At 41.2% G+C, this 60,948-nt stretch overlaps 1 protein-coding gene across 1 annotated transcript; it reads left to right on the top strand.

The window, feature by feature from the left end:
* The first annotated feature begins 508 nt into the window (after positions 1–508).
* LOC148010706 (PHAF1 protein At3g51130) lies at positions 509–32,043 on the top strand. Its single transcript, XM_087671946.1, has 14 exons — positions 509–698; positions 808–890; positions 1,004–1,078; positions 27,748–27,815; positions 27,942–28,047; positions 28,187–28,247; positions 28,332–28,507; positions 30,320–30,382; positions 30,543–30,590; positions 30,721–30,834; positions 30,929–31,025; positions 31,196–31,260; positions 31,552–31,656; positions 31,745–32,043. Exons 1-14 carry the CDS (start codon positions 641–643, stop codon positions 31,799–31,801), a joined length of 1,176 nt encoding a protein of 391 aa, XP_087528072.1. The 5' UTR covers positions 509–640; the 3' UTR covers positions 31,802–32,043.
* The last annotated feature ends 28,905 nt before the right edge of the window (positions 32,044–60,948 follow it).

The raw sequence follows: 60,948 nt of genomic DNA, 5'->3' as shown, positions 1-60,948 counted from the left end.
TACAATGAAGATTATGAGGATTTAAGGTCTCTCCATTAGTAACCCTAGTCATCTGCAACACGTACATTACAGATGGAGTGTCTAATGTTTTAAGAACCATACTTGTTTGTGGGTTCTTGAAAACGGGCACGATGGCATCGTCACTCTACCCTTGTGTGAAGCTTGGATAGTGTTCATAGCTGTGATCGTTCACATGGAGGTAGTGTATAGCTGATTTTAGTGTGCTAGAGGCAAGCTTGAGGGGCATTGCCAAGAAGCTTTTGGAGTCGCACAGGCTATGCTATGTTAGCGAAAATGTCACTTAAAGATGAGGCCTTAGAGCTGATAAGCAAGCCTCTCTTGAAGCTAGCCTAGGCTAAAGTGTAGCGTCGCTACAAATGCTTCATCATGCAAGGGAGATATACATATTATTACTTCAATATATAATATAATATAATATAATAATAATAATTATATATATATATTCACGCGTATTATCAAAGGTATTTTACCTCACTGCCAACACACCCAAAAGAGAGAGAAATCATTAAGCAATAAGTCGGAATCTGAAGATTGATTCGTATGAAGAGCAATAACAATGACGGTATAGTAGTCCCTCCTTCTGTCTGTCTCTGTCTGTGCCTGCTACAAGACAACGTTGATGGGCACCCTCACTCTTGATCTGCGGCCAGGCTCGGGCCTCGGTCCCTTTCTTCTTGGTAAGCAAATTTCGTTCGGTCACCTCTACTCTGTTCCTGCGCAGACATGACGCTCCTGCATGATCAGAAAACCCTAGCTTTTCAATTCTATGCATTGGCCTCTTTGTAGGTATGCCCGTGTGCGATGCATTGGCGTATGTGGATCAGCATTCGGACACTTTTGATACTGTCCAGATCAAATATCACGATGAGGTAGTTTGGTGCTTCATCACGGCACATATATGGTCGTACAATTTAGAGACATCTATGTCCACGCACACATCCATCTCTGTGTGTTAGTGAAACGCGAATTCTCTCATGTGCAGGACCCTCTCTTGTACGATTTGGTAATTAGTTTCCCGAACCATGGTTTTCATCTGCGATTTGAGCCACGGTCTCAGGTATGGAACTGCATTGCAAGAATTTTGATCGTATATGAAATTCACGTGTACATTGCTGCCAGTCTATATCGGTCCTTGTTGTATGTAGGACTGCTTTTAAGTGGTTAGGTGAAGGATTTAGGGTGTAACACAAGGATGGAGAGGAAATAAGACAAAATTGTTACTTCCATAGAGCTTTATGGACTATGCGAGCAAGAATAATTACAGAACATGCAATCATTTCATATTTCTCCATTTGGATCCAAGTGACTAATATGGGTTATTCCATTCGAAATTGTAGCCAAAAGAGACATGCAATTATTTTATCTCTCCATGCAATTGGCAAGCATGGGGTAATCCATTCTACATTGTAACTTTGGCCACAAGTTTGTTTGCAGCAATGGCATACACATTGAAATCCCCTCTTAAGGCAAGTTGGGAATAGGCAATGGCTATAAATTCTCTGCTCCTTTTTGGTTGCCTGGGTTTGAGATTTGGCATGCTTGGTAGTCCCGTGTTGTGAGCTGAACAAAATATCACTTTAATTGAGGCCAAAAGACATGCTACGTGTCAGAGAGAGAACTAGGGAGAGAGAAAGAGGAGAGAGAAAGGTTGCAGAGGAGAGAGAAAGACTGCAGGAAGGGAGAGAAAGAGTGACGAGGAGAGAGAAAGACTAGAATTGGAGAGAGAAAGACAGGAAAGATGAAGAAGCCATGGAAGCTTGGAACAAGAAGGGAGAGAAAGATTGTAAATGTATTGATTTGTCAAAAAAAGATGTGAAAAATTACAACTTCTCTCCTTATATACCAGTGTCAATGTGACATGGCATATTAATAGCATTCTAAGTATTCCCAGCTTCTTACAATCCATCCCTTCCCAAAAGTTTTTGTCCTAAAAAACAAACCTAGAAAGAACTAAAGAAGAGATGGATAGAACAGAGTACTACTCTGTTTTACAGCTTTACAAATGGGGAATGAGTGAAGAATTATCATTACAAGGGCTGAATTTGAAGAACGGAAAGAGGACCCCACTATATACATGATTTGAAGAACTTTAGAAGCCATTGGAGCCATAGAATCTTCAACAAATAGTTCCAGAAGAAAGTAGACAGCTTGCTGAAATAACAGTCCCTGCTGGACCAAATCTGCCATAACTTTTGATAGAAGTGTCCAAATGAGATGTATCACATATCAAAACGAAGCTCTTGAAGAGTACTTTAAGCTCATGTAGATAGCTCAATTCTGAAAATGAAGTACGACAAAAACTGTTCTAAAACAACGTGCTGTCCTGAACCAGTCTGCACCAATACTAGCTCCATAAGCAATAGGCTTCAGCCACCAATGTATCCTTCAAGTATGGATACTCATCCAATATTGAATCAGGTCTCCAAGAAGCCTCTTCAGAGGGTAAACCTCTCCATTTAATTAAATATTCCACAATAGAACGTGATCGAAGCTTCTTTTCACGCTGACCTATAACAGCCTCTGGGATGTATTGAACGATACCATCTTCATCAATAGGTGACAGCTCATCAACTAAATCCACTGGATCACCATAATAGGGCTTGAGCTGACTAACATGGAAGACGTTATGAATCTTTGTAGAAGAGGAAAGCTCTAGTCTGTATGCCAAATCTCCAATCCGCTTAAGGATCCTGTAAGGGCCATAGAATCTGTGGGCAAGCTTATTACTGGATCCATCTTTCAATGTAGAGTACTTGGATTTGGGCACCTTTAACAAAACCAGCTCTCCTTCCTGGAACTCTAAAGGCCTCCTTTTCTCATCAGCATACATCTTCATCTGATCTTGAGTCTTCCTTAGATTCACCTTGCATTGCTGAAGAAGGGTGTGCATTCTTTCCAACTCTTCCTTCCCATGAGAGTTGATCTTTTCGTTAAAAATGACTGTGGGTAGGGGCACCTTGTAACCATACAAAGCCTCAAAGGGTGAAACTCCTATGCTCGCATGAGTGGAATTATTATAAGTAAACTCAGCCAGGTGTAACCAAGAATCCCATGAGGTTTGGACATCATAGCAAAAATGGCGAAGATAAGTCTCCAACCATTTATTAACTCTCTCTGTCTGTCCATCAGTTTGGGGATGATAAGCCGTAGATGGAGCCAACTTGGTACCCATAGATGTAAATACCGCTTGCTAAAAGTTACTCATAAACTTTGAGTCCCTATCATGGACAATCACCTGCGGTAATCCATGTAATCTGAAAATATGCTCCATAAACTGGTTGGCCACTTGAGAAGCAGTAAACTGAATTTTTGTTGGGATAAAATGAGTTGCTTTGGTGAGTCTGTCAACCACCACATAAATACTATTCCACCCTTTCTTGGTAGTAGGTAAGCCAGTGATAAAGTCCATAGTAATATGAGTTCATTTACCTGTAGGAATAGGCAATGGCTGCAACAAACCTCCTGGCTTATGGGTGCTATCCTTATTTTGCTGACAAGGCATACACTTCATAACGAAGTCCTTGACATCTTTCCACAGTCCTTTCCAATAAAAGCTCTTGCTGATCCTGTCATAAGTCTTGAAAACTCCCAAGTGTCCAGCTAAAGGCGTAATTGCATTTGAAAGCCGTAAGCTTACTGATAAGGAGATGACCATGAATGTTTATGATCAAGAAATGTTGGCTATTTTGCATGCAATCAAGAAATGGCACCATTACTTATATGGCAGCCGATTCAGAGTACATAGTGATCATCGGGTACTCAAGTATTTCCTTACTTAGTCAAATCTTACTCCAAAGCAACGACGATGTGTAGCAACATTACAAAATTATGACTTTGACATCACTCATACAAGGGGCAAAGATAACATAGTGGCTGATTCTCTCTCTCGTATGTGGGCCTGCAAAGTATCAGCCATGACGAAATTACATAGTGATTGGATTGAGGAGCTACAAGAGGCATATCTCTTAGATGAGGAATTTAGCCAAATCTTTCAGAAATTACAGCAAGGTCTTATGGAAGAAAACTCACATTACCAGCTTAAAAATGGTCTTATTTGGTGGAAGGGCAAGATTGTTATTCCCTCTACTTCTTCTTTCAAGCGAAAAATTATGGAGGAGTTGCATTCTTCGCCTTTAGCTGGACACTTCGGAGTTTTCAAGACTTATGACAGGATCAGTAAGAGCTTTTATTGGAAAGGACTGTGGAAAGATGTCAAGGACTTCGTTTGATCAAATGATAAAATCATATGCTCCATTGCTGACAATATAGTCTCATGACGTTCCTTATGTCTTAGTTCATGGGCACACAAAGCGTCATTGAGTATACTAATCTCTCCTTGTTGAGGCTCTTCAGGGTTCTCTTGAAGTGTGCTTTCCATCATAGAATCCCTGATTTGCTGTGCATAGTCCTCCTGGACCTTATTTTTGCCTTTATGTCCTGCCATACTAGTGCAGTCCTGCAGTACCCCCTGTCAGTAAAATGGCTATAACCTTAGCTAGAAAACTCCGATTGCAAAACTTTTTTGTGCGAATCGAAGCTTACAATGCCCTCTTCGAGATGAGCTATAGCACGCTATAACAGGTTTAGGACAGAAAATTCTGTAACTGAATTTCAGAGTCTGAACTGTCCAGTCCTGCACCCTGTTTTGACCTGTAAGTGCCCTGTTTTGACCCTGTAATGCAAGAAAGTAACCTCAAATGGCTACCAAACCCTGCAAAGGGTTATATAGGACCTGTGCGTACCCTGTAGTACCTGCACCTGTGCTTCAGTATCAAAGGGTGTACCTGTATCCACCTGTAAATACCCTGTGGGTAACCTGAAAATGCCATGTTTTACCCTGTTTTAATCCAGTAGGTACTTGAGTCGTTGGAAAGTCTTCAATCTTCAATTCTCCACTCGCTGTACCTGTGTGAGGGATAAAACGGCAGGACGGGCTCCCTACATGGGCTCCGAATCACCGGGAGGTGGGCAAAGTTCCCCCCGGGTCGGTTGGTTGCACCCCTTCGGGATCTTCGATAGTGAGGGAGGGTCACCTCTCTTTTGTCCCACTATCTCCCCCGGCATCCACCTTTTTCCTCGGTGGGAATATCAACATGGCAGAGGCTAGTGTGCTAAGCAATCAGCATGATATGGTATCTATGCAATTCAGTGACTCACTGATTGCTAGTACTTACCCTTTTACAATTTTCCAATTTAGGCAAAAGAGAATCAATCAATCAATTGGATTAGAGTAAACAAAGGAATCAATCAATGTATTCAGTCAATAAGATTCAAATGTTATGCTGAAATCTCAGATTGAGGCCTTTCATTCACTGATTGAAGCTAATATGCATTAGGCAAGCATTGCATTCTTGAATAGATGAATTCAAGCAAAGGTTGGCTGAGAATTTGATGAAAATGTTCAATTCTTTAATCTCTCGGTCAAATGGCTTAAGCTCAGCAATTGGATTAATGAGAGATTAAAAATTGAAGAGAAATACCTTGACATGGTTGAAAATAACTTGCCAAATGCTTGATAGGGCTCCCGGTTGTCCAATGTTAGCAAAATAATCCATAAGGCTTGCTTATCTGATGGTTGAGACCAATCTTGAAGCTTCAAATGCTTGAAATTGAAGCATTAAACCCGTTTCTCCCAAATTTTTGCTCCATAGAAGCTCTTGATCTTCAATCTTTAGCCATCCCGTGCTTAATTCTTGCAATTTGTTGAAGAATCCTTGCTGAAATGATTCCACGGGCCAAAAGGATGAAGAATCTTCAAGAAATTGTCAAGAAATGGAAGCTTGGGCTGAAGCTTTCATGGCTGCCCATGGACTGTTCACCTAGGGTTCAAGAGAGCTGAGGAATCCATGAATGTGGCTGAGAATCTCACCATTGCTGAGAATTTATGTTTGAAATAGATCAAGAGGATTGCCAGAGCTGAGGAGAAGCAAGTTTGAAGCAGGGCAGGGCTGGAATCAGCCCGAAAATTGCGCCGCAATTTTCGGGGCTGTTTCTGGCTCCATGGCAGTGAAATGCTTGAGCAATCCTATGCTCATTCTGAAGGTCTTGAACTGAGGAATCATTTCCATGTGGTACTTGACCAAGAAACTCAGGGATAAGAGAGATATGAGCTGATCTTCAGGGCTGAACTTCCATGAAACCTGCAAGAAACTCCAGGAAAGGGGAAAGAGAAACCCCTCTTTTCAAAGTAACCACAGTTTGTTCTCAAACTAAGCCCGGTTAACCATCCTTTACCCTAGTTACCTCAATTTTTGCATAAAATTTGATGACGTCCAGCCATTTAAGACTTTACCCGCCATATCTGACCTTGGATATCCCCAGATGTAGTCATTGCTAACTGTAGTTGTCCTGCAGCACTCCACTAGTCACTATCTTGTACCATTTTTGTCTGAAATTGGTTTTGAAATGGAAAAATAGGAGTGAAAATGGAAGAAAATAATGGATCGAAGATTGAAGCTCTGATACCACTTGTCAGAGAGAGAACTAGGAAGAGAGAAAGAGGAGAGAGAAAGGTTGCAGAGGAGAGAGAAAGACTGCAGGAAGGGAGAGAAATAGAGTGACGAGGAGAGAGAAAGACTAGAATTGGAGAGAGAAAGACAGGAAAGATGAAGAAGCCATGGAAGCTTGGAACAAGAAGGGAGAGAAAGATTGTAAATGTATTGATTTGTCAAAAAAAGATGTGAAAAATTACAACTTCTCTCCTTATATACCAGTGTCAATGTGACATGGCATATTAATAGCATTCTAAGTATTCCCAGCTTCTTACACTACAATAAAGGGGCCAATAGAATGACATCTACCTATTTGCCATCAGATCTATTTCTTCCAAGTGACTTATGTAATATTGTTCTAATAGTTGAACTATATATCCTTTACTTTCGAAATAAAAAGTTAGGGTATTTTGATAATTGTACTAAGTAGACCTTGTCAAATATGAAGAGTAACAACAAGGGGTCAATAGAGTGAAGACAACCTAAGTACTTGTTGGGATAAAGGCCCTTTTTCACCTCTGTGTATAGTACACGTACATTATTTAGTTGTACATGTGAATGCATCCTTACGTGCCCTAAGTATAAATACATTTTATTCTTTGTGTACAAACATATTGTTGGTACACCCAAGTCGAATCGTACTTTCACTCACTCTCTCTCTCTCGGTCACTCTCACTCCTCAAACTGTTGCTCACTCTGCAGTTGAGCTACAACAACTGGTATGAGAGCTGAAGGTACAAGCCGATAGTCACTCCTCATTGAAATTGACATGTCCACAGCGAGTGACCAGTGTGGAAGGGTTGAGTGCTGGCAACAGGAAACGTGGGCAGGACAATGTGTGGCAGCAGGCATGTGGCGTGGTTGGGTAGTAGTAGGCAATTGAGCGAGTGGCGTCGGGCGGCACAATGCACATGTCAGCAGACGTGACGTGCAAGGCACGCGATGACCAGGTCTGATGGCTACAGTTGGGCACAACGCAACGTGACGCCTGACAGGCCAATGGACCCTCCTTTCCTCGTTTTTTCTAAAATAAAAAATTTCCCCTTGTCTTAATGGGGGTTCACGCACTAGAAGCACATGTAAAGAAATACTTTGACATGGAAACACAAATAACAATCGTACGATAAAACACAGATTGATAAAAGAACTCAGTTAGGGTTAGGGTAACTCAGAGACAATGAACACAGTAAATAAGTGAAGTGATATAATTGCTAAATATACAGTGCTCATACAATAAACATACTTCTGAACCTCGAACTCTTGTATCTCAAGGATTAGGGCAAGGGTAATGAGCTAGAGAGTGTGTTGTACTCTGAACGGATCTTAAATCGTAGCAAGGCAGCCTCCGGATGTCGAACACCAGCAAACACAATAGTGAGAAGTTGGATCTGATGTAGATAACAGTGAGGAGAGAGAAAGAATGAAAACGCAGGCTGCAGGAGAGAGAAATACTTAAAATGCAGGCAGGTTAGACTGTAGGAGAGAGAAAACTGCCAAATGCAGGTAGGACAGCCTGGTGACAGCTTGTAGAAGTTGGGCTACAGCTGGAGGAGAGAGAACACTGCCAAATGTACGTTGTAGATGATGTGGCAGGCACTACATCAGCAAGTTTGTGTAGGAATAGCAGTTGCCTGGCTAGAATCAGCTCCTAATTGCGAGAAGAGGGCTGGAAATCAGACTCCAACTGATGTAGTCAGCAATGGATAGCTTCGGCTGAGATGTTCTCTGCGAACGGGGTGTGGGCAGCAAGCTGAAACACTTGAAATTTGCAAAAACGAGATTGTTCCTTGAATGGAGAGTAGCGTACGTATTTATAGAAAGTTTGGGCTTCCCCAAGTGGGTTTGTGCTTATGGGACACAGAAACTCTCTAGGATCACGCTTCTTTTAAATAAACTAGGTTTCTTCATTAATTAAGCAAGTTTTGGGACTGTTTAAGTAAAGCTAATGCATTTTTAGCTCAACACCCCCTCTCGGGCCCAACATCTGTGCCACGAGAAAGATCTTTTACCCCAAGGCGTTTCACCCCAAAGCAGCCAGAGCATCGGACAAAGGGTGCACGTCGGCTGCTAAGTGGCCTACGAAGACTACAGAGGCGATGGTTATCTTACCAAGGGAGCCCAAGTGATTACCCCAGAGAGGACAGGGCATCGGATAAAGGGTGCACGTTGATTGCCTTGTGGCCTACCAAGGCCGACAAAGGCGGATGTAATCGGCTATGGACTTTTTTTTTGTGGAAAATTTGATAGGTTTAGCATTTAGTGGGGGTTCAAATTAGTTTTCGTCCTATTGAGTATCTGTGCCCAAACGGGAGATCGATAAAGGATAAAGGATGGTTAGACTCAAGACCTTCACAAAACCAGCATACTATCCCTACCATTGCTGGGTGTCGGTGAAGAAGGAAAATGGGTGTGGGTATAGCAAATATGTGAAGCAAAAATGGCTATAGATATAGCAAATATATGAAGCAAGCAAGACAAGCAAAGTAGGCAAGCAAGCTAAGGAAAAATTGCCTTGGAGGCTGCCATGGGTAATGCCACAAATATGGTGGATCCAGAGTCGACCACTCCAAAAGATCGAAAAGGGATAAATGTGCATAGATGCATGTTTACATGAACAGAATGCCAATGCATGGGGTAATGCAAAGGGTGATGCAAGATGTTATGCCTACGTAAGATGCAATGCAACGGTGCCACTTGGATAGTGCCCTTGTAGGGGAATTGTTCACTTGCCCAAGCACCCTTGTACAATCATATTATCTTGACAGTGGGGATGAAGTTACAAATGTCTATAATACAATAAATGAATGAATGTCGAAAAACTGTAAGTATCATCATTGTTACTATGAAGAGTAGAAGCTGCCCCTCTCAAACTGGAAGGGAACGCAAGAGGGAAGCACCCTCTTCCCGTCAAGCTGAAGAAGTAGGAAAAGGTGTATCCAAACCAATCCTAGGTAACAAGTATTGAAGAACCGGCCGGTTGACCGCTTTGGTTAAAATATTTGCAAAATTGTCAAATGTAGGCTTAAACCGGCGGATAGTGCTTAACTCAACCTGCTCTTTGGAAAAATGGAAGTGGATTCCCATATATCGCATCCGTGGTATAATAATCGGATTGCCCGCAAGGGCAATGGGACTCTGGTTGTCGCAGTAGACAACGGTGGGAGAGTCGCATGGAAAATGAAGTGCCGTCAGTAAACTCCTTAGATAGATGGCCTTGGTGGTGTCTGTGAAGAGAGCCTGGTACTCAGCCTCGGCCGTGGAAGCCGCCACCGTCTCCTGCTTACAGCTTGACCAAGAAATGGGAGCTATGCGCCCAAGGTAAAGAGGTAGCCGCCATGAGAACACCGGGTGTTGGGATCTCCTGCCCAATCATAATCAGTATACCCTTGCAAACATAAACCAGTACCATATGTTAGACCATAAGAATAAGAACACCATGCAATCCAATGCTACATCCTAGGTGCTGTGAAATGTTGATTGAGTAAGCTAAATTTGGCCTAGTATGAATTAATGAAAGGATAGTAGGATCAAGAGGCGTGGCCACTGGCCATGTCTGATGATCTGAAGTGTGCTGTTCCACTAGTTGTTGTGACACAAAAATACATCCCCCAGAACGAACTACCTCCATCCCCAAAAAATAAGACAACAAACCAAGGTGCGTTATCTCAAAAGTAGCACTAAGCTTTGCCTTGATGTCTGCTATAGTAGTAGAATCTGAGCTTGTGATGAGTAAGTCGTCAGCGTATAGTAGAATATAGCTGACCCCCTTTGCAGTAGATCGAATATATAAGTTTGGGTCATAAGGGGTAGAATGGTATCCATGAGTTCGTAAGAACTCATCCATCCTATGGAACCAAGATTGTAGTGCTTGCTTCAACCCATAAAGAGCTTTTTGCAAACGGAATACCTTATCCCTCAGGTTCCATGAAGGAAAGCCCGGTGGCTACTCCACATAGACTTCCTTCTCTAAATAACCATTCAGGAAGGCACTCTTGATATCCATTTGATATATTGGACAATTGTGGTGAGCGGCTAGCGTGAGAAGCAATCGGAAAGATGTCAACCACGCGGTAGGAGCAAGGTCTCTTCATAATCAATGCCATGCTTCTAGAGGCGCTTAGTGAGCCAAAAGATTCTCTGCAATTAGAGAAGGCAAAGACAGGTTATAGATTTGACATCATCTACTTATTTCCCCTTCCTTGACATCACCATGAGATAGAGATACCTTTCTCTTTCTCTTCCTCTTCCTCCCTCCCTCCCTTTTACAGGTTGACACTTCAATGCTATGACTTCTCCACAGGTAGATGTATAGACCACTGGGTGCTGCTCTTTCAGCATCTTGGACCCTCCACTGATGCTTTTGCCATCACCGACCTTTGCTCCCTATACGGCCGGAGTATATGCGTCTTTCCCCATGCACTTGTTGTGCTATCTCTCCCTTTTGGGCCACAGAGTTTATTTCGTACTAGCTTTTAGATTTTTATGCTCTAGGCCATAAGACGCATTTGATGCACACTAAGCCCACTTGAGCAAAGAGGAGGATCGTCTGGCGTCACGGCCTCCTTGTGACTATCGGAATGCGCTATAGAAATTGCTTCTACTTCTTCTAGGGTTTTTGGAATGCCACCTTGACAACTTGTGGTTGTGTAGCCTGCTTCCTCGAGAGTTAGTGATTGTTGGATACCATCCCCCCCACAGTTCGCTCCTTCGAGAGAGTGACTATTCGACACCTTCCATTACCTTGGCTTCGCAGTCCACTTCATTGAGAGCCATTGACTATTGCCAACCCTTGGCTTAACATGAGCCTCACCTTTCCCCACCCTTGACTACTCAAGATTGAGAGGCCACCTTTGGGTGTTCTTCAACACCCTTGATACGTTCTTTGACACCACCAATGGCAATTCCTTTGTCATTAGTTGATTTAGAGTGTTGGTGATCCATGAATTTTTAGATTCCCTCTCTCTCGCAGAGGGGGATTCCGAGGGGGATGTATCCTCTTTGCCCTCAGAGGGGGCTCCTATTTCTTCTTTGGCTTCACAGGGGCCCCTTGCGTCTCCACCCTCAAAGGGGAAACCTACTCATCATGGAGTTCTTCACCCACCATTTACTCTTTGGGGATATTTGTCTTTGAGTAGTCATATCTCCTATTGATACCGAGATTCTTCAAAGACCACCTAGATTGGGGCCTTGGAGATTCAGTCGCAACTTGGTGACAAGGCCTTCGAATTTCTTTTAGCATGGAGTTACGGAGCTAGTGGCTTTTCTCTCGAGGTGAAGTCAAGTTCTACAGTTCATCTTGTCTATTGCTTCTTACTACAGATTACCTTTTAGGTGGAAATCTTGGATTGTAGGGATCCTCTACATCTTGTTCATATCTCTCTTTGCTTCTCTTTGTTTCTCCCTTTTTGGGCTGGAGAGGGGGTGTTGAGAAACCACTTTTTCAATTTACACACTTTCGTTAGGGTTTTGCATTGACAGCCCCAAAAAGGAATGGTGTCCTCATTTTGGACATTTTGTCAGTGGATGCCCACTTAGCTCTGCACCACCCTAGACAGCTTATGCCTACAAATAGGCTGTCACTTCATTCATTCTTCACCACTACCATCATCACCACTTCAATCATTCTTCACCCTTCTTCTTCCATCATTGTGACACTCTTTCCTCTTCACACCACTATTGTCCGTATTCCTACTGGAGGAAATCGTAGTTCGTGGCCACCCTTCCTTTTCTCCTTCGGGTGTCCTCCTCCCCTCATTGTTCATGCAGCATCTAGAGACTCTTCACTAGCATGCGTCAGCTCCCATCAGCTTGGCATCACTTGGACATTTGCGTTTTGGAGTTTGGAGGCCTTCCCTCTACTTGGTGTAAGCTCTCTCCACTTGGTCAGCTTTCTTCACCTTGCATCTGTCTTCTCTCCTGTGGCGTTAGCACCTTGAGCCCTTGGTATTTGCGTTTTGCTACTTGGGGACATCCTTCACATTTGGCGTCATTATCCATCACCTGGCGTCAGCATTTGGGCTGCTCTCCTTGCGTTTGATAGCTCTGACACACTTTGGGATTTGCTTTTGCTGCCCAAGCCATCTCCCCGACATATGAGGATTGCACTTTGCTCCCTTGACAGCTGGTGATCATCTTCCTCAGCACAAATGGCATGAGAGGATTGCGGTTTGCTCCCTCGATGGTGTTGGGTGTAAAGCCCCTTTGGGTGTAAACTCCCATTTATCCCGTGTGTATAAACTTACGGGTGTGAACACACCCTTCACTTGTACCCTAACATATAAATACATTTTTATTCTGTGTACCGTGCAACACACTGGTACACTCTTACTCAATTCTCTTACTCAATTCTCTCATCTCTCAGCTCTATCACTGTTCATTCCAGTCTTGCATTCTGTCTCGCATTCTGTTAACACTCCAGCTCAACTAACTGGTATCAGAGCTCTTGGTTACAGCGTTTGCGCTTCCCAAGAGTAGCATAGGTTGCGGGACAGGACACGTGCGGCAGATTAGGATAGTGTGCAGCAGGTCAAGCTCAAGAAAGAGCGACCAGCACAAATCGAGCAGTGGGAGAAACGACCAGCACAGGTCAACATGAAGAAAAAGTGACCTGTGCAGCACAGGTTAAGTAGAAGCAAAGAGCGCCAGCGAGTGGGCGACCAGAGGACCAGTGGGCGTCAGTGAGTGTGTGACCAGAGTACCAGCGGGCGCGACCAGACCAGTGGGCACCCAAGGGGCGACCAGTTTTGTTGTGTCAACGTCAAATGAAACCAAGACGGGGACAGCCACAGTCATCGACATCACGTGTCTGCTCAACGGGAGCAGGCAGGCGATGACCAGCAGATAATTTTTTATTTTTTGGTTGTGAAGTGGCTTATTCTAAGCCCTGGTTCACGTGTGCAAGCACGGTCTTCAGACCAGTGTATTTTTATGCCCGGAAATTTGGGGGTTTTCCCAGATCTGATGTTGGTAATATATATCAAGACAACCTGACCAGAAATTTGCAGAAATTGCACACATTGGTTCTAAAAATTTTGGGGCTTTTCTCAAATCAATGAAATTTTGCTTAGCAAGTCAAATTTGTTGACATTGGTGCACAATTGACCTGAAAAAATTTGGGGCTTTTGCAAGATTTTGGCAAACTTTGCCAATTTTGCCCGTTTTATGGTCTCAGGTTTATGTATTTATGCAATCGGTTCAGATTTGTTAGTAAAATTTTGGGGCTTTTGCTGAAATTTGAGAATTTTGGCAAAAATGATGTCTGAAATGTACATTGGAAACATTGCTGATGCAACCTTGGTGCTGTGAGCAGTGAGATTCATCCCTCACTTGTGAAATATTGAAGAAATTGCAGACAATCTTGGTTTCTTCTGTGTATCAAAAGTACTTGGTCACATATGTATGCAGTACATTGATGTATGACTGAACAGTCATTTTGCAGCAGTCTTAGTGATCATTTGCAGATCTGGGATTATTGCAGATGTACTTTTGGTGATATTGCTGAAGTGGGAGTTACTTGACAGTGATGTATGCTTTGAGTATATGCTGAAATTTCAGTTATACTGCTGAAAGTCATCAGTTTTACTGCTGTACATGTACTTGGACTAAACCTTGCTCTCATTGACTGAAAATTTGGGCTGATATTAACTGAATATTCAGCTCATTGTTTGCTGTTATAAATTGCAGTATTGTTCGTTGCGTACATTGCTGAAAAATGGCTGCAAATGCTTCAAGTAGTAGTGACACTAAATCCCTTCTTGAAATCAAGAGATTTGATGGCATTGGTTTTGACTTGTGGAAGGATAAGATGCAAGGCATTTTATTTCTCAAGGATTGTGACGATGTTCTTTTGGAAGTCAAGCTTGCAACCATGATAGATGAGGATTGGGGTAGACTCAACAAGAAGGCCATTGCATACATTAAAATGGCTGTATCTGATGATGTACATACAGACATTAAGCGTCTTGATACAGCTTATGCCATATGGAAAAAGTTAATGGACATTTATGAAAATACAACTCTAGTAAATCAAGTATATCTCATGCGCAAGCTTGTAAACATGGAGTTGGACGAGTCTAAGCTAGTATCGGAGCATTTGAGTGCTTTCATAGGGATTTTGAGCTAGTTGCAGGACTCTGGTTTGTAGCCCTTTAATGATAAATTGAAGGCCATTTTTTTGTTGATGACTTGCCTGATAGCTGGGAGTCATTGGTTGTCTCATTGAGTAACAATCGTGCTTTAATCTTTGATGGTGTTAGGGGTTCTATTCTCAGTGAGGAGATTAGAAGAAAGTCCAATGGAGAAAGCAGTGGTTCAGCTTATCATCTTAGAGGCAGGTCAGAAAAGAGGGGTAATGCAAGAAATAAAGGCAAAAGCAGGAGTAAAAGCAAGGGCAAACAACAGGATGCCACCTACTATCAATGTGGATATAAAGGGCATAAAAAGCCCGACTGTTGCCACTACAAGAAAGAGCAAGAAAGAAAGAAACAACAAGGAAAGAAAAAGAAGGATGACAAGAAAGATGATGAGATGATGATAGATCTCTCTCAAAAGAACTTGCAAAGGCAAATGTTGCATGTAGTGTGGTTATTGAAGAGCTCTCTGATACTGGAGAGATACTTGTTGCAGCCTCATGTAATGATGCAGATATTATAGTAGCAGCAGGTGATATACACATCATTAAAAGGGAGTTGATTGATGCCTTACTTTCAGCTCATGATGGGTTGTCTTATTCATGAATAGTGTACAACGATACCTCTTTTCATGTCACTTCCTCTTTGGAGTCATTTTTTGAATATACTTGAGATTGCCTAGGAAAGGTTTACTCGGGCAACAATCATGCATGTGAAATAGAGAGTGTAGGTACCATTCACTTGGCCCTTGAAAATGGCCAAGAGCTGATTTTGCATGATGCCAAATATGTACTTGGCATAAAGAAAAGTCTATTATCAGTTGAACAACTTGATGCAAGAGGGTATTTTACTACCTTTGGTGGTGGATCTTGGAAGGTCCACAAGGGCTCTATACTGATTGTTAAAGGTAGCAAAAAGGGGACTTTGCATTATTTGCATATTATAGCATGACTTGGCAAATTTTTGGCTATGGCTGAAGTTCATTCACAGATGAAACTTTGACACAAAAAACTTGGTCATATGAACTAGCAAGGCCTTTAGATTCTCTCCTCTTTAGGGAGATTTGATGTAAAAGGCTCTGGTCTCGACTTTTGTAATGATTGTATATATGGAAAACATGTGAAGTCTCCTTATTACTGTGGTGTTGTTAAGAAGTCCAATGCTCTTGACTTAGTACATTCAGATGTGTGTACTATGCCTGATAATTCACATGGGGATGTACGATACTTTGTCACTTTTATTGATGATTTCAGTAGAAAGTCATGGGTGTATGTATTAAAGAGCAAAAAGGAAGTGTTTGATGCTTTTAAAGGTTTCATGCCTTTGTTACCACACAGAAAGAGCTTAAGTTAAAAGTTATAAGAATGGATAATGGGGGTGAGAATATCTCTAATGAGTTCAAAAGGTTTTGTGAGATGCATAGCATTAAGAGGGAGTTGATAGCCCCTTACAACCCTGCATTAAATGGCGTGGCTGAACAATATGATTGCACACTTTGTGAGAGAGTCAGATGCATGTTGTCCATTGTTGATCTCTCGCAATAGTTTTGGGGAGAGGCTGTTAAAATTGCAGTTCATCTGTGCAATCGCTCTCCCAATCATGCATTGGAAAATGGCATTCTTGAAGAGGTTTGGTCTAGCAAACCTGCTTTATATGACCATTTGTGTGTCTTTGGTTGTGATGCTTTTGTGCATATTCTTGTAAATTAGAGGACTAACTAGACATGAAATACATCAAGGGCATCTTCATGGGATATGGAGATGAGGGAGAGATGGGATATAGAGTTTGGCTTCCTCAGGATAGGAAGATAGTACGCAACTGAGACATAGTATTTAATGAGGCAAAGTTGCTGAAAAATGCTACATATGGTGACCTTGACAAGAAGAAGGTCAAGTTTCAACATGTACAGCCAGCCATGCAGCAACCATTAGCTGAAGATTGTGTCACTTTTGATGCTAAAAATGAGCAGCAACCTATTGTGCTATAGCCAGAAGATAATGGATAGCAAATTGATGCACATGATGGAATAGGACAACTAGAATAACATACTAAAAACATGTTACAGTTACAAGAAAATGCTGAAAATTATCACGAGGTGATGGTGTGCACATACCTGAGGATGTAGGCCCATTGTCTATCAATATAGATCATTGGGTAAGAAGGTCTACACGTGCCAGAAGGCAGCTACAGAGGTTTCAACCATCTTTGGATTGCATTTTATTGACTGATGAAGGTGAGACTTTGACATTTAAAGAGGCATAGTCATGTGAAAACAAGAGAAAGTGGGAGCTTGCTATGCAGGAAGAGATGAAGTCTTTATATGTGAATAACAAATGGAAGCTTGTACCTTTGCCCAAGGATAGGAAAGCTATTCCTGAAAACAAGAGAAAGTGGGAGCTTGCTATGCAGGAAGAGATGAAGTCTCTATATGCGAATAACAAATGGGAGCTTGTACCTTTGCCCAAGGATAGGAAAGCTATTCCTAACAAATGGGTTTATAAGGTGAAATGCATTGATGGGAAGCCCAAATACAAGGCATGTTTGGTTGCTAAGGGCTATGCACAGAAGGAAGGCATAGACTTCTAGGAGGTTTTTTCACTAGTGGTGAAGATGACTACGAATTTTGTTTGTTTTCACTACATCCTTGGATTTAGAGTTGGATCAGATGGATGTGAAGACTGTTTTTCTTCATGGTGACCTTGATGAGGAGCTGTACATGAAATAGCCTGAAGGTTTTGCTATTCTAGGGAAAGAGCATTTAGTTTGTAAGTTGAAATACAGCTTATATGGGCTGAAATAGGCCCCTAGACAGTGGTATAAAAAGTTTGATACTTTTATGCTCAGCCATGGATTCAAATGCAGCCATGAAGGTCACTGCTTATACACTAAAAAGGCTGATGATGGAAGCCTTATTGTGCTGGTTTTATATGTGGATGGCATGCTGATTGTAGGAAAGCATAAGAGTACTTTACATTCTCTTAAAAGGCAGCTGAGTTCAGCCTTCTCAATGAAAGATTTGGGAGCAGCTGAACACATTTTGGGCATGCGCATTAAAAGAGATAGAGGGCAACACTTGTTGTTTCTCTCACAAGAAAGTACATCAGCAAAGTACTTGACATATTTAATATGGCCGATGCTAAGCCTCTTGGTGTGTCTTTACCACCATATACAAAGCTTAGCAAAGTTGATTGTCCAAAATTTGATGCAGCTGCTATTGCGATGAAAGGCATACCTTATGCATCAGCTTGTGGTTCTTTGATGTATGCCATGGTTGCAACTCGCCCAGACATCGCTCATGCAGTGGGAGTTGTTAGTAGATTCATGTCTAACCATGGCAAACCACATTGGAAAGCGGTGAAATGTATCTTTAGATACTTAAAAGGTACACAAGACAAGTGTATATGCTATGGAAAGGGTACACTAGAGCTGTAGGGGTTCTATGATTCGGACATGGCAGGAGATCTTGACACCATGTAAGACGTACCCGCACCGCAACAAAAGTCTAGACCAGATCAGCATCCCTTTACCCCATCTAGATTGTTAGTAGATGTGTGTCTTGTACGTCATCTCCTGCCTTTGAGCCTCAATCCAAGTCAGACAAGAACGTAAGAAGCTCTGGCATTGTTTTTGTCTATCATTTATGTACTTTAGGCACTTTAGATGGAGGGCACATTGGTGCATTTCTCTTTGGGTACTATGGGCTGTCCTGGGAATAATCTGGGCTTGGCCACTTTATCTCCAACTATGGCCCCAATTTTCCTATTTATAGGTGGCCTGCCCTCTCTCTCTTATTATCCATCATTCATCTTTTGTGATCAGCCAACCCCCCCTCCTTCTCTCATCCCCCTACTATCATCTAGTGCCCACACTAATGTGTATGCAATCAGATTGTTCCTTCTCTCACTTATGTTTTCTTTGTCTCCTCTCCGAGTCCACTTTCCTTTCTACTGCACACCCTCATGTGGTATCAAAGCCAACTGTGGAAGCTGGTGTCTATGAAAGGGAGCGATCCGTCTACTATTCCAGCCAGAAGGCGTCATCTTTCTGCAGAGTTTTGTTGCATTTACTGCTCAGCTGAGCAAAGCGACCAGTCTACTGGCTTTATGTGCTGTGTGAGGTGCCAGATGTCCACTCTGCAAGTTGCGTTTTATCCAGACCTGCCCTCAGTCATCTGTGTCTTGGGTCAGAAGACTATTATTCAGACCGGGGCAGCTTCTGCAGTCCTGGACAGCCACTTCCCAGCCCTGTGCAGCAGGTATACAGACTTGGATGGCATCATTTTCAGACGATAGCAGCTGTTCTTCTCTGCTGGAAACACTACATTAAAAGTGGCACACACTTATTCAGCTGTGTTCCTGCATGACCAGTTGTCCTTTCTGCTGGGGCAGCACCATTTAAAGCCTTTGTAACCGGGTAGGTCTGTAGCTTCTTTTTTAGCTGGGCAGCTTCTCCTCCAAGCAGGCAGGATGTCTACTGTGCTGAGTTACCTGTACAGACCTGCATTCTGGGCTGGAAATCCCTTTTGAGTGCTGACATCAGCATTTGCAGAGCTTGTAGCCTGCATTTTCAGTCAGTATACCTCCCCAGAATCAAAGCGACAATCAAAGTGACACTCCTGCCTTGGATATTCCCCGTCCACACTGCTGCGCATCAGTCTTTTTGCTGCCTTGACGGACCCCGAACAAGCAGATGATTTCAGCTGTCTTCATTCTAGTTGTAGCAACTTCTACTTGTTTTCTTGCAGGTATTCTTCAAGGCCATCTATGGCCAACGTATATGTGTAGGGGGTCATGCGGATCAAGATCACGAAGACCCACCATCCTATCATTCTCTTCCTTCAAATTCTTTTGAGGCTTCTAGTCCCTGTTTGGCAAGTTTGGCACCCATTGAGCAAGTGCTCTTTCTACCTTTTCTATCCACATCAAAGTGTCAAAAAAATGACTAAGAGACTAGAGAGAGAGTAGGGTTTGTGGGGAGAAAATCAGTGTGTACAGCAAACAATGAGAGAGAATAGAAACTCAGAAACACAAGAAGAACACGGTGATGATGCACTGAATCATGCTATGAGAAGAAAAGTTAATACAATGGAGCCAAAGCTTAGAAGATGACTACACTGTCGTGTCTGAAGCAAGTAGCAGCCCTTGGGGGGAGTCTGCGTAGTGAAGGAAGTAAAACGCAGTCCTCAAAGCGGTGGGCTATCGAAGTAATCACTAGAAGGTGAAGGACAGCCGTCTTGGTTCAACATGGGGATCCATGGTATGTTGGGGAATAGGGATTGTCACAAAAGCCTGTATGGGGTAAAGGTTCAACAATGCATTGGACTTGCTTGACCATAGAAAGTAGTTTGTCCTAGGGATAGGATGATAATAAGGTGGTTGAGGAGAAACCCACTCACGATTATTATAACGGTCCTGGTGGCCTTCACAATGATCCTCATGGTCATGGCTGTGTGGGTCTGGGTTGTCACTTCGACGGTCCTCATGGTCCCAATCCACTTGATTTTATCTATCATACTAGTTTGCCATCTGTATCCTTCCAAGAATGGTGCAAAAACCAAGAAAATGCTGCTGCTGATGGAGAAGGTGACCTAGAAGATGATGACTTTCAGCCTGTTTGGGGCCCATTTGTCTGCTGTATAGCAGGTTTGATGATGTCAACAATAAACAGTGGGGAGTATCCATGGCTCAAAGATCAGAACATTGTTGGGCAAAGGTGGTGCTCTGCTAAACACAATGTAGAGAGGTGGCTGGAGCAGGATTGCAGCCCTTTAAGAGATTGAAAGTGTCAAGGTAGCTAAGGGAAATTCTGCCCTGAGTGAAATGCAGCCTGTTAGCACTATTTTGGATGAATTTGTTTGTTTGGGTCCTATTTGCTATTTATGTTGTTGTGTTTGTCACAGGGACGTAAATTTTGATGCTTTGATTAGCATTTTACTTAGACATTAATTAAATGAGCCTGTGCAATATGCATGTCAGTTGAGTAATTAGATGATTAATGAGTTCAGAGGATACTCAGGACCACACGGGAGCTAAAATGGCCTAGCCAATTTAATTTTGCATGGACACATTTGATTTCTTGGGCAAGGACAAGGCTAGAATTAATGTTCAGAAATATTAATTCTGAAAATTAATTAATGGCTGAAAAATTCAGTTACAAGGCTGCCACTTGGGAAAAATTACTCATGCAAGTGAGGGGAGGGCTGTCAGAGGTTGGTGGAGGTTCATTCCAACACACACACACACACATATATATATATATATATATAGAGAGAGAGAGAGAGAGAGAGAGAGAGAGAGAGAGAGAGAGAGAGAGGCTGCTACTGTCGTAGGTGCCTGTTTTGGAGCAAATCTCAGCTTGCCAAGAGGTGATTTTGGCCATGGCAGCCAACAAAAGGCTCTAGGACAGTAGGGAACAGCTTCTACATGCTTTGGAGCAGCTGATGACCAGCTTTTGGGTTGTAATCAATTGGTGTGAGAACTTTTTTGGGCATTGGTAGTGGGCAACTGCCGTTTGGAGCCTTTCTTCATGAAGAAAATCTGAATTTTCTCTTCCCTCAACTCTAACAATCTCTAATGAGATGTTAGCAATTTCTAGCAAATCTCAGCCATTTTAATTAGAATGCAGTCATTAATGGTGGACAACAAGAGCATTTGCTGGTGTAAACCCTAATTTACAACAAAATTAGGGGCTAGCAGCCATGTTAGGTCCTGTGCCAAGATATTGAAGGCTTAGTACTTGGAATCAACAGTTAGAATTCGAGGGATTGCCAAAGATTTCAAGAAGCTAGTCATTGCAATTGGATTTGGGGTTCATTTTGACTAACCAAGGGTCAATTGGAGGCCAATCCTTTGTTGGATTAAGTGACAAATTAGATTGAAGGCTTGGTGGCTATTTTTGACAGCAAGAGACATTGGAAAATCATAAATGAATGATCATCAAAAGGTTCAACAGACCTGGACTGCAGGGTGTCACCACCTTTTCCATAGCTAGCTTCTCGCCAAGGGTGTTTGTCATCTTTTCTTGGAGCGAGGCTTGTTATGATATGCAATTTCTTTATTTTATCTCATAATAGTGTGTTTTTTTTCTTTTTTTTTTCTTTTTCTCCCTACTCTCGAGGGCATTTTCACATTTTCTCGAAGAGTAGGTTGCCATAGCAAGGATTGAAGTCTGTTTCCTCCATAACCTATATTTTTTTAATTCTCTTTTGTTTTTTTCAAAGACATGTATATCATGTTTTCCATTAGGGTCTCCATAGCCGCCTTTGGATCCATGCCCAATTATTGAAGACTCATGTACTCCGTGTAGTTGTCGAAGGCATTAATTTACAACGGATTAGAGGGATAGCCCATTTCCAAATTATTGTGGTCCGCATGTGAGAGATTGAAGGTCCAAATTGAGCTTGGATTGTTGCACAATCAAGGGCAAATTATGCCCAAGCAGTGTTAATAATTTATGACAACCATTTATATTGAAGATTGAAGGATGTCAGCCTATATCTTGGTGTACTTCAACCTTACAGTAATACAAGATAAAGAAATATTGCGAGGGGTATAGAGCTAAGAAATGCATTACATGCTGATTAGCCCCTTAAACAGTTCCAAAACATGCTTATTTGATGAAAAATGCAAAAACAGTGTGCAATTTGAGAGAGTTTTTGTGAAACCCTAATGTGGGAGGGCCCATCCACATCTATAAATAGATAGGTTGTCCCCATTTAGTCTTCATCCTTTTGTGTAGGTTTCTCACTTTACTATGTAGATTTCAATCACCTACCGCCTACTGTCTAGCCATCATTGATTGCAACTCATCACTATTCAACCCTAGGTGGCCTATTTTCAGCCATCGCCTTGCCCTTTGGAGATCTCCATCTACTGCTTGATCATAGCACTTGATTAGCTTGTGCTTTTAGCATCTACTGCTAGGCGACGGGTTGCTGCCATCTCTCCCACTAGGTGACTACTGCAATACTTGTGTTTTTTCTGTCCAGCAGATTGCCTACATCAATAAACACGTCTCCTATTGTCACCTAACATTCTTTGCCTCAGGTGATTAGTTTTCAGCCTTCTCTGGTAGTGTACTGCTGCGTTTACTAGATTTCAGCCTTCGACTGCTATGTTTTGGTGATGAGCCCGTTGCCCTTCATTATTTAGGACTCTCTCATCTCTAACTAGTGGTTAAAATACTTGGGATCCATCTTCGGTGGACGTCACTCTCTCTGACGCTATTGCTTTGCCCTTGGGCACTTTGTACACTAGTCATTTATTTACAATTTTCATTCACTTCAAAGTTGTGTTCTTTCTCTCTTCTTTTGCTTGTGTTTGTTTTTGTGTTTGAGTTTTGAGTTTTGCTTTTAGGGTTTAAGTTTTGTATGTCTAGATGCACTTTCAAACAATTTAGGGCTTTTGCATAGCAACTAAGAAACATGTTTCTTTTAGTTTGAAAGTTACGAAATGTTTCTTAAAGTACGAAACGTTTTTGAGAGTAAAAAACATGGTTTTTTTTTTGGTTTTTTTTGAGTTGGAACCCACAACATAGCTTTTTTGACAAAAACTATTGGGCTATGTTAAATATGATGATGATGATGTGTAATGACTCGTGAGGGCTTAAGATTTTGGATGACAGATTGATGGTTTTGTGATTTTGTTTAGTTATTGGACTTTGTCAATCTAGTATCTATTCTTGTCTTGAGAGTTGATTATTATACGACTTTAGTCTCATTTATAAGTTATTTATGATATATTATGATTCATTCTCAATTTTGACATTTTATTAGTTTGTTTTGAAATGAGAGTCATGATGTTGCAACTTGACTCAGTCCATATTGTAGATAGGCTATTTACATGTTTATTTCGATTTTCTTTATATAATATATACAAGTCATAATGTTTGAGCTCTAAACCAAAGTATAGCTTGTCCAAAGACTAACTTTGACATAAGTGACAAGTCAATAATGAATCATGGATATGTAACTTATTATTCTGAGTTGACTCTATTATCATTCAAGCTCAATCAGCTATTCTTTGTTTAAGAGAGAGTTCCATAGAGGTTTAGAGCCTCTTTTCCTAGTCAAAACTATGAAAAATCTCTATTTAAAAAAACCCGCGTTTCTTATTTTAACCCCTCTTGAAAGAAACTTACAAAACACGTTCCTAATGTTTTATTTCTAAACGTTTCTGGTTGCTATGGGCTTTTAGAACCTTAGTGCTGAAGTTTTATTGAAAATATTAAATTTGGGTAGAGGGTCATAGTTTGGGCATAGGACACTTCAATTTATTATTTTGATGTGAAAAAATGTTTTTTGTACAGCGAAGAAAAAGCTTAGAAAAACCTAACGAAAGTGAACATGGGTCAGAGCTGGACAACAGTTGCTTTGGACATTCTAAACTTGCTGTGTAAGGTTCTATGTAGCCTTCTCTCTCCCCAGAGGGAAGCAATGTTATTGTTGGGAATAGTCTTGGACTGTGTGCATGCGTTTTTTTTCAGTTTTATGCTGAGATTGCATGCTTTAAAAGTTTAGCAGCAGATCTGCTTAGATCTGATGCTTGATAATCACTATTGGTGAGAGAAATTGGTGGCTAAGTTACTTACTAGACAGTGGTGGCTAAGTTACTTACTAGACAGTGCAGACCAATCTGTGAGAGTAGGTACTCAAGAGCAAGTTACTGGTTAGGGGTTGATAGTGGCTGAAATTCTTTCAAAGCAAAATTAGGTTCTTTTGTGTGACTCTCAGTTATCTTTAAAAAATGCTGCAAGGGCTTCAAGCTTTGGGGCCAATTTTGTTTTGGGCCTTTGAGTAGGAGCATTCTAGCTCCCTTGTGTTAAGTGCGTAAATTGTTTTTTTGCTGATTTCATAATTAAGCTTAAGGTTAAGTGCTTTGCAAGCTAAGTCTATGATTATTGCCAGTTAAGTCTATGGTTAAGTTTGCGTAGTCGGCTAGAGCAAAGTGTTAAAGAATGGCTGAGTGCACCTTGTTGGTTCAAGTGCTTGCTACATGGGACTTGAGGTATGACCTCCAACAATTCTTTTCATGATGAATTTTGAATTTCTTTGTTTGCCACACCAGGGCAAGGGCACTATCCACCTTCTCCACTCAAGTATACACAGGCTTCTTGTCCTGCTTGTTGCTGAACTTAGGTGATAACTTTCTTTGTCATTGCCACTTGTTCCTTCTTTGGAAGGTTGACTTATGGGGTGTCCCATTGTGATTGGCATTTGAGTGAGAGCTTTAAAATTTTAGCTACACCATAGGAAGGATTATGATGATGCCCAAGGTGGGTCAAATTGTTCTCTTCCAAGGAAGAGATGATGGATGGAAAGAGGGTGAACTATGTGAAGGGAGTTGAGCACTCCTGCTCATTTTGAGACCATCCTTTGGGCATTCAATGAAGAAGGGAAACCTCCCAATGCTTCTTCATGTGGTTGCTGTCACGAGGACATGTATTTTTGAAACCTCACTTAACATGTGGATTAATTTTTAATCACATGATTAAGTAAATGTTGCACATGTGAGGTGCAACTGGGATTAAAGTAAATTTACGAGCCTGGGATCTGAAGAAATCAGGGGTTGTCAAAGGCAAAAGTTGCTATAAGTTATGTCGCATAAGTACTTGGTAGTATCTGGTGCGAGTTGTTGGCCTAGGTCATCCATTTGGCCATAAGTGTCAGTTGGTGATACTAGAGAAGTGGCATTTAATGGTACCTAACACCAATCTGATGATCAAAGATAGCGTAGAGACACTCGAGAATGGAAGTTGCCTAGCCAATTTAATTATTGGTTAGTCAGATTAGTTTTTAGGACACCAAAATAATTATTAGATTAATTTTCAGTATTTAAAGGCTGAAAATTAATATGTAATTATAGAAAATGTTGGAAAAACCATTTGGAAAGGCTGCCACTTGTCAAAAATGCCCATGCAAGATTGAAAAACGTTTTAGAGGCTGGAGAAATGCATTTTTATAAATTCAGCTTGTAAGAGAGAGGGAGGGGAGGTTGTTGTTCTGATTTGCAGTCGTTGGAGGACCTTCTGAGGTAGCCAAGGGCAAGAGAAGACCAATCAACAGCAGGTGACAGCATCTACAGGCTGTTGAGACAGGGCAGCAGTAGTAAATGGTTGATTTTCTTTAGTTCTTTGCATCTACGAGCTGTTGTGGTAGGGCAGCAGTTACACTTGGCTGATTTTCTATCATTCTTCACGACAAAACTCTGAATTTTCTCTCTCTACTGCTTTCCCTCTCATCTCCCAGCCATTTCATAGCCTTGCTCCGAAGATCTCAGCATTTGGACCCTTGGAGGTTGAGAAATTGCAGATTTCTTTGCTGTAAACCCTGATCTGCAGTAGAAATTAGGGCTTAATAGCAGCCTTGGGAAGTGTGCTAAAAATTGGAATCTCCAAGACTTGAATTTTACAGGGCTGAAGGTGAATTTCAGCTTAATTCAGGTGGAGGACGAGCCAACCATTGAATTTGGGGCATTTCCCTCGTCCATGAAGTGGGTGAAGGCCAATGAAGTGGGTCAAGGGGCAAAATAGATTGAAGACTTGCTGGTCACTTTGGACAGCAAGGGGAGTTGAAATACCAAAGGGATTGGGAAAATCCCATTGTAAATCAATTTCTTCTTCAATAAAGCTAAAGAAATACCGAAAAGGGCGCCAATTTTGGGGCCAATCAGGTGTGCATTGTCCAAGATCAGTAGGCACATTTGTATTTTCAGATTTGCATTAATTGTTTGCTGCTGTAATTGAGTTGTAATCAGAGGTTTATCACCCTATCCAAGGAGGAAGTCTGGTTACAATTGCTGGCTTTGATATCAACTCGGGACATTAGTCTCCCAAATATACAACTCAAAGGAAGATGAGAGAATATGATGGCGGAAATGATATTCATAATATAGACATAATATGAATGTGCATAAGGGTAAAGGGTGCGAGTAGTGAGTCCACACTGCACTCCAGCCTCAAGTGAAATTCTGCACTCACACGTGCTCCAAATCCTGAGTCTGCCTTGCTGCCTTGTGTAGGACAGACTCATGATCATCAGCCATGATCAATTCTCGAATTGTGACCAGAAAACTCTATTGTTCATGCTCCTCAATTCACATGCATGCCATCCAGCTTCCGTTCTCACTATTGTTGACTGAGGATGAAGGTGATATGACGATCAAACTGATGATGACAGTTGCCAAATAGATGCCTTTGATAAGCATGTGCTTAACAACAATCTGACCTGCTTGGCCCATTGCTTACTCGACTGCCTTGTTTGGCTAGCAGTCTAACCTGTTTGCCATGTGGCATGCTGCTGACACTCCTGTTGTCCACTTGCCACATCACTCGCCTGTTGTATCATCATCAGCATGACTATTGGCGACTTTAATGTGAGTGGTGCCTAAGTGCATTACATTTGGGGAGTATGTAGGAAACTTAGGTGACCTGCTTGTTTTTGGGGAAGGAGAGACCTTGGTGCCCAACATGGCTATTAAGGTAGGACTAATTTTGATGATGTATGGCCCTTGTAGATGACATTGCATAAACATGCATATGATATGCTGTCCTTGGTTGTGCAACTACAAAGCAATTGCCCTATTTTGTGCTGGAGCAACTCCGAAGGCAATCTTTATACTTCTTGATATAAGTTTGCTGCATGTACCACGTGAATAGGAGCATTTTTGCACCTAATCTCTTCAGTTTCACTACTGAAGAGCAATGTACTCAAACATGATCTATATTAACAACACTAAGGCTGTCAAATGAGATACAAGGATTATTGGAACCTATAGCCAATAATAAATGTTATTAGTCCATAAAGCTCCCCTATCATGCACAAGTTGATTGGGTGTGCTTCATAAGAAAACTGACATAATTTATGAGTACTCAAAAGTTATTGGGACTTGCCAAACCCAGAATGTCTAAGGACTAAAACTTAGCAATACGTGAACAATTCCTTTTGAGTTACTTTGGGAAAGGTAGTTGCAATTTTAAGTTTTGTTTTGCAAGTGGGCCATTAAGCATTGTGTTCCTTTGAAGCTTTTTTGTCACACCTTTTGCATGCATACTATCTCTTGTGCATTAGAGTTAATGTGTTATAACACTATCTTTTTGTGTTTGACTAGAGGTTGCGACTCATTGAAGTCTTTGATGTTCAACGGATTCAAATGCGTTATGCAACATCTGCAATTGGGTAGGTGCTTAATTTACTTTTTAAAATTTGGATGTTACCCTTTCCTCTTCTGCTTTTCCCCTTTGTTTTCTATTAAGCTCTTTTATTCTTACTTTTGATGTTCTTACTCTCAATGTCCCATTACAGGGGTGCAAACATTGCAGCTACTTTTGTAGCTGTGTATGCTCTTCTAGGTCCAACCTTTCCGGGGACTTATGACATGGAGCGGTGTACATACACACTTTTTTATCCTGTATGTCTTACTCTGAAAATTTGTGATGCTTGAAGAGTTAGTTTTTGGTCCATGTTTATTTGTGCTTGATGTTGATTTTGTAGTTTAGAAAAGTTGATACTGGTCAAGGTGCCTTTGAAATATAGAATTTACTTTGCAGGGTCTCTCTTTTGCATTTCCAATACCGGCACAATATGCTTTACGATGCCAAGATCGTGAAGGTGTGCTCTATCATTGTCATTATTTGTTGTAATCATAGGCATTGATTCCATTTTTTCTAAGCCTATTCAGATGTATATTGACAGCTGATTTGCCCCTCGAGTTTCCTGATGGTACAACACCAGTTATGTCACGAGTATGCATTTATGACAGTTCCATTGGTAGTGGTGGGGTTGGTGTGGGAGTGGGATCAACATTGAAGAAGGCTGTACCACCTCAGCTGCCTGCAGGAAGCCTTTATTTGGAGGAGGTGCATGCAAAGGTTTTCTTTCTTTCCCTATTTGTTATTCTTTTCCACTTTACTTTTGAGGACTAATGTCGTTTTAGTATGTAGTCTGTTTGCTTTGGTGCCCTTTAAATCAAGTATAGAGCCAGAATGTCTTTTGCACACTCCAAAATAATAATTCTTTACTTTGTTTTAGCTGCTCCTATTTGCCTTGTCATCTGAGTGGGGGACGTCAGGAGACTTGTCCAGTATAGAGTTGAGGGCATTTTTGGGGGCGAGTTACTTGAAGTTTGTCTCCCTTATGTGCCAGTGTCACATATGTATCTTTGCCTATATATGACATATAGGAAGCCTTAGGCCATTTTTCCTCTCATCACTGTTGGGCATGTTCCGTCACTCATCAGTTCCCTCATATGTGCTACCATTGCATTTCTTGATTCATACCTATACAGATTCATTCATCACCTTCAATCCTTTGTGTGGATCTTTCCCAGCACACACTAGCACTTGTCCGCATGCCCTGCTCAATGACAATTGTGGCCTGTGTAATGTGCTCCAGACAAGATGGTAATGGATTTTCGTGTACTTTGTCCTTGGACACTGATTGATTACCTTTCATCATGTTTCCAACCTCTTCCATGACCATGAAGATGACTTATGACAACAAGGGCCCTCTGTTTTATAAGATAGAGGAATGCTTTGAAGCCTTAAAGTCCATCACAGAAGGAAGAGACTCCAAGATGGGGAGGATTATCACAAATAGAACCAACATAGAGATGCAAAAAAGGAATCTGGGAGGTTGTTGAAGAAACCATGAACCTTGCAGTGATCATAATGGCAGTTGCAGTATGTACTTACTGATATTGCATAATCGTGCCCATTAACTTGGGATCATCATCAAGCTTCAAATTATGTAAGTGAGACTCAAGATTAAAGATCCTGGGCAGCGTTCCATATAAGTTGCCAATGCCATTAAATGTCAATTGTGAGGTGCATATGCAAGAACCTTATGTGGAAGTGAAAATACCAAGCATGTGCAGGGTGCATTATTCATAGTGTTAGTATCATCAGAAGGAAATAAGTGCCGTAAAAATTCTCTCTAACTCAGATAGCTCATTCAACGAGGTTCAAATTCAAATGTAGTGCTTTATGTTCTTGAATTGTCAATTATGGATACTCAAGGAACTTGTTGATTGGTCAAATTGGTAAGTCTAAGTTATCTTTTTAGACTATTGATGTTTACAATGTTTATAGCCATGTTAGGACAGTCATGAATAGACGTGATATTCATGTGTGCGCAAATGCGTGGGTTGGACGACCTTCATGTATACAGCCCCTGAAGTTTTTTTGGTGGTTGTTCCTTCTTAATATGGGATGTACGATTTTGAGGTCTTTAGTTGAGGCATGGGCCATGGACTTTTTCAACAAAAGCAAAAGATTGGCTACAATCCTGCCTTATATAGGGGCAGAGAGTAAAGAATTGGGACAGTAATGTGAACAAGCACTATGTTCCTTTCAAAATGTGGTAGTAGCAAGTTACAGGTGAACAAAAGGAGAGAGATTAGTTAAAAAGCATTGAATGGAAAAGGAGATGCACAGAAAGACAAAGTGAGATCTCTACATGTAAGAGCATTGAGTGGTAGACCGTACATGTAGGAGTAATGATTATTTACCTCACAGCAAACAAAATTTTGCCATGTAAGCATTCATTGTTTAACCTTAATGACTTTGGCTCAATAAGGGCATGTTGGACCTATGTGATGCCTTTTTGGCAGGACCACGAACAATCTTACAATGAGCCTTTCATTGCTTCTGATGTTGATGCTTTGTTTGGTGCTCTGCTTGCAGTTGGGAGAAGAACTCTTATTCACAGCAGGAGGTCAACACTTACCTTTTGGAGCCTCTCCTCAGGTAAGCATACATTTCGGACCAACATGTTTCTGTGGGGTGATGAGAAGACCTGTGCACAAGTTCATGGCATGCTACATCAGAGACACCAGACATGGTGTGCCTCACCAGATTACCTTTTATTATTTTGTGGTTACTCTGAGCTTTCATTTTATTATTGCAGGATGTCTGGGCAGAGCTTGGTCGACCATGTGGGATCCACAAAAAACAAGTATGTGCAAGTTTGTTCATTGAAACCTGGATCAAAGTTCGTTTTCTTGATTTGAGCTTTCAGAAATGTTGAAGGGAAACTTGGAAAGAGACTGAACATCATTTGTGTGTATGAATTGAAATGGTTTCAGGTAGATCCTATGGTGATACATTCTGCATCAGATTCTAAACCAAGGACAACCCTATGTGGGGACTACTTCTACAATTACTTCTCACGAGGAATTGACATTTTGTTTGATGGGCAGGTGCTGTCATAATTGTCATGTACGACACGTTCTCCTCCGTTTCCTTTCACAAAAGTTCATAATGGAGATCGCCTGTGTGAACTTTGTTTTGCAGACGAACGGTATAAAAAAGTTTGTGCTGCACACAAACTTTCCTGGCCATACAGATTTCAACTGCTACATTAAGTGCAATTTTAAGATTCATTGTCCTTGTAAGGATTTAGTATTGCTTGCTGTCTCATTTGCTGATAGTACCTCAAGATCATTGTATTATTCGGCTGCATCACATATTCTGGAATCAGTACTACTGCACAGCATTTTCTGGAATTCTGCCAAGGCCTTAGCTTGTGTGATCAACAGCTTATTTGTGTCCCTTGTGCAGCTGATGATGGGGAGGCTCGGGTCTCAAGTACTATACTGCCAGAAACAAAATGGAATCAAGTGAAGGTATTTCCTTAAAGAGCAAAACGATATTTGGTATTGTAGGGAAGGCAATAAGGCAAGTTACCAGGTGGAAAGAATAACTAATTAGATGATCACTTCTGGTCATGTAGCTGATAGGTCTCTGATATTGACTTGCTCATTCATATTTACACAGATGGGTTATTTATCTTCTGTGCTGTGAGCTTTTTGTCAAGTCATTGTGGTTCAGCCAGTAGCATCATAATACCAAAATCTTGATTCAGAATATCATTAACATACTTGGTCTCGACTCTTGCTAACAAGAAATAAATACAGGAGCTCCTAGGAGATGGTGGCCGTGCGGCTATTCAAACACAGGGTTCTGTCAGCAACCCTTTTGGGCCCACATTTGTATATAGTTATCGCAATATTGCTCTTGAGGTTAGGATTCCAAGTGTACTGGATTAGCACTTTCTGCTTTTTGCACAAATACATATATGGTTTGTCATGATGTTTTGGAATCTTTCAGGTCATGAAGAATGGACACATAGCCACTGTCACATTATTTCAGTCCTCTATGGCGTGAATAAATTCCATAGACGAGAGGGCTTATGGATTTGCATTGAATTTGATACATGGGACTTTCATCTTGATATTTTGTAGTCTGCTGTGGTCCAAATATACCAAAGGATGGCTTGCAAAGTCCCCAGATTGGTCTAGTCTATCATGACCTGACCAATACTGTAGATATATATCCTCCCATGTTAGCCATTGGGTGTTCATATTGTAAATTAACCCCATTGATGTAATATACTCCACCTTGTAATTGTAAGTCTCCAATTCAATCATGGTGCAATTTGCTGTGATGCATCCAAATTGGGAAGGCAGGGTTTGGTTTGATCCAAGGCAATTCAGGCTTTTGATCAGTGCGCACAGTTGAGTGGATGGGCAAAGAGTGAAATAATTGTAAGTTTGTAGAGGGTGTAGTTTACTCATAGTGATGTGTATTTAATTACGTTATTTGACCCCAATGGCAATTTGTTGTAATGCATCAATTTAGGGTTTGGTTTGCTTTTGACGACAAAGAAAGTTGAGGGAGCCAATCAACATCTTTACCATTAAATACTTTTTCATTGCGAACAAGCCATATGGACCATAGAAACATTCCGTGCATGAAGGTCCACTAGGAGGGGGAGAGGCCGTTTGCTTCACCTAGGAGGATTTCTTTCCATGTCAGTTTATATGGATGACCGGGGGAGTTGAACTCTTGTAACCAGTTGACATAACACCTGTTACTTGGGCATACAATAAAACGGTGCATGATGGTTTTTTTATCCCTCTTGCATTGTGGACAAAGGCCATTGCCTATCCTGATACGTTCTGGGTTGACTTGGGTCTAGACCGCCTTATGGAGTATGAGCCATAGCAGATGAGAGATCTTTGGGGGGAGGTAGAGGGCCCATATTTGTTGAAAACGATATTCCCATTGATAGTTATTCTAGTTAAGAAGCCATCTCTAATTGAGGGTAGCGATCAGTTTACTGTTGTCCTTGGGTAAATTGAGTAGAGGGAGCAAAGAGGACTTGGTGTTCCATCCGAAATCCTTCATCTTAACCTACACATTATACTGAATAAGCATTGGGTTAAAATTTTTCGAGATTCTTTTCCGGTCTTGAATGAACCTTAAGTCTTCGTTGTTCAGTCTGTATTGCCTTTTGAGCCCTTCCGGATCCCTCTAGGTCCTATTGTCCTTGTTTCAAATGTCCAACTAGATTTTGATTCCTTTCTTGTTAAGTTTGGAGGCTATCTCATATTGACGAGGTTCAATTGGGGGAAGAGTGAGGCTTAGCTAGATGGAGTCTCTTTCACTCCACATCCTTGACTTCTGGGCCTCAGGGATGGTTACCAGCCTTTTATATTGCTTTTTATATATGATTGGTTGCATACGAATGGGCTGACCCTTCGAGTTCCTGATTATTGTCTTGTCCTTAAGCTTCTTACTAATATCCACTTCCACTAGAATGTGGGGATGCCACCTTGGATTGATATCAGAGGAGGGTCTCTTCCCTTATACTTTACTTAACGGGGTTGCTATCAAGCCTAACAGGGAGTGGAAGGGGTCAGGTAAATTCAGGAGCTCAATCCAGACAGGCACTTTTGTAGGCTTGGGGCATTAAGGTTGAAATCTATAGACCATTTGAATAAATTTAGTGGAGCATTGCGTAACATCCATGGACCACGAGACAGAACGCAGACTGCCATATCTCTGGTCAACATAAAAATGAAATAGTTATTGGGTAGATATTTGGTTGATACAACCTTGTATCCCAAGTTGCCCGAGTGCTCTCTAATCCACGATCTTAGGACTTGGATTGGAGGTCTCGGGCCATGGTAGAGGCCAATAAGGGCATGATAGTAGTACGGGAAAAACACATGATCTATTACTTCATATTCAAGGGTAATGGAGAACATACCTTCCTCTTCTTGGTTTGGGGAGAAGTTCTTATGTACAGTCTGCGACCTGGGCGTTTCCTCTTTGGACCTCGTTTTGGAGTGTATTGCTTAAGGGTGGGGGTATACCATTCCGGCGGCGGAGCCTGTGCTGTGTGTTCCCGTCTGCAGAGAATAGCTTCCTTGCAAGCCAGAGAAATGGGGTATTCCATGGCTGGCCAATGTCAAAGTACTTGCAAGATGTGAGCCAAAGGTGAGACCCTGGGGCAGTCCACAACTAACATGTTGAGAGAGGTTAAATAGCGGGTTAACATGTGCATATGGTGAAGAGAAGTGGGGTGAGGTATGCAATATTTGCTGCAGAGGGAATGACCCCTGTGATGATATTTGTCCTGGCTGGAGTGTGGGATGGATTCCAGTTGATAGCAGATCTTCGTTCATGAAAAGTTGAGGGGAAGGGCAATGATTGATCGGAGCAAGACTCGTCACTAGTGTAGCAGTAAGAGAAGGGGGAATCCTTGAGGAAGGAGGCTGCACCTCAACCACACCCCTAGAGGTGTTGGTCGAGGCGTCCAACGGCTATAGGAAGAGTTGCATGCCCTCCACTTGGTGGTGGGAACGGTTAGTTCCTGCCCAGAGGTGTTGGGAAAATGGTCACGTGTCGGACGCCGGACATCGGACGTCGAACGAGGCCGAGTGGGCATGTGAGAGATATAATTTGTGCTCTTTTCTCTTCAACTGTCTCTCTCTCTCTCTCTCTCTCTCTCTCTTTTACAGCTTATCTCAAGAATGTGAAATTACAACAACAAACAACAAACAACAAACAACAAACAACAAACAACAATTTAGAGAAAACACAATATAAATCTAAAAAATGAAAGAAAAATTTACATTGGCTACAATTTGAAGTGTAATTAGTGGTGTTGAAACACCCCTCTTTTGTAATGTGGGACAAACTTTGTCTCTTTCATTAAACCAATAAATACTTCGTGAGTGAGAGAGTGAGCGTGTGTGTGTGTGCACATGCACACGTGTTCTTTTTCATAGGTGATGTAAACTATCAAGATTGCATTGTTATAGATATCTATAGACACATTCATTTGCCTTCACATTCAAATATTACAAAGCCATTCTATATTTATTGGGTATCTTATACATGTAAACTTCTAAAGGATTCATAAATATTGAGAGGTAAAATATATTGAGACATGTCTTTTGAGTTCAACGTTGATATTTTGATTACATTTGAGGATCTTTTAGAAGTTAAAGAACACTTTCAAAGTAGGATGATTAAAGTATAGATCGGAATTTGGAATTAGACTTTGGAATTATGCTAAAGATAAACTTACCACGACCTCACTTGTGACCACCTTTTTATTAGAATGCCTACCCTTAGATAAGGATACAAGTACACATTTTGAACGGCACAATCTATGTAAAGAAGGCTTGTTTTTCATACATACATACATACATACGACAATCATTAGGCACCACCACATACCAAATTAGTTTGTATCCAAACACAATTTCTTCTTTATATAGTAAAAATAGACAAAATATTTGAAACCTAATTGGTGATAACCTTTTAACTAGCATGTCTACCTTAAGCATACAAGTATACATTTTGAGCATCATGATTCATGTAAAATATGCTTTTTTTTCTCACAATACATATACATCAATGCTTACATACACATATACAACATCAAACGTTTCAAAAACATTTATAGTTTGCCTAACTAAAGCATCCAAATACAAAATACACATGTATATATATAGAGGCACATAATGTATACTAGACCATCGTCTATTGTTGAAACAAACTGCACATTGTTGAATACAAACTAAAGGACTAAATTGTAGAGGGTCTTAACATACATACTACATTTTAACTTCTAAAAAGCCTTTGCATTTAACTTGGATTTTTATTTTGGAGACTCGATCTAGGTATTTTTTGTTTTTTAAATGAATATTATGCTCAAAATGGGTAAAGGTGTACATATATCACGCAGCATTTGTAACATACTTTATCCATAGTATAGCTCTAGTATTTCTATATTATTACTTTTGCTATTTAAGTTTATTGAAGATTAGATCATTTTCTCAAGTTAATTTAAGTATTTGAATCTTACCCTAGCCCTATCCTAGTAGGCCCTTGTGATCACATTACCATGTTACTTTTGTTTTGGGTATTGCATATCAATCACATTAATAATAAGTGAATATGTACATCCAAAGGAAAAACTCTTAATGAGTTGTACAACTTTCTAAATCTATTGGTCATCCTTAACAAACTTGACCAAATGAAGGATTTCCTTAGCAACTTTCCTAAATTGATCATTAGGCCTAGCCATCACGAAAGGAATTCCTTGAAGCACCACTTTGTTCCTCAACTTCAAGATTAGCATTAAAGCTCATAACTTGATGACATTCCAAAAGATCCAAAATCCAAGGGACATCCTTTCTTTAGTTCTACAACTAACCTTGTTATCTAGATCATCCTTATCAAAACTATGCATTTTCTTCCATAAGGAAGAAACATACTCACAATCTCTAAAGAAATGAACCACTTCCTCTAGTTATCATGACATAATATATAAATATTAGACACTTGTAACCATTTGGCCACTCTACTCTTGACATGGTACTTGGTCATTACCAACCTCCATGAAAATAGATTCCCTTTTGTGAACAAGGTCCCCTTCTAGCTCTTGAGTTGAATCTTTTTTATTTAGTGCATACACAAACATACTATGTTTTTCTATAAAAGCACTTGATTTTTCTAAAGAGTTTTCTAAACACAATAAATGTCTCTTATATGTTGGCTTCTACTTTGAAAGGAAGAGATCCTGAATGTGAAGATAAGTGATTTTCCTTCATATCTTTCATGCAAAATGAAAAAGGCCAATCCTCCTTCATGTGTATTATATTAACCATCCGATCATATTTAGACTTAGTCAATCCATATATGCATTTTTTAGTGTTAACTTGCTTCTCTTGAAGTGGAGTTTTGCTCTGTAAAAAATTCTTAGGTTCACTATTGTTACAAGAACCCTTTCCTTTTTCCTAGTGTCATTTTTCTTATGCAAGTCATTTGCCATGTCTTGGAGAACCACCACAAATGCCTTTATAGACATGTTGCAAAGCACAACATTTTGGATGATGTAAAGAATGTATATGCTAGAATGGTTGACTTGAAATGCTTTGTTAACAACTTGCATAAGTAATCAACATGAATCAGAAGCTGTAGAACTCTTCTATTGCATGAAGTCTCAAGATATCAAGGGTGACATAGCAACCTATCTTTGTGTTTTGGATGCATGTGCTAGCTTGGGAATATTGGAGGAGGGATACCAAGTGCATATTGCTATTATTTAATAGCTCTTATTGTCTTAAACTAGGTCTATCACACACACACACACACACACACACACACACACACACACACACACACACACACACACACACACACACACACACACACACACACACACACACACACACACACACACACACACACACACACACACACACACACACACACACACACACACACACACACACACACACACACACACACACACACACACACACGCATGCACGCACGCGTGTGCATGCATATATACATACATACATGTGTGTCTGAAAGTGTCAGTGCACATGCATTGGAAGCCTAGGCCTATGATGAAGGGCTTGTTGGAGGGGATATTTGGCATGGAGGGCGTGTTTCCATGCAAGACTTGCCCATGGCAAGGATGAGGGTAGGGGTAATAAGTCTTATGGGATGTTGCTATGGGGCAGCTGTTGATGATACACAAGTTGCTTTAGAAGAGGTTGCCCGAGGCTATTGATGGGCACAATGCAAAGATGTAGCCCTTGGCCACATAGAAAGGCTTCTTTGGTGGGTCTTGCACACTTATATTATGAAGTTCAATGCTAATTGAGATGATGAAATCAATCTATTTTCAAGCATCGCTATATTCAAAGATAGTTTTTCTATGTATAAGTATATTCACAATTAGTCTTTCTTTCTTTGTTTGCATAACAATGTCAAACAAGCAATCTCTATGGCATGCTACTATGGATAATCCTCAAAGCCAATTCAACTATTAGGGAAGAATACATATATTTAACACTTGAATATATATTGCTCTCAACAATGCTCTCTTGGTAAAATAATTAAGGATGTAGAAGCTGATAATAGTAGTATTGATATTCGATGCACACTTGGATCATCTTTCCCTTTGGCTTTTGTAGCATCTTTTTCTCTTATTTCAAATTTGCAAGATGTGCATGGCATGAGTATAGTGGAAACACAATTCTTGGAGCCAATGTATATAAGTTGAGGAACAACTATGCAAGGAGGACATTGCCATTGAGACACGTAAGAGTACAATTACATAGCTTGATCGGTACATAAGGCCAAAAATAATGGATGTCCACAAATGGATGCACAAATATAGGCATAACTACAAGAAGGAGATTATAAACCAAGAGCCTAGAAGGAGGATCTTCTGTAGCTTCTCTTGCACTTATAATTTAATATTATTGGGCCTAATGAGATGTTAAAACCCCAATATTTTTCACCTTCAAGTGCTCAATAAAGGATCCTATAGAATATGGATGTTTTCTATGAAATTACTATCTAGGAATTGATAATCAGAGCTAACTCTACTCTCTTTAGTCACGTGTCCATCTTTAATGCACATATCTTCATCTCATGTTTTTTATCAAGTTATCTCTATTTATGTTCTTGGATTTTGCACTTGATGCAAGGTTGTGTCATATTACTTTTTGAGACATATTGTGCTTATTTTTATGTGAGTCATGAGGTCATAGCAAGAGACATTGATTTGAAATATACATTTTGTGTGGTTTTCATGTTAGGCATAGCATTCAAATAATAGATATTGATATTTAAGAATGGATATTGTAGGGTCAAAGAATGTGGTATTAACATATTTGAGTTATCAATGCCTCTACAAACACATTTACAGTAGTAACATGTGATAGAGGTTCACACACACACACACACCCACACGCACACGCACACGCACACGCACGCGCACGCGCACGCGCACGCGCACGCACACGCACACACACACACACACACACACACACACATAGAAATGCATTAGTCTTGATTATGTCATACTACTTCAGGGCTCATGTATTACTTATTTGATGCTTTGTTGGCCTTTTGTAATGCTATCTATGTGTCCACACTCTATTAGATTCAACACAAATCATTGAGTTATATTTTTTGATTTATTGATTCAATGTTGTAACACACACGCACGTACTCGCACGTGATTGTGTGCACACACACATGTGAGAATAATGCTACTTTAGTTATTAATAATAATTATTTTATTCTCAACCCCTTTTTGACTCTGCCTTCTTGTGCTTGTGTAGCCGAATGGTTGGCACTTAGAATTGCTTGTCATGGGTTATGCAAACCCACTCCCACTCCCCATCTCCATCTATTTTTGTGCAAGGATTACTGGCTTACATAAGCTCAATGGACTTTCATCTTGCCTTGATTGATCTTGACCAATCCAGCCTCTAACACTAAAACTGAGAATTTACTACTTTTGCAATTGGATTTAGCTAGTTGGTTGAAAATCTACCATATTGCTCTCTTGAACCCCTCTCATGCTATTGCTAAACTAAGAACCGTGATGGATAATATGGATAACTTAGCAAAAGGAAATGAAATGAATCTTGGAAATTGGATGGAATCCTTGAGATCCATCATCATGAATCTCTTTTAGCACATCGGTATCCAATTTCAAGATGAAAATACAAAACCTAGGAAGAGCTTGGATTTTGAGACCCCCACCCCCTAGATAGGATGGAACAAAATTTTGTTGTCCCTTGAGACTTCTCTAAAGAAGAGGTAGAAATTTAAACATGATATGGGAAACCCCCAAATGGATTAAAAAACAAGAGCATGGCTTGTATGTTGATGCTTTCATTCTACTATGACTCCTAGAAGTCTATTTGTAGGCATATAACCATCAAACTTGGTCCTATGAGGTACTTACCCTTGCTACCCTCATCCCCATTGAGATGTGGTTACTTCTTATTGGTGAAGGTAATATTGATGTTGTTGAAAAGGAACTCTCATCCTTAGCTATGGATGGAACATCCTCTCTTTCAAAAACCGTTATTCTTAATGGCCCTATCAGTATGGCTATTTTGAGGCAAACCATTTCCCATCACCTTATGGAATATGTGTGGCTTAGAATCTACTTAACATAATGATACTAAATGTGATGCCAAATATCTCTATGGGGCGGGTCTTTAACTTTTTGCAACCCTTTATTAAATGTTGTTGTGATATAGTAGGACATCGTGCTGAATGTAAGAACAATACCATCTTATGGTTTGATCATGACCTTTGGTTCATTATGTGTAATGTGGATATTGTATTCCCCTACCAAATCTCTACAAGGCTCTATGGTATTGTTCTTCAGTTGGTTATCAAAGGAGGCATGTGAAGCTGTAAAAGGGTCACTTGTATTGCCTATTTCAGAGAAATGGTCCTAACTACTGCTAAGAATCTTATGGTCTCCAAGAATGGTTCTAATCTAATTCCAAACAAAAAATGTGATGGGTAAAAAAGGCTCATAGAAGGGTGCTTCAACCCTCCTAAATTCTAGCATGTTGGTAATAGCATCCCTTATGCTAGAAGTCTCCAAATAAATTTACATCACAAATTCCAACATGATGGTAATATCATCTCTACTCAAGCTTCTAACAAATTGACATCTCAAAGTCTCAAAAGAAAGGGTGACCATCTTGACGATATAGCTCCACTACATTAAATAGCTATTTTTTGATTGATTTATGCAAGTTTTAGTCAAACAATGTCATGATAGAATCAAGCTCAGTAGCAGGAAAATGAGATCTACTACTATTATCCATTTTACATTTTGTAATGGTTTGCTTGATAGAGTTCCTCCCATAAAATTTTCTTCCTCATCGGAGAGCCGTTGCCTTTACATGTATTCCAATATATTTGTTTTGGACGAAAATTTCTTCCTTCGCTAAAATCCATATTTTATATGCCACAAGCTACTTTTATTGCTTCAGATGACTCTTGCAATTGTCATCTTTATTCGAGATCCTTTTATTTTAAGGACTATGAGCATGTTGGCATCACTAATTTGGACATTGTATCTATTGAATATCTAAGGAAGCAATTACGCAAAGGTCTAAACCATATTCCGTGAAAGTCTTTTGACTGTAATGAGGCAAAAAAATCCTTAATTCATGGCTTTCTTGAATTTCTAAACTTACTTGGATTGGATAAGCATGCTTATTTGGAGAAGTTTGAATGCTTCATAGAAAAGAAACTACAAGCTATACTTGTCATGGAACATTTTGTGTATGATATATAGGATCACTACCATGATTTGGAAAGACTCCTCACACTGATTTCTATGTATTTGGCATAGATTAAGTTGCTAATAATCCCTCATTCTTTTCTTTTGCAAAAAACCCATATTACTTCTTGCAAAAGAAAGTTCCAATGGCTTAGACTTCTCTCATGAAGAAATTGATATGAGCACTTACATGATATTAAACTTGTTGGTAAAAGCAATGTTGTCAATGACCTTAAGTAGCCTTCCCTTTCTCAAGGTACGTATAAAACCCAAAAAAAAGAATTTTGATGGCATACTAATGCTACCCATTCAATCTATACTGATTGCCAGACTATTCTTTCAATCATATTGCATTCTTGCAAAGGTGCCATGATGACTCCAATACATGCTCAATAACCATATTGATACTATTGGGTACTTTACCACCATTCCTCTACCTTGACCTTAGTGCATCTTTCCTGAGTGAGCTCACCTTGCCCCTGTTGCTTCAAAAACCTTTGCATCAATGGTGGTCTTACATCCTTTGCTTTATTTATGGATCAAAGCAAGGTAGCATAAGCTTGTTTTAGTGACAAAGATAACAACTTAGGACTATTGTTGATGCTTATGATGTAGGTTAGATTGTATAGTTCCTACTAATTGTCTACATGTTTGGATTACAAGTATTGGCTAGTCCCTCTCTCTTTCATGCTATTGTTGTGCTTGCATTCTATTGTTTCTAGCATCATTCTAGTTATGTGCTAGTAAACATGTAATCTTTCCATTACTATTATCTTGTTTTGGTACAAATGTTATTGCTTTGTAGTAACACACATTATATACATGCACTACTTAATCTTCCTCTCTATCCACACACGTGTTATAACCAGTCTCATGTAGACACAAAAACTAAATTAAATATTCACGCATGTGCTATCACCCACTAATACTATTTACACAAAGTCACATAAGTGTCCTTTAATAGATTGGGTAAGGATAGTCGATTGACCAATGTGGGTATGAGTAATCATTGCTAGCTAATTAGACACACCATTTACCAAATACTCAATCTAGTATTGTGTCTCTCGATGCTCAATGTTGCTTAACATAGGGGGAATATATATTCATGTTGCAAGGCTTCCGAAATGTGGCCATTTTATAGATGGATGAATGCATTGAAGGGCATTTTATTTGGACTTAGCTTTGGATTATTGTGGTTACTACTCATCCAGATGAGCAAGGCATTTTCATTAAACCTCTAATGACTCAATTCAACCATAGTTTTGTCTTTGTACTTGATCAACGTAGCTTGGGTGGTTAGCCCTCTATTCCAATAATGTGTGAGGTGATAACTTACAAGCCTTAGTTCATCATGGTAGATAGTGAGTATCATAGTACATTCTACTTGCAAACTTTGATGTGTCTTGGTGTTGGTCATCAGAGCTAAGGGCATCTGCATTTTATGGGAAATTTAGCCATCCTTTTCTTACGAGACTAGTCCTTGCTCCTTGTGCAATATGTGAAGTGGATAAACCATGCTTGTATAAGCAAACCATGCTTATAATTGTAAATAATGTGGAGCATATGAGTATATAATGTTGGTACTATCATTCATCATTGATTGTGCCCATAAATTCCTGATAAGTCTTGTAGATGATTAGGCGCCTCTAGTCATAGGAGCCTAAGATAGATTACTTTAAGTACCATGAACCTTTGGCTTAGTAATAATACAAGAAAGGAGATTTATCATTCACTACCTTCAATAATGATTCCTTGTTGATTATTCTTGGCAGTGTCCTTGACCTCTAAGGTTGATGTTAATTGATTAGCACACTGATCTACAAAATGTTGATTAGCACACTGATCTACAAAATGTTGGATGCTATTTTTGTGTGTACTTCCCATGGGTATGTTATGTGGGTATTATGCTAATCAGTGTCTTCTATTTCCATACCTATTTCCACATGTAAAGGAATGGATCAAGGTGATGCTACCTTTGATAAGGTTTCCCTCTCCTGTAAATGCTAAGTTGTAATATGAAATGTAATTTTTTGATACCATAGAAGGGAAACCTTTTAATAAGCATGGAAATTATTATTTTTTCTAAGAAGGTTGTTCTTCTTAACTCTTACACCTTAATTTGAAGTTGCTAGGATAGGGGTACTTATATGTTCCCAACTTGTTGCCTAAGCTAGGGGTAGTATTTTGACTTTTTCTTAGCATGACTTATGTTCTTATATTTCTATTAAATAAAAGACTTGCCTACTCATATTTCACATCTAGCTTGCATATCTCAAACCATTCTTGAGTATGTACAAAGAAGAAAGCTTTGTCCACACTTCTGTTGCTTTCCACAACTTGCACACATGCATTAGGATAGAATCTTGTCAGCTCACAAAGAGGAAATATTGGGCTCTAGAGTTGAGCCGATCCTAGAAGGCCGCACAAAGAGGAATAGGGTGGGTAACAAACTCGCAAAGATTGAAGGTATCAAGGATACACTCCACCTTACACTACCAAAGTGATAAGTTTGAACCATCAAGCTGATCCTCTTTGGGTAGAGAAGGGAGTACAGGCACTAGTACAGAGGGTGCTATGAACAACATGTGAAGGTTAGTAGAATGTGCCTTCTATGAGACATGGAGAGAATAGGTAGGAGAGGGTCCCCAAATAGACAGGCTAGGTGACCTTCATTCTTCACAACCCACATGATAATCTCACATTAGTTCAAAGGAGTGCTAAGAAAGCTCCTCATTTGTATCATCCATGAAAGTGGTGGTAAGACATCTTCAAAATCCTACAAGACATCCACAAGAAAGTTGCATTTTGGTAGTAGATACCCGAAATAGAAGAAAATGGCTACACGTTCACAAGGAAGTTGATGTAGACGGTCCAATCAGGGGAGAAATACTATCACTTGCATAAAGAAGTTGTCACCTTCAAGAAGAAAGTTATGTTTTAAGCAAAACACTAATGTGGCAAGGTTGTGTGGCAGTTTGGGGTGGTCTCCTTTGTGAGAAGTCAACTCTATTTTTGTTCAAGAAGAAAGTTATGTTTTAAGCAAAGAGAGACTGCAAGAAAAGGAGAGTGAAATCTGCAGTGAACAATAAAGAATACTAATACAAACAGGAAAGCGGATGGAGAGTGACGAGTTCCTCCATATAGCCCACAACATCAACGAGGGTACCAGATAAGATTGATGATAGTAGCATTGAAAATGGAGGAAGATGATGGAATCAAAGCATGCACTTTCCAGGGAAGGAGGAATATGAATGAATGATGGGAGAGGCATGCTATATATAGCCAAAAATGCCAAAATATGCTGTCTTGCATCAGGGGAAGCCATAAATGCTGGTTGATGAGTAATAAATGCTAGTCAATGATGAATAAAATGCCAAAAAAATAGGAGTGACCATGAAAAAATCCTAGATGACAATGATAATATCCAACAGGTGTAGATAGGCTCTGGAAAGTTGTAATTGCCCAGGAAATGCACACAAAATTCTGACTGGAGGAGAAAATGCATTGAAAGGTAATAAACCGAGTGCTCTAGAATGAGCTACCTCCTTTGTCAAAACAAGTGATAGACATGTCAGAGCTTCTAAAGTCCTCATCTGAGGCTCATAGGTAGGAGATGACAAGGCATGACTACCGACAATACCAGGTGTACAAACCAAAGCTAAATCAGCCCATAATCATCAATGTTTGCAAGGATAGTATATAGCAAAAGTAGCCAAGCATAAATGCATAAGCAAGAGACTCTCACTATCTCGAATAAACCAATCTTTGCAATGAGAAATATCAAAATGCTCCCTTATTGGAAGAAAATTCAAAATGTCCAATAGCAAAGTGCAGCTCACTATATGTCTCATAACATCTGGGTGCCCCAGGACATGAAGTAGTACATCTAGAAGCATATGCATAACAACAAGTCTTCAAGCCCATAAGTGGGAGAACATAGAAGAAAATAGCCAATACAAATATATATACAAGGGAGCACAAAACCAAGGCTTAGATCTCAACATAAGCATATTTAAATATAATAATCAATGCCAAGTAGCATCGATACATCCATGTAGCATCTTTGTTGTTATCCCCTATGGTTAGTGAGTTTTCAACATTTAAGCTTACTATCTGTAGGGCATAATAACAAAGAAACTTCCTAATACTAAGCTATATAAGCTCTAATTGATTAAAATCCTTTCTTAAGCATCAAATACACCATCCATGCATAATAACTTGCCCCATAAGCATAATCAACAATAGAGTATTAAATTAGTCAAATACTAGCTCTCTAGATAGAATATAATAGGTCTAACCTAAATAGTGACAAACATCAGGTCTGCCTTAAACACAATGAGTAATAGGTGTGTCCTCAATAAGAAAATAATAGGTTTTTCTACAACATAGTGAACAACAAGCCTATCCACAACATGTCACGGGTAGTAAATTAGGCATAGATTACATTGATGGTTGTTGGTTGTCTACTACAAAGGCTCAACTCAATGACTACTTGGCAAGGTTCAAAAGATCCATAGAAAGGACCTAATCAATCGTGATTGAAGCTCTCTTCTTGGGCTAAAGTGAATGCTAATGAAGCTTCTCAAAAGCCCACTCTGATGCTAGTTGAAAGGTGGAGTGAGAGTGAGAGCATAAGTAGAACTAAGAACTATGGAGGTTCAAGCAAGAGAGAGAGAGAGAGCACATCCATATGTAGGAACTCCATTAGTCATAATATGTGACATGCCTTTCCTTTTGTTAACCTCAATACAAGAAGAAACAGAAAAAGTGAAAAAGCGCAAATCGAGAGCTGAAAGAGGCGAATCAGAAGGAAATCAGGCCTGAAAGAGCCCAAAATGCAGGCATAACCACAAGAAGTCCAAAGAGTAGCCATCGGAGGTTAAAAAGTGTCAAAAAATAGAAGGTGTACCTTTGAATGTAAAGGCACAGCCAAAATCCTTGTAAAAGAGCACCAGGCTCCCTCCTGTGCAAATTGTAAAGGTAGATGGGTGGTAGAAAGGAAGCTAAGAAGTGTTGGGGGTAAAGGTGCCTCCGCCTATCCGCCTGTGTATTACTACACTGACAGTCACCATCATCACTGCACATTGCAGGTGGCAGGCGCTCGTCACCGTCACTTTATTCTTTATTCTTTTAGTGATAGTTTGAATAAAGGAAGGCCCGGTCACACATTGTGACTGTTGGAGTTCCCATTTCTTGTCTCTCTCTTTCTTGCTCTTGCTCTCCCGCCATAGCTCTCGAGTGCAAGCTTCAATCCTCACCTTTCAACTGGTATCAGAGCACAGCTTCCCGACTCTTGAGCTTGGCTCGTGGCATTCTCAGCTTCCCATTGACTCCCCACTCGCGTTGGGTCTCCTTCCCGGCAGCCATAACTCCTTCTCTTGAGCTCCCGTCACTCCTCGGCTTCCCGAGCTTCTTCCCGGCCTATTGAGGCACCATTAGGTCATTGACATTGAGGTATTGCTTCATTATTTCAGAGATTTATCTCAGTTCACAGGTCTAGGTAAACAGGGTTTTCACAGGTTGTGGGCAGCCATAGCTCACACCTCTTGGAGCTTCCTTCACCTGGATCTTGCTTCTAGCCTATCAAGGCTTGCTGAGGCTTGGTGTAGGCATTCTTTGGCCCCCATTGGTGCCCCCTTTGGGCCCCATTGTTGACACGTGGGACAACAGACCCCCCCAGCTAGCTCACATTTTTTTTGTGTGTGTTTCAAAATCTGGCCCAAAAATCACTCTTTTTGTCATATCTCGGGCATTTAGAACCCGATTCAGGCAAGGTAAGAGTCTAAGTTGGGGTTTTGGCACGCTCCAGATGTGATGGGATGTTAGATTTGCAAATTATGATGATAAAATATTCTGCAATGGATTTCAAGTCTGAGATAGCATGTATTTGTATGCTTATGGCTCATGTGATGCTTCTACTGATGTCTATTGATACCGGATCACTTGTGGATGTTATGCCTCTTATGTGAGATGCATTTGGAGATGATTTAGCATAGCCATTGACTATTTTGAATAATCCCAAATGTGTCCAAAACAGGGCAGCCACCTGTTACTTCAATTTTATGCTTACATGTATTGGTATTTGATGCCCGATTATGCCCAATTGGTGCCTATATATAAGGGAATGTATGCATATGGTTTGCCTATGGATTTGAGCTTGGATTGAGCACTGATTTTCTCAGTTTACAGAGGTTATATGCTGCTGGAAACTTCAGGGCTGAAGCTATTTATGCTACAGTTGGGTTATGCCTATTGGTCACGGGTGCTCCCGGCTACTCAGTATGATGTCATGGTGTATTTGGACTATGCCACATGTCTTGTTTATGCTCCGAAATGATTTTGAACTGAGATTAGAGCTCAATTTGGGTTTGACTGTCACTTCTTTGCAGCTAGCATTTCATCTATGACATGGTTTATGCCTAGGCTACCTAGTATGGGTTATGATGTCTTGGTGAATCCTTTATGCTTTGGCTATGGATGGCAATTGTTTGAGCTCGTCTCGACATTCATTTGAGTATTCCCTTGAGCAGTTGGACATTGACTTGGATTTTTCCATTACGACTTGGCTTTTTCCATTACGACCTTGGATGCAATTGAGGCATTGTCTTGGTTACCTGTCTTTGGTACTTTGACTTGGTTTGCTTGAGCTGTTGACCTCGTTTATCCGCCTTTTTTGTGCTAGTGGAAGCATCTTGTATGCTTGACCGATATTGAGCAAGAGGTTTATGCTATTTTGAGCATTTTGCAGATACTTGAGACTTTGGGATCTCTTACACTTAAATGTTGCATGGTTCATGCATTGATATCTTGGAGTTGCTTTTGACCTGAGCTTGGGCTTTGCACTCTTGTAAGCATATACCTACTGGTGTCAGGTCTTGCCAGTGTTATGTATACTTTGCTCTATTGTCCAGGGGGTATACCTACTCATCACTCACGGATGCTTTGGTGACATGTTTGGGTGTTTGCTCAGAGTCTTGATGACTGTTTGGTGCTAATTGATGCCCATTTATGGCTGGTCATGTCTTGGCTGTCATTTCTTGACTTAGTGCAGTGATTTGGTCAGCAATTATCTCTCACAGTATCCTGATGTCATTTATTACATCAAGCATATAACTCCAGACTGACATGGATTTTTCATGCTGAAATATTCTAAAATGATGTACTTTCACTAGTACTTGGTGGGCAACAACTTTGGTCACACTTTTCTCGCCATTTTCTCTCGATTTTGGTGATTTTTTGCAATAAACAGCAAGCAGTTTTGAACTATCTATAGTCTTCCAGCCTACGTTATGGCGAGTTCGTCCCACTAATCATGCTATTTTCAACATCACTAAGCTTGATGGTATGAGTTACTCTTATTGGAAGTGCCAAATTTAGGAGGTATTGGTGCAGAAATCGCAGATCAAACCATTGAGGTTTAGCGGCGGGCAGCCTACAACTATGCCAAATGAGGAATGGTTTGAGCTTAATGAGTTATGCCAAGTCCACTATTGTATTATCTCTCATAGAACAGGTTCATTACAATGTATTTGAGGAAGAACAAAGTGCATGGAAGTTGTGGGATAAAATCAAGAATCTCTATGACAAGAAAAGTCCAGTGAGTTAGATGTATTGGCTGAAGCAGCTTATGGATCTGCGCATAAAGGAGAATGTGACTATGTCTACTCACTTAAGCCAGTTCCATGCTATACTCAAGAACTTGACTTTGCAAGACATCACTTTTGTAGAGGATGTCACTCCTCTTTTCTTTCTTGGTACTCTTAATGAGTCATGGGATGTATTCCGCACTGCATTATGTGCCTCTACTGCTACCTTAAAATTATCTGATGTTGAGAGTGCTCTTCTACAGGAAGAGGTTAACCGTGAGAATTTGGATGCCTCTTGTGTGTCGCATGCTATGACAGTTAGAGGTAGGGATGATGGATATGGAAAGCATGGCAGTGGCAGTGGCAGTGGCTGTGGACGGGATTCTCAGAAATCTCGGTCCAAGTCTCGCGGGAAGTCACGTAGCAAATCTCATGGTAGGAATGCAGATGTTACTTGTCACCATTGTGGGAAAAAGGGTCATATTAGGCCACAATGCCATGAACTGCGCAATGAAAGGCACAAAGATAAGGGGAAAGACAAAGTGCAGGATAAGTCTTCTGATCGCAGCATAGTGCTTGCAAAGTCCATTGTTAAAATTGAAGAGATCAATGTTATCAGCCTGAGGATGTTGATGATGATGATTATATCCTTGCAGCTTCTTCTAGTGCTTCGCAGATGACAAAGATACACTCTATAAATGCATAATGTTGGCTCTTGGACTTAGGTGCGTCCTTTCATGTGATAACTTGCCGAGAGTGGTTTCATTCATACCATATTGTTTCGGGTTCTGTGTGCTTGGGTGATGATAGCTCTCTTGATATTGTGGGCATTGGTGATGTTAGGTTGCAGTTTTCTTCTGGCAGCAGTTTTGTTATGCAGGATGTACTTCATGTACCTGCTTTGACACACAGTCTCATGTTAGCTAGACAGCTTGATGACGCAGGTTATCATGTATCTTTTGGAGACTTTGCATGGAAGATCACTCGTGGTAGATTTGTGATTGCGAGAGGTGCCAAGGCTGACAGCCTCTATCCCTTGATTGCATCCGCTTCTTCCCTTGATCATATTTTGTCTGTGGGTTCTATCCCACATGTATCTCTTTGGCATGCCCATTTGGGCCATATGTCTTTGAAGGGAATGAAAATGCTTTCTGGTTTGCAGTACTTACCGCCCCTTGATTATGCATGTTTTGATTCCTATGAGCATTGTCTTTATGGCAGGCAGACTAGGTCTATGCATAAGAAGTCTGCTAGGCCACGCATGAGGAGCCCTTGGCATTGGTACATTCAGATGTCTGTGGGCCCATGCCTTGTCAATCTATGGGTGGTGCAAAGTATTTTGTTACTTTCATACATGATTTTTCACAGAAAGTTTGGGCTTATCCCATTAAGTTGAAATTCAATGTCCTGGTTGTGTTTCAAAGATGGCTTGCATTGGTTGAGAATCAGTCTGGGTATAGGCTAAAATGCCTAAGGACAGATAATGGGTGCGAGTATGTCTCACGTGATTTTGAGCAGTTATGTGATGAGACAGACCGCTCCCTACACCCCCTCCCAGAATGGTTTGGCTGAGCGGATGAATAGAACCATCTAGGAGCGTGTACGTAGTATGCTTAGCCATGCAGGGCTACCATAGAGCTTTTGGGCTGAGGCAGTTTGTACAGCTGTGCATATCATAAACAGATCACCTTCTAGTGGTTTTGATTTCTAGGTGGCCAAGGAGGTATGGACTGGAAAACCTCCCTCTTATGCGCATCTCCATGTCTTTGGATGTGAGGGATTTTGCCATGTGCCCAGGGACAAGAGAAGTAAGCTGGATCCTAAGAGTGTCAAATGCATTTTCCTTGGTTATGGGGATGCATGCGAGATGGGTTACCGTCTCTGGGATCCGCAGGCGAGGAAAGTCATCTGCAGTCATGATGTAGTCTTCCATGAAGACAAGATGTGTAGGTAGCTTGAGAGAGTTGCTGAGATCTGCAGGGTCATACTTCAGGAGGAGCTGAGAGTTCCCGCACAGCCAGTTGGACAGCCTACAACTGTAGCAGATGCTCATGGTGAGGGTGTTGGACAGGCAGTTGGGCAGGCAGTCGAGCCTGCCGTGAGACGGTCTACTAGAGATAGATGTCCACTTGATAGATTTCAGCCCTCGATGCATTATGTATTGGTTACAGATGGAGGAGAGCCTTTCACCTATGATGAGGCTATACGCAGGGGTGATAGTCACTCCTGGGAGAGGGCTATGCAGTTTGAGATAGACTCCTTGCATAAGAATGAGACTTGGGATTTGGTTTCCTTGCTTGAGCGCAAGAAGGATTTGCCATGCAAGTGGGTGTACAAGCTGAAAAGTAACCCTGGATACCCCAAGCCGGCATACAAGGCTAGATTGGTAGCAAAGGGTTTTAAGCAGGAGCATGGTGTGGACTTTGATGAGGTCTTTTCTCCTATGGTTAAGATGACCACCCTGCGCTTAGTCTTGGCTTTGGTTGCTCAACTTAACTTGGATTTATACCAAATGGATGTCAAGAAGGCTTTCTTACATGGGGACTTGCATGATGAGATTTATATGGAGCAGCCTAAGGGCTTTGCAGAACCTGGCAGGGAGCACCTAGTGTGAAAATTGAAGAAAAGTCTTTATGGCTTGAAGCAGGCACCTAGGGAGTGGTATCACAAGTTTGATGTCTTTATGCAGTCACAGGGCTACAGCAGGAGTGCTATGGATCCATGTCTTTACAGGAAGAAAGCCCATGATGGTTCTTTATTGATTTTGGTACTCTATGTGGATGATATGCTGATAGCACGGAAAGCTCATGATGAGCTAGATGCTCTTAAGGTTCAGCTCAAGAAGAGATTTGAGATGAAAGATCTGGGATAGGCCTCTCACATACTTGGTATACGCATTAGACACGACAGGCATCAGGGACTCCTCTATTTGTCACAGAGGGAGTACATTCATAAGTCCTCGAGCGCTTTCGCATGTAGGACGTAAAGCCTATTGGCTATCCATTGCCTTCTTATGTGAAGGTATCACAGGCTAATTGTCTCTGCAGATAGATGATCAGAGGGCCGAGATGGCCAAGATTCCCTCTGTATCGGCATTGGGCAGTCTTATGTATGCCATGATCACCACTCGTCCAGATATTACCTTTGCAGTTGGTGTTGTGGCACACTATATGGCTACACCTGGCAAGAAGCATTGGGATGCTGTGAAGGGTATCATGAGGTACCTGAAGGGCACTGCAGATATGTGCATATGCTATGGCAGCCAAGATACAGGAGTCATGGGGTACATTGACTCTAATTATGCAGGACATAGAAATCCACTTCCGGCTATGTATTCATCTATGCTGGAGGTGCTGTTTCTTGGATGTCCAGGGTGCAAAAATGCATGGTCCTTTCTACTACTATAGAGGCCGAATATGTTGTAGCCACTGAGGCTTGCAAGGAGGCCATTTGGTTGGGTCGTTTGGTTGTTGACCTTGGTATTGATGCTATTCCTACACTGCATTCAGATTCTATGGTGCTATTCAGTTAGCCAAGAATCCGGTCTTCCATGCGAAGACAAAACACATTGAGGTGAGGTATCACTTCATATGTGGGGTCATTGAGGACAAGTCTGTTGACCTTGTCAAGATCTTGACTGACTAGAATCTTGCAGATTTGCTCACGAAAAGCCTCTCTACAGAGCACTTTGCCTTCCACAAGAGGTTGATGGGCATGGGATGAGATGACGTCTTTCCTCATCCTATTGTACATGTGTACATGTTGTACTATCTTTTTTTTTCTATTTTCACTCCTCACTAGGGCAGATTTACCTTTAAGTGGGAGGTTGTTGGGGGTAAAGGTGCCTCTGCCTAGCTGCCCGTGTATTACTACACTGACAGTCACCGCCACTGCACACTCCAGGTGGTGGGCGCTCGTCATCACCGTCACTTTATTCTTTATTCTTTTAGTGACAGTTTGAATAAAGGAAGGCACGATTATACATTGTGATTGTTGGAGTTCCCATTTCTTGTCTCTCTCTTTCTTGCTCTTGCTCTTCCGCCATAGCTCTCGAGTGCAAGCTTTGATTCTTCTAACATTTCAAGAAGATAGGAGGACAATAGGAAAGAGGGCCTAGGCCATGGGTGGCCATGTAAAAAAGGGGATGATTGCCCAAAAGGGATTTAGGGTTTTGTATAAAAGCCAAAAAGTGAATGAAGAAACTCATTCTTTGATGTGTGGCTAAAGTGGACTCTTCTTCTTCTCTTCTTCTCTCCTTCTTGCTTGCTTATGTGTGCTTGAGAGAGGGAGTGTGAGAGTGTGAGGGAGTGAGTGTGTGAGGGTGAGGAATCAAGGAGAAGAAGCTCTCCATCATATCTTCTCTTCACTTCTCTTCTCTTGTCTTGCATGCCGCTATGGAGGATGGAGCTTGAAGGTGGAGGCTTGAGGTTTCTTGAGCTCGCATCATGAATCTTGGAGCTACTAGTGTGCACAAGGGAGGAGGGTACTCAATCGAGAATGGAGGTAAGCTCACTACACCCCGATAGGATCAAAGGTGTGTCAGCTATGTGAGAGATAGCCATTTGTGCTTGCTTGAAATGCTTGAAGCAATAGGTGGTCCGTGGATCTTGGCGGTTGAGCGTAAGCTCTCGCTACATTTTGGTTCTGTTGCCAGGACAAACAGACTCAAGCTTGAGCACTTGCATGCCTCAAATTGAGCAACGAAGTAAGGATTTCATTCTTGAATTGGAGCTTGAGACAAGTAGGAGATTTTGGGGTTTTAATCTTTGCAACAAGTAAGTATTTCAAATTTTTGATGAATTTAGAGTAGGACAGGATTGAGAAATCAAATCATAAAGCTTTAGGGTTGCTATTGTAAAATAGGCCCAAACATGGCACAAATAAGAAGAAATGGGGAAAAAGATCTCTTAGATGTGTTAATGTTGCAATTGGAGTGATCGGGAAGGTCATGCAAAGGTTTAAAACCCAAGAGGACAAGGGAAATCTCATTTGAAATAGTAGCATTGAGAGAGAGAGAGAGAGAGAGAGAGAGAGAGAGAGAGAGAGAGAGAGAGAGAGAGAGAGAGAGAGAGAGAGAGAGAGAGAGAGAGAGAGATCTTGGAGAGACCAAGCCCTTACAGCGGATCCATCAATTGGTTCCGGAGTTTTTTGAGCACGTAAGGCATATACAGACCTTAACTTTTGTCCATTGATCTAATATGGAAGTGTTTGCCACCTAGCATGCTATAGATCACACAAATGAAGCAAAATTCGTCTTTGCTGTTGTCACGTGCCATTGCACTTGGCCTATGTGAGTCCCAGACTTGGACAACTACTTTGGGCTAAACCCCAGAATCGGCCCTCGGCCCGCTCACATTTAGTCCCACTCGGCCCTACTACCAGTCGGACAGTTGAAACTCAGTCCTCGGCTATTCGGCCCTGTTCCATTCGGCTCGCTTACATTCAGCCTGTCGACGATATTCGACTTGCCTGAATCAGACGACCAGCCGCTTGACCCACCTTGTCACCATGTGGCATTTGGATGACTTTACGTGCAGCCCTCAGATTCTCGGCCCTAGGCCACTCAGATACTCAGACCTTGCAATTCGGACTAGTTGGGAAAAATCTAGAATTTGTTAGATTTGAGATCTGGAGACCTTGACTGACCTGGTAGACAAACCCCTGAGAGCGATACTATAGATGAACATAACACCTTTCTTGCACAAGAAATGAGAGAACCAATGAATTGTAGATCTAGCAACAATGCTAGCCAACTTGCTAGCTATCTACCCCACTAAGATTGCCAACTTGGCCATAGACCCTCAATTAGACCTTGACTAAGCAAAAAGACGCATCACAGAACCTAGAGACTAGCAAGAGTGGCCAGTGAGACCGAGCTCAAAGCCCTATTAGGCCGAGAATGTAGATGGGAGGTCTAAAGCTACATTTACCATTCTGCATTGCACCCCACATTGCTTTTAGATACAAAGTGAACATGAAGAAAAGCTGAAAGTCTAGTTTTGCACGATGCATGGAAAAGCACACACACACACACACACACACACACACACACACACACACACACACACACACACACACACACACACACACACACACACACACACACACACACACACACACACACACACACACACACACACACACACACACACACACACACACACACACACACACACACACACACATTGAGTGACATTAAATTGAGGATTGTCTGTAGATAACAAGGAACTCACTTAGACTTAAGAAACTGAATGAACCCACTAGTAGGAGAAGACCCTGAAACTTAGATAGAGGTAATCAAGAATCCCAAGTGGTAGGACCAAGAGGAGGACGTGACACAGGAGATAGACAAATCAAAGGTCTCGACATCATTATAGTTGTGAATCTACCTGATTTAATCAACCTCATCGATGCCCTGGTGGAAAAGAGATTGCAGATATGGCAGAGACCAACACGAACCGCATACACAATGAAGAGCTCGATTTGGGAGATTTTCTAGATGAAATCCAAGAGATAATGAGCAAGTATGACTTGCAAACCCGGATGGACCACCATGGTAGGCCATCTGAGGACATCATAGTGGATCTCAAAGAGGAGAGGAAACTAGTGCGGGTGGAAGCGTTGCACGGCATAGTGGCATACAATCAAGAATAACAAGCTAGAAGCTCACGACAGAACATAGAAATACAAGAGATCCGCGGCAAGTGCTAGCCTTAGCAAATAGAAATCTAACAGGACCAGAGAGAGAGAGAGAGAGAGAGAGAGAGAGAGAGAGAGAGAGAGAGAGAGAGAGAGAGAGAGAGAGAGAGAGAGAGAGCGAATGCTAGAAGGAGACCTTATGCAGAGTGAGCTTCTTATGAAGCGACTATTAGATAATATGCTAGCAAAGCATTTCGTAGGAGCACTTGCGACCTCATTGCTCATAGGGCTAGGAGTCAGCCAAGGCTCCAAGAGCCAGTCCAAGATCCCTATTGTTGCTAAGTAGTTAGATAAGTACTAGCCAGAACAATGATCCCTGCAGCTTTGTAGAGCAGTTTGAGCAGGTTTGTGAGGCCAACGGCCTCACTGATCTCACGCAGGGCTCACAAGTCTTCGGTCTTTGCTTAGGCGACAAGGGTAGAACCTGGTACACTAACTTAGACATAGCAGAGCGGAACAATTTTAACCGCCTTAAGGATCTCTTTATCAAGAGATTCTCTGAGGTAGAGTACTCGGACAACCTCATATTCTGACTGATGAACGTCAGTCAAAAGGACAAAGAGGATATAAGGGACTACATTACCCATGTGCAGAGTCTGTTTAAGAGAATCCCATCTAATGAATGACCCAATGAATGAGGGGTCTCCACAGTGTTCATCAATGGGATCCACAACGAAGAGCTTTACAAGGCCTTAGTGAGCAACTCTAGCCTATAGAGAGATATCCTAGCTAGGGCCTTTGATGAATCCATAAGAGTGGATGACCAGCTCAAGGAGAGGAGCTCTAGGAGCTTAACTCGAGATAGTGCTAGTCCTAGATGCTCAGAGAGAGCTGCTACATCTAGTGAGAGATCATCCCTTAGCACCCAAGATAAGAGAAAGACTGTTGACCAAAACCACGAGCTAGTGGAGATGAAGATGGAGATAGCAAGGTTACAAGAAATGGTGAGGAGACCAGCACGTCCACATCTCCAATGCGTGTATTGTGGCAAAAACCATATGTTAATGCTGAGTGTCAAGATCCTAGGTCCCGACCATGTGCCAATTGTTACGGTAGGTTTGGTCACGATTCCATGCATTGTAGAATACTGAGACAACTTCCATACTCACAACCCTAAAATCAACCTTACCCAAGGAATAGGCTGCCAAACTTCTTTGGAAGGGGAACCCAATTGGCTCTCACGGCACCTAATGACGCTAAACTAGCCATTCCTAGGATGGAGATTAATCCCACAAGTATACCCAAGCCATCTAGACCTTACGTCACCCATCCACCGAGCGACACTCCAGTCCACTATATGGAGGAGCCAAACAATGACAAGCCTTATGTGAACCCTTAAGTCTCGTACAATGGAGAGGGCAATCAAATCCTCATGGATTATCGACCAGTGCCCGGTGATGGAATTAGGAAGAGGTAGAGGTAGAGGTTTAGGAGGGTAGACTCAAGAATCGATTTCTTATTGGATGCGTGGTCACCCAGGGCATATCTTCTCACGCTGCCCCAAGAACGGGAGCAAGCTAACCGAGACAAGGTTGATCTTAGGTGCCCAGAGTGTGGAATCACCCACTTGTTTGCTGAATGCCCTAGACAAAAGCCACTCTCTAGTCCGGCGCGAATGAGCCATCAGTACCATTGTGGGTGTTTGGAGTTGAGACATTTGATAGAGAGGACACATCTATTCTATTGTTACACATCATGACTCGTGCACAGATGAAGTAGGCAAGCATATCATTACCTGGACCCAGCAATCTAGACGTAGCCGTGAGAGGGAAAAAGAGCCATAGGCAAAGGAAGAAGAGGATGGAGGCCAAGGTCATGCTTAAAACAAAGAGTGCTATGACACTGCCCACACGAAAGAAGGTCACCAACACAGAGGCAGAGACATCTGCTCCAAAGATTGCTGAGAAGGGGAGTGGCTTAGGCAACACTCAACACCTCGGTGACTTTGCCTTTGGGAGATCTACTAAGGTAGTACCCAACACTGAGACAAGGGTTGAAGCAGTGGGTTGAAGGACCAATGGAGCAAGGGGCAGCCAACCTACACAATCATGATGCAGTAACTCACATACCTAGTCTAATGCTGCACTCATTGCCCAAGTCGTTATACATAAATGCTTTTTGGGAGGGCATAGAGATGCATGTAGTCCTACTGGTCCTAGCATTAGGAGATGCCACACAAAAAGGATCGTGGACATGGGGCCATGAGTCAATGTGCTTAGCCATGCAGTACTCCAAGCTTGGGATAACCCACCTATCGAGAATGCTTGGTTTAATGTCACACTGGCCAATGGAATGAAGGTTAGGCCATTCAGAGTATTGAAAAATTGGTCGTTGAAGATTGTGGGTGTCCAGTTTTCTATGAGCTTCATTGTCATGAAGGGAGCATACGATGACATCTTGCTAGGCCAACCTTGGATGCACAACGCCACAAGTCATAGAAGACTTCCTAGCCAACCAAACGAAAGTGGTAGGGGTAGAGATGGATACTTAGAAGACTACTCCAGTCAACTTAGATGCCATCTCAGCTATGTTGAAGGGTGATGCGCAAGTTTGAAAATTGTATGGGCCGCTCATGATGTATATCCCTTGTCCTGAGAGATAATTTCTTCAAAACAATCTGTAAGAGTTGTTGTTGATAGCAAAAGAATCTTCTTCATCTTCTTCATTCATGAACCAATTTTGATGATGGTTACCATTATGCAATCCTCGGCCTTGACCCTTTGCTTCATAATTTCCTTTGGTGTACAATAGATTGTCTTTCTGTGTTGAGACAGCCCCCTTTGCATCTTTGTTTTTATGTTTAGTTTCTTCATCAAGTAGAGAGTGCTCAATGTCCTTAAGTGATAGATTTGGAACATTACTTTAGATACAAGGTTTTCATATGGCTCTTGATTTACACTTGCTAGTAATACTACTATGGCTTCATCTTCATCAATGTTCTTCTTTAGAGTAGCAAGTTGAGTTTTTGGACTCTTAAACTTATTAATGTGCATGGTCATAGAAGAAATATCTTTAACATTCAGTTTTTAGAATGGCATGAGTAGTTTTACCTTGGAGTTTTTAGCTTGAGTTCCAAAGATCTTGTCAAACTCATCCCATGCCTTTTTTGCATCTTTGATGCCAGAGATATGGTGCAATACATTATCAGATAGTCCCCAAGCAATGATGCCTAGAGCCTTGTTGATCATATTTTTCCACTCTTTTGTCTTGAGCTAAACTTCTTCAATGAACCCATCTTCATCATCTTCCTTCTTCCTATCTGCATCTCCTGCATCATCCTCAAGTAGTTTTTAAAGGTCCTTCTTTGTGAGATGATACATTGTCTTTTCTTTCCAAGCATGAAAGCTTTCACCATTGAATTTGGCTATGGCTATTTGTTCAAGTTCAGATATTTTGAAGGAGGTCTTATTGCGAGTATATTCAGGCAGTGTCTATCCTTTTATGATGACATTGAGGCTTAAAAGGGATTAATCAATTGGGCATTCCACATTAAAAGTCTTCATGTTTGTCATTGCAAGAACCAAAGTAAAACCAGCAAATGAATTATTCTTGGATGTGTCAAGAAACACAGGTGCCAAGAAGCACTAGGTTAGTATCAAGAGATGCTAGTTGTGAAGAACTAGATGTCAAGCTTGATGATGATTCTTTGATCCTTGTCTTGTAACTTGAGTCCCCTCCTTACTAGTAAATCCGTTGAATGCTTGCTGGAAACTAAGCTAGGATTCATCTTAGAGAGAGTTGCAGACCCTTAGAGGAGCTTGCTGATGATTGAGATATTCAAATCTTCCAGTAAAACTTTCCCTCCTTGATGATTTGAGTGGTGAATCTTGTTGTGCCTTTAGTGTGATAGTAGATCATAGTGACTGTGAGTTTCTTGAATTGAGAGGAAATATAGTAGGGTTTCCTAGAGGTGGCTGGTTTTCTTGATGCAGCATCTTGTATCAACAACAATTTGCCACAAGATTTGGTGGGGAAGAAGCTTATATAGCAAGCTTCAAATGCCCTGTAGTCTCACGGAAGATCGTGGCCTGCACGCAACATGGCAATAGTATGAACAAATGCAGGTGCATCGATGGAAAATTTATGCAATGCTAGGCTCTGGCTAGGAAAATCTTGGTGTTTGATTTGTCACAAAGAAGCTTTGGGAGTTAGGAAACACTTTCCAAGAAGAAAGCACCAGAAGATATGGACTGTAGAGAGAGATCTAGAAGCTCCAACTGAGGTATGTCCTGCTGGCTATGACTGCCATAGAAGGTCAAGTGGAAATAGAGGTGGAAACTGAGCTCATGAGCTAACCAAAAGTGAAGAGGAACTAAGAGAGCAAACAAGGAAGATGTGTTGAGCTTAGCCATGCTCACCATGGCTTTGATACCATGTTGAAATACATGGATCTAGAGCATGGCTATGGTGGATGGAACACAAAGACAATGTTCATGATGACATAGATTAGAGAAACCAGGTGTTACTCAAGTGAATTAGGTTCCAAGATGGAAGCTTGAAATCATAAACAAAATCTTGAATATGACACTGACTATGACTGAAAGGACAAAGTACAATAGTATTCCATCTTTGAATGATAAGAAGATACATCACTTTATAGGCTCATGATGGTTCCCTTTTTCTACAATGTGCATATGGGATTCAAGACATCTCTTCCTGGAGCATACATCATTTGTCATATCTTTCAACAATAGATAGTTGTGCTATGGCTAGGCCCATGGTGAGAGCCACCCTCCTCTTGTCTTTTTGTGTGGCCTTACTAGAGGACATAAACGACAAGCGATTCACTAGGTGTAGTCATCCATTTTTGTTAACAACCCAAAAGGTGACTCGACAAAAGAATAAGAAGAGAAAAGGCCAAAAGCACAAGGGCAACCTTAAAAGTCAAGGCAAAGGCAAAGTCACATTTTAAAATGTAAAGGTGCCCCCAAATTTTTGTAAAAGAGCGATAGACTCCCTCTTGTGCAAGTTGTAAAGAGTAGATGGGCATGGGTGAATGCATAATGTAAATAGAAGGGAATAGGAAAAGAGGACCTTGGCAAGATGGCCGGTCATGTAAAAAAGGGGATGGGTGCCCAAAAGGATGATGGAAAGTATAAAAGCCAAGAAGTAAATAGAGAAGCTCATTCTTGGTGTGTGACAAAAGTTACTCTTCTTCTTCTTCTTCTTCATCTTCATCTACTTCTTGCTTGCTTGTGCTTATACTTGAGGGACTGTGAGAGTGTGAGGGAGTGAGTGTGTGGGGGTGAGGGACCGTGGTGGAGAAGCTCTCCATCTTCTTCTTCTTCTTCTTCTCTTGTCTCATGCACGTGGCTATGGAGCATGGAGCTTGCAGGTGGAGGATGCTTGAGCTTGTATCTCGGATCATGGAGCTACTGGTATGCTTGAGAGAGGAGGGTACTCGATCGGGTATTGAGGTAAGCTCACTACAATTGTAGGCTTGAGAGTGTGTACAGCTATGTGAGAGGTAGCCATTAGCATTCGAGAACCAGTTTGGTTTTTATAGAAGAATTGTAGCGTTGTTCTATGAAATATAATAGAGTACTTAAGCCATTTGATACTATAGAGTACCAATTTTGAACTTCATAGAAGCATTTGGTACCATG

Source organism: Lygodium microphyllum, chromosome 29 (genome assembly GCF_053477565.2).
Source record: "Lygodium microphyllum isolate KBCC chromosome 29, Lygodium_microphyllum_v1.1.10, whole genome shotgun sequence".
NCBI lineage: Eukaryota > Viridiplantae > Streptophyta > Polypodiopsida > Schizaeales > Lygodiaceae > Lygodium > Lygodium microphyllum.
The sequence above is the reverse complement of the archived record's forward strand: the minus strand, read 5'-3'. Positions and strand labels throughout refer to the sequence as shown.

Coding starts and splice junctions, on each gene's coding strand:
- LOC148010706 (XM_087671946.1), top strand. CDS start 641: ATGGGCACCCTCACTCTTGATCTGCGGCCAGGCTCGGGCCTCGGTCCC. Junction 30,591..30,720: donor GTGGGATCCACAAAAAACAA/GTATGTGCAAGT, acceptor AAATGGTTTCAG/GTAGATCCTATGGTGATACA. Junction 31,026..31,195: donor TTTTAAGATTCATTGTCCTT/GTAAGGATTTAG, acceptor TCCCTTGTGCAG/CTGATGATGGGGAGGCTCGG.